The following is a 72,089-nucleotide window of genomic DNA, read 5'->3' as shown; positions in this document are numbered from 1 at the left end:
ACATAATTGCCATTAGATGACTCTTTAGTGGAGGCCATCTTGGAAAGGTCTTACCACCACTGATGTGGCAGTGTCTAGTCCCTTACAAAGATAAATCTTTTTCTTGACCAACAGTTACAAATGTCTCAATCATTCAAGACAATCAAAGTCAAGAGAGTCAAACCAATACTTTCCAAAGTCAAATAGCATGCTGAGAACAAGAGCCCTCAAGAAATTTCTCAGTTTGACTTGGTCAACTCTGTCAAGCTCAGTCAAACATGCCAAAAATGGTGAAGCTTCATACAGTGATCTTAGAGGCCAAAATTTATCACTTTAGGAGTAGCATTCATGGGGGTTTTCACATAGAATGAAGGCCTCAATACTAGAGAAGAATCATCAGAGAAGAACCGTGCAATCATGCATCACGTCACCCAGCATTACATACTGAATTTTGACTATCAAATTGATGAATGTGGCCCGAATGCTTCACCAATAGAGATGAAATTCCATCAGGAGGTAGCCCTTGGGGTCGCCTAGCATCCTGTCAGAGGAATTTGAAAATGGTTTAGGTATATAGCCAGCATTGCAGAAATCCCGCCATGAAGAAGAGGAAGCGGCACATGAAATCGATGGCGATTTGGGGAGATCCCTCCAGTCGGAAAGGTCACCCAGTCATGAGCAATCTCCACTTGAAGGCTTCCTCAATCCATCAATCGACGGATGCGAGTATTTGCTCTTGCAAAATCGTGGGCAAAGGAGAAGACACCATGGAAGCAAAAGAATGGAGATTGGTAGGTATGACCATGTGGCACCAAAGTCAAGCCTTAGTCAACTAGGCTCTCATACCACATGTGAATACATGGAGGAAGCAAGAAGGCAAGACGAAGTGAGCACATGAGCAAGTGAGAGCAATAGCAAGTATGATTTCATTCATGACTAGAGTTACATATAGTGGAATGCCTCTAAGTAAGTGGCTCTAGATCCATGATTGTCTCCATGAGTAACACCCCCAAGTCCTCCATCAAACTGAGCACCAAGTCCCTAACTTATCTCAATCATACCAACATAGGTGACACCTAATTGATGAGTCACCTAACACACCTACCATGGTGCTCACTAGCACTCACACCAAGTCCTACACAAGCACTAGCTCACTGGCACACACACCACATGACCATGTCCATAAGTGTGTTCCCTAAACATCAATTTATCCAACAGAAGGGGCATCTAGTTACTATAAACCCAAAGCTTGAAAAATGCTTATAAGAAACTATTGTAAACCTATGGATGGCACTATGGAATGAAACCATGGCATGTGTCATGCATGGTTTCTCTATTTTGTCTCCATCGGATATCACTACCACATGCCAGCTTAGCTGCAACATTCTTTCTCATATTGTTCACCTGAAATCGCTTGCCTCTGATAGGAGATCACCACACATCAACTTACATGCAACGGCCTTTCTCACTGTTGCTGATTTATGAGGCATTTAACAACTGCTAGGCTTTCTCAACTATTGTCACTGGACCACCTGTGCATTTTTTTCCTCAGGTCCTACCTCTTGCTTCCTCGCCATTGAGTCGTCTCTCGCTTCTTGGGCTCCCGCTTCCTTGCTTCCAAGTCATCTCTTGCTTGACCAAGTTGGATCCTTCTTCAGGCAGATGGTCATTGTAGTAGCCATGTTTGGGAGATGCAATCATGTAGCTAAAGATGGCTACTACAAAGATTGTCCTTTTGTAAGAGGATTCAAATTAGTTAACTCTCTTTCTAGAGCTATGTGACATAATTCGAGATGAATTGCTTAAGATGGACTCATTGCATTGCCAATGCTTTGCTCTCGTACATGCAACATCAGTTCTTGTACATGCAACTTTAGTTCTCATACATGCTCTTTCATTTGTAGATTTGTTCTGTCCCTGGTTTATGGGGCATTTGAGCCTCTTCCCTTGCTTTTCCAAAGGATGTTTACAAGAACATCACTACAACATACACTAGGATTTTTCTACTCTTTTCTTGCACCTCTATCTTGCTTACTTAGCTCTAGCCTCCCACTTCCGAGCCGTCTCTTGCTATCTCGCTTCCTCGGCTCTGGCCTCCTGCTTCTTAGCTTCCTAGTTTTCTCTTGCTCCTCTTGAGCTCTTGCTCCCTCACTTTTGAGCCATCTCTCACTTTCTCCTGGGCTCTTGCTTTCTTGCTTCCTGGGCTTGGGGGTTGAGTAGTAGCTACAATAAGATCTATTCCATCAATTTGGCTTGTTGTATTAGTCATTCTTTCTAATTCATTCATCGTGTCTTCTAGATTATCCATGCAATCTTCTTCATTTCCTGTGTCATCTTGGTCTCTCTGTAAATTGTGCAATCTTGCTTGCCCTCTACTTCATATCACTTTCAAGGGCTATCCACACCATGTTGCAATGACTTGGCTTGAGAACTTGTATTTATTTCTTTAAAGTTGTTCTATTTGTCATTTGTAAAATCATAAATGGACATCTCCATCACTCTTCCTTTGTAATAAATCTTCAATGGACATCTCCAACATTTGCATTCTTCTCAAAGAGGCTATCCACATCGATGATTTGCTCTTCAAAAGTGCAATTACTATTTTTGTATCTACTTCATTCACCGGTGTCCTCTTGGTTTCTCATCAAATTGTAGCATATGTGTGCAAATCACTGCAATGCAATATGGCTCTTGTGACCTCACGTGACCACCCACATTGCATTATGATGATTTGCTCTTCAAACGTCTGATTTCTATCACTATATCTACTTCTATCACTGTGTCATCTTGGTTTCTCATCAAATTGTAGCTTATACGTGCAATCTTTTGCATAGCATTTTCAAATCACTACAACACAATATGGCAACTTGTGACCTCATGTGGCTACCCACATCATATTGTGATGATTTTCTCTTCAAAAGTCCAATTTTGGTCGTTGTATCTATTTTATTCACTGTATCCTCTTGGTTTTGCATAAAATTTTAGCTTATGCATGCAATTTGTGTCATAGGCGTTTTAGATCACTAGAATGAGGTAAAGCACTTGTGACCTCACTTGGACATTGCATTGTAATTATTTTCTATTCAAAAGTCCAAATTATGTCACTATATCGATGTCATTCACTGTATCCTCTTGAATGCTCATCAAACTTTTAATTAGATGGCACGTACTCGAAAGACTGACCTAGTTAAGGGTGATCAAAAAGTAAGCTCCAAGGCATCCTCTCAAAAGAGAGGAAGAAAGACCCCAAAGAGCAAGTGAAAAGTTCCTAGCAGAGGAGGTACTCTCAGCATGCATCTGTTCTCTGAGAACTTAGGAAAGTTGAGAAGCACATGCAACTGGCTACTCCAAATCTCCCATTCTAGAGGCTGGTGAGATCAATTTACAAAAGATACCAACTCGAGTATAAATGGTAGGCTTGAGCCCTTAGGGCTTTGCACCAAAGCGCAGAAGACTAGATGGTCTATTTCTTCTCTAATAGCTTCATCCTTGTGGCAAATGCACACAAAGTCATAGTCATGGATAGAGACATGGACTCGCTCTAAGTACTTAGATACAAATTTAACAAAACTTGTGACCATGTTGCTTTACTAGATCCAAAGATGCAAGGTATATGCATGTTGCCTCCTTTGAGGCATGGCCAAGTTATAATCACTGAACTACCTCCAGAGATTGTGCATTCTCACAAACATAGTTTAAGGCACCAAGGATGGCAGTTCAGGTGTTAGCCACCACAGTGGTTGAAAGGTCACCTGGAGGAGCCACAGTATAGATGGAAGCTGCAACTAACATGCCGCAGCTGAGCAAGCCACAATTGAACAAGCCACAACTGATCTCTAAGCAAGAAGATATTGGAGAAAACCCCATTAACACATATGTGTTGACATTAGACTAATGCACAGAGAATGCATAGAATAGTGTAACATCTAATTTGAGAACTGTAACCTCAAAATGAGAACTCTAAGAGAATCTTTCAAAGATTCCCTTCTATTCATGTGAATTTTACATATTTTTTAAAACGATGGCCATTTTGCACAATGTCTTTTGACAAAAGACATAAAAACCATCTTTTTTTGAAAAACTTTCGACAACGATATTTCAAAAAATAGGCATGAAAATCTTTACTTAGAATACAAAATCCACATAAAATACAATAATGTCTCAAAACCATTACAATATGGACCTATGCATCCAATGCAAAAAAAAGAGCCATGGCATGACATATTTCAAAAGTCTAACATGCTACAAATTACATTGCTTCACAAATGTACATGCCATTGATTCTACAAAGAATAGTACTCATCCTCGGATCCTATACCTTCAAATGCACTATAGCTAAAGCTTTGTGTGGTAAAAGTTGTAAGAGCCTTCCTCTTCCAAACTATCCACTAGAACATTCTTTGAGTCAACCTAGCCAAGTTGAGATGTCACCCTCTTTCTTGCATGGCGTGTCCTGGATTTAACTTGTGTACTACATCCAATCAATGTCTTTGGAATCTTTCGGGATAATGGTATGTATTGTGTCACCTTTGGCAATTGCCCTGCTTGTCTCAATTGAAATGCATATACCAAAATATCTAACCCGATTGCCCAATCAATGATATCATCTACCAAGCTCTACCTTGCTTGCTTTATGCAACCAAGCTATATGCTTGGTCAATGATATCATTGACCGAGTGAGTCAAAACATTTAAAAGCTCTAAATTATTTGGAAAAAAATTTAAAATTTTTGTAAATATATTTTTTGGTACTTTTGACATCGGAAATGAGCTTGGAAGCCCCCAAAACCCTAAACAAGATTGCAAACATGGGTAACTTCTGATGATTTTTTGAAAAAGCCCAAAGGAAAAAGTATGCACCCATTGCTAGGTCGATGATATCATCAACCTGGCATGCATTTGGTCGATGATATCATCGACCAAGAACTTTCTTGGTCGATGATATAAGTTCTTGGTCGATGATATCAACGACCAAATGCATGCCAGGTTGATGATATGATCGATCGAGAGCTGGGTGCATGCTTTCCCATTTGAGATTTTCAAAAATCATCAGAAGGTATCCATGTTTGCAATTGTTTTCACGGTTTTGGGACCTTTCCAGACCATTTATAATGTTAAAAAGACCAAAATATGAATCTACAAAAATTTTACTTTTTTCTCAAATAATTTAAAGGTTTTGGCTCACTCGAATAAAAGTTTTCCACTCTTTCTTTATGTGATTTAAAAAGTGGGTGAAAAGTCTCGTTTGGACAATAATGAGTAGAACATGCTATTAGGTGCAGTAAGTTAAGATAATAAAAGATATTTTTTGATAAAAATACAAAGGGCATGGGAAGGAAAAATCTTTAAGACTTTGAGAATATAGAAAATCAAAAGATATTTTGCGATATAGTGGAGGCTCTTTTTAATTTATAGGCATGATGTTTGAAAAATGTATGAATTCTGTAAGTTTTGTCTTTGACTATGCAAAATATAGCTTTTTTAAAAAAAATTATAATTTTAATGAATTTTTGAGGGAATCTTAAAACGGGTACCAATGTTACATACCTAAAATAGATGTTACACTGTTATAGAAGCACACTAACTGTAACATTGATCTAGTGCACATATTGCTAGAGAAACCCTTGTACCTTAACAATATCGACTCTAATCATGATACTAAACTCTTTTAAATACTATTTGCAAGTCACAAGGTTGGCTTTAGTGATTATGTATACTAGATTGTCAATATGGTATTAGACAAACCATTGAAGCAAACCAATGCAGCTACCATGCAAACATTGGAGAAAACTATTAACACATACATGCTTTCATCAAACTAATGCACACACAATGCATAGAAGCACACACACACACAAAATTTAACTTTCAAAACATCATTTCTCGAACTTAGTTTTTCAAATTTTGATGGAAAACTTGTATCAATGGAATCCAAGCTAGCCATCCTAAAAAGTGGTCATTTGGCCCCCTAAAAAGTGGTCATTTGTCCAATTTGACTCAATCTTTTAAAATTCTTAGTGAAAGTGGCCAAATGATCACTTTTTAGGGGCTCCTGGCCCTAGCAGGTAGTAGTTGCAGTAGACATGCATATGTATTCTTATTTGTCCAAGATTTGTCTATTGGGTCCAAAATTTGAGGGAAATTTTGAAGCATTAGTGCCCAAGCCTTAAACCCCCAAAAGTGGTCAATTGACTACTTTCACTGTTTTAAAATGATTAATGAAAGTGGCCAAATGACTAGTTCTTAGGAGCTCTAACCCTACTAGTAGACATGCATACGTATTCCTATTTTGTCTATCTGATTTTAGAATTGAGGGAAAATTTGAAGCATTGGATCCTAGGTTTGACCCCCCCAAAAGTGGTCAATTGGCCACTTTCACTTAGCATTTTAAAACACTTAGTGAAAGTGGATAGATCACCACTTTCTAGGGAGTCTTGCCCTGGCAGTAGACAAGCATATTTATTTTTATTTGTCCAAAATTTGTCTGTTTGATTCCAAAATTAGAGATCAAAGCACTCTAACCCAAGCTAGACCCCCCAAAAGTGGTCATTTGGCCAATCATTTCAATGTTTTGTTGAATTCAATCAATACCATATGTCCTATCTTGTAATTTGTTTTGAGTACCTCTTGTATACTAACATTCAACTTATAGTACAATGTCTAGAGACAAATTTCTAAGATTCCATGTGACTTTTTATCTAATATGCATTGAGCCACAATCCTTGTCATTGTGGGACTCACATGGGGATCCATGCCCGTGATTTCTAAAATCATATATTTTGTGGGAACTACACATGAATTCATATACGTTGGTGTTTAGAGTTTCATATAACAATCTAGTTGAAATTGTACTTTTACAAATATAGGTACTCATCGTCTACCCATAGTTGTCTATTGAACCAAACTGTAATTATTGTGTTAAAAATACACAAAAAGAACAATCCCACAACCTATAAAATGCAATGTTGTAGGCAATAAAACACAAATGAGAAGCCTAAATTTGGATGGCAAGTCAACAACTGTACAAATAAGGATATTAAATACATTGACAAAAAGTAGAACCTATAAACAAAAGGAAGACCAACATTTTAGAATGACTGACATACCATATTGACTTGCACATCAAATGACCACACAAACATGAAATGCAACACAACAACACAAAACATAGACATAATGCATGCAATAGACTCAACACACCAAAGAAGCATGCACAAACACAATATAAACACAGGCACAAACATTTACTTCTAATATGTTTACATTTGGAATGGCAACATAACATAGTTGATGTTTTGTGTTTTTAAAAGCTTCCCTTGAAAATTCTAAGAATTTGTATCAATTTTATAGAAACCCTAATGTTGCAATATTCACAATCAAAGGCCACTAAAATTTGATGTTTTGGAGTTGTCATATCACCAAAACATAGAGGCCTATTATAATATAGAAACGTTTACCTTTAGGTGCTTCCACATAGTATAAGATCTATACACTGCAAACCATATACTTAAAACAAAGCCTCATAAGAGTAATTGGCACACTTATTCAATAAAGTTGTTTGTCATTTCTTCCAATGAAAAAGGTTAGGATAATACTCTCTGAATATTGACTATACAAGATTTTCATCCATTATTCCTTGCAGGCTCCTCCTTCGCTAAAGATATCACATGCACAACCTCTTTGCTCTTTGATCTAGAAAGATAAGGTTCAATGTGACACTACTTTAATTTTCCCCTTCAACTCAGTATCTTCCCATTTTGTGGAAACCTCATATATTACATTCCAAATCTCACTTTTTCATTATGTAGACTGAAATAAATTGTCATACCCTTTAAAAAGCTCAAGGACACGACATGCTTTTTTCAATGGCAAGGATATGCTAGCCTCTGCCCCAGTAAGCCTACAATTAGTTGCATACTAATTTTCATTGCAAGTATTTACAAATTCATTACGATAGAACCATACTCGCTCATAGTCATAGCTTTCCTATAGTCAAGCTCTTTTATGGTGGTCAAGTGTTGGTGGCTTGGCCTCCTCATCTATCAAACCTCCAAATCCTTTAAAAATGCAAACTTTGAGATAGCATAGAGTGCAATTGCCTCTTTTCTTTGGCTACGGAGCCATAAGTACATAGTAGTTGAAGAGGCGATTGCACTTGGAGAGGATCAAATGAGCGTTTAAAATATTGAAGAGGATCAACTAAACCCATTCCATTACTATTTCATAGGGATTATTTTTCATCCTTCCACATGATTAGAATAGTGTTTACATGGTTCTAAAGGACATAATCATGTTGGTGGATCAACAAGCTGATGAAGAACGTGAGCATTCAAGAATAAGATTAGGCCATCAGCCTAATTTTCTTTTTGTATCTTTGCACACATTTAATTTTTCTTGGTATCCATGGTACTATCAACTATCTTTACACTAATGCTCATAAATTTCTAGCTTCTTCTTCCCCTTCAAAAATTATACATGCAATACATCTCTCTCTCTCTCTCCATGTCTTTGAAATAGAACTTTTTTTTGTCTGTCTCTATCACTCTTAGAGGATACACGTTTAACTTCCATTACAACTAGAAGGGTAAAATACCACTCAAAAGTAATGATGTTTGATGAGAGATGATATCTCCTTGCCTCATTGTGCACTTGGGGAATCATAGATGTGTGTGTGCTATTCAACCTTCTTAAAAAATCTAGAACAAAACTTGTATTTGCCAACTATTGTTTTTCATTGCTTTGTTTTTTATGCTCCCCTCACTTTATAATGATTGTCAAAAATTCCCCATTTGGGTGTAATAAATGAAATGATATCCCATTCAAGAAAAAAAATACAATGAATATCACACAATAAAAATAAGTCCAAATATATTAATGTTTTAAAAACCCATTAATTACCTCATGGGCCATCTAAAAGTTGATTGGTGAAACAACTTTATACTTAATTTTCCTCTAAAATATAGAAGATATTAGATTCTATTTCAAGATAGAAAGCATAAATAATATTTAATATAAACTTTCTTTTCCATAGTTACAACTTTTTTGAAAGCATATTCATTTCCAGTTGGTGGTGTTATCCAAATCCGCACATCATCCCACATCAATCTTCGTCATTGAAGTGTGAGGATGGTACATCCAACCCATCACCAAGTAGAGGAATAGCAGTTGGAGGGTCTCTAATCCCATGTGTAGACATTGGTCTAGAAGTACCATCGGTTCTATGATGAACTTGCCTTCCAAAGTAGGGTTGCACTGGCTCTTAAATCTAAGGCAAGATTCATAGTGTGAATATGCTTGGTAGCTAGCTTAAGTCTAATTCCTCTTTGCCCAAAGTTGGAAACCTTTTCCAAGTGCAAATTTTAGAGGTGCCATAGCCTATAACAAGGCCTTGTTATATGTTTGGTAGCTAGCTTAAGTCTAATTCCTCTTTGCCCAAAGTTGGAAACCTTTTCCAAGTGCAAATTTTAGAGGTGCCATAGCCTATAACAAGGCCTTGTTTAAATTTTAAATAATAAAGTGTAACCTTAACAAGCTAGAATATTGCAAATGTAATAAAAATTACAAGCATTACAAATTTGATATGTTTGAAGCATCAAATATTAATAAAGAATATTTTATTAAGACATATTTTATATAACATAGTAATGAGCATGATGCTTGTTTATACATATTTCAGTTGAATTGTAGCACAGATGGAGGAAAATTGAGCACATGCATAGCTCAAACCTTCATGATGCTTGCCACATTGGTATTTGCAATGCACCCAACTTTAAGGTTCCCACAAAGGACTTGGGTAGAGCCCCAAGAAAGCAAGGGGAAGAGGAAATAAGCATAATCAAGAATTCCCTCAATGAGATTAACCTCAGAGACACCAGATCCATTGCGATAGAGAGAGCCCCAATTCCTCTTCCTTGTTTGCTCTATTTTTTGTCTTTTATTGAAGAGAGAAGAAAAATGTAGGGATGAACTTTCTTAGACATGGTGAGGCATTTTGATATAGGCTTTGCAAGAATCTTTCTCACCTATGTACAATTGTAGAGAGTAGTGTTGTGTATGTTGGCACCCGCTTTACCTACATCCTAGTGCCTTGGCCATCTTGTCTTACTCAAAGTGATCTACATGCACTCATAGCCAAGATTCCACATAGCTGCAGCAACCACCACCTCAACAAGGCATTGAGAATATTGTTGTAGTCAACCTACAAGCCTTGTCACTATCAAATGATGAAAAAATCCAACAAGGTCTTTTGCTCATCATCATCCAATTTAAGAAAGGGTAGGCATCAACAAATAACAGCGAGTCTCATCCAAGTACCTTAACATTGTCCTCACCACCAACTCTCTCACACTATCTCAAAACATGGTGTTTAATGTAGAAACACCATATGGGTCAAATAGGCCATTTTAGTGGAGGACATGTAGACTGCTTCTACAAAGAGAGTTTATGCAATTGTATCATATCACTTCTATTATTGATAGTGTAATGGCTACTACTGCCGGTATATTTATCTAGTTCATTGGTGAACTTTATAGGTTACCAATGTGATAATGTTATTTTCACACTATTTTGGATAAAAAACTACGATCATGAATGATGTATTAGTGCAAACATGAAAATGTCAACAAAATCCCTGCCTTAAAGGTGTCTCATTCATTAGTTGTCCTCCTTATGAATTGGTTCCAAAGTCATCATTCCAATTGTATAACTTTTCACTACTTAATAAGGAAGACAAACTTATTTTCTCATCTTGCTATTCATCATTGTGGGTTGGACAGCCACTAAGGACTTCCTCATCGTCTTCATTGCCGCTAGTATCACCTTATACCTCTTGCTCCTCCTCATTTGTTTGGACTTCAATGGTTGTTTCAATGGTCGAAGGAACCTCTTTGCAAGAGGTGTAATCAGGAACAACCTCATATATTTGTTTGGGATCTTGCTACTATGATTGCAATAAATATGTACAATCTGCTTAGCCTAATCTTCTAGGATTTTGTTTCTCAAAGTACTGTGCATGTAGCGGCTCCTTTTGGTAGCTAAGTTGGAGCATGGTTGTGCTAAAATCTTCATGAAAAGTGGACATAGGAGTTCACACTAAGGGATTCACACTCGTTAAAAGAAGGGGAACTTTTAATTTGGAAGACTCCATATCATTTATGAACAAAAAGACATTCAAAAAATACATACCTGATATAATTATGATATATACATGTAGGGGGGGGGGATGGGGGGCTTTTAGATTCCAAGGTACAACATGTATATGTACAGAAGAGGGGTAAACAATTATATTTAAAAATGTTCTTTTTAAAATTTAGGGGTTTTTAAAGGATTTGCTTGCTAGCACGTGTTTTTAGGGCTTGAAGAGAGTGATTGCCCCGATGAGCTCACAACTAGCACCAGTCATCATCTACCATTTCCATGCAAGCGTATTTTCAGCTAGTGCTTGCATATTGGTAGATGAAAATAAAACTTCCTTACATTGGTATGTATAGCTAGGTCATTACAACAGCCAATGACTATATCATCCTATGGATAATATGCTTGAAACGCTTTGTGGAAATGATTAATTCCTCTAGGAACCTCTTTGGGTTTCATGTTCCACCCCTCTAGATCAAGGAGCTACCCACCACTATGTAGTGGGCTATGAGATTTTTCCCATTTCTTTCTAAAGAAACTCCACGACTCGCTCCATTTTGGCTGCATTGAAGGATCTTCTGACATGTTGCTCATTTGGATGCATTGGTGGCTTCATAGCAATGAATGCTTGCACTATGCTCCAAAAGTGTAGCCAAAAATTTCCAACAATTGGGGCCTTTCATTGCAGATCTCTTAGCGCAACCATGAAGGCAACATCATCCTCAAAATCCTTCCTTAATCTTGATGATGTTATCTTTTCTTTCATATCATTGTAGTCATCTCTAACTACTCTACTCCCCACCACAGACACCCATCTTTGGAAAATGTCACAATGGAAGGTCTCAATCAAAAAAATATATTTGTAATCAATGTGTAAAGATGTGAAAAATCATGTTCCTATAGGAAATAAAACTTTGTGGATCTAACCAGTGAACTATATAATATATGGTCTTGAGCCATTGAGGTGATTGAATAAATTTCACAATTTCACGAGCATCTTGTATACTCTCCTTGAATCATGATACATGTCTGTACCAATCTTTCAATACCAAGTTCAAGGTGTGAGTGCACCACACACCAATAGCTATGATATCAGTGAGCCATTGAATAATATGTACTTATCGAATTTATTTTGATTAGGTTTTCAGCCCATGCTTCCTTATAAAGTCTACAAGAGTTGCGAGCGCTCTTTATTTGGCAAGATTATAGTCCATATCTCCTACATATAGCGTGGTGGGGTAAGGTGGACCACAATTGATTCATGAGAGGAAGAGGGTGAGGGATTATGGTTGCAAAATTGGTTGACTGCTATAATATCTAGGTATTAGGGTAAAGTCGACCACAACTACAAGCCAATGAATGCAAGGGAGATTATGTGTGAGATGATGATATTGCTAAGAGTTTATTTCGCCAAATTTTTTTGATTAGTGCAACTTGCTTTCATATTCATGTGGGGTGTCAATTGTATTTGAGAGATTGTATTGATATGTGTATATGCTTCAATGGGATTTCATTTGAAAAGCTATACATATGGAGATGAGAAATAGACATATAGGTATTGGAAGCGTAACAACATAATGAGATTCAAGTAGGAGGAAAGCTATTAGAAATGTATTTGATAACATAGAGGCCTCACTTGTTCATGCTGTGCACAATGTGATTGATGAGTGTATGACGAGTGCCAATGCTAATGCAAGCCAAAATGAATCTCCACAACTACAAGTGCCTTTGTTGATTCTTCTCGAGTAGCACAAAGGATTTAAAAAATAGTGGGGTAAAAAACATAAGTCTGTTAGCCTAGAATGGGAGTTGCAATCAATTGATGTGACTATGTTGAATAGAAATATACTTTTGTCATGAGGAGAGATCTAGAGGTGCCCCTCATCTAAGAGGAAACCTATTTCGGATTGCAAATAAATCTATTGCACTTTGCCATGCTCTAGTGGCAAATGCAACTCCTCCGCAAATTTAAAAAATACTACAAGTAGGAAAAGGTAAAAAGGAACAATTTGGCAAGTTATAAGCGATAGTTTCAACATTACATTTGCCATCGTTCCAACACAAGAATAGACTCCAACCATTAAAGTCACACAACCAGTGAGGCTACTCAGGCCCCTTAAAACTTTCAATAGTATTGGTGCAAGTGCATCTCAAGCAAGGAGTCAAGAAACACCGATACCTACATCACATAAAACCAAGGATGTTACAAGTGGGAGTGGAAATCAAAGCCTTGGTGCAAGTTCAGCTCAATCAAGGAATCAAGAAAAACCAATATCAACACTGTGTAAAACTAAGGATGTTACAAGTTGGAGTCAAAATCAAAGCATGATTCAACCATCAAGTTAATAGGTTATTTGGATCTAGGACTTGGAGATGTATCAATACATCCTTGATTGATTGATTTTGCATTTTGGTGTCCGTTGAGTATAGTTGATAACGTTGAGATGCAAGATTCATGGAATTGTATCACATGGTATGGTGCAAGTTTCAAACCTCTTGCTTATAATGCCTTGTAGACAACTATACTAGAAAAAAGTATATGCTGAGCAAAGAGATCACATCAACTGTTGTATTTTAAAGCTCTTGCATAACACATGATCCACAATTTTTTTGGATGGATGAACAAATTAAAAATATGCCCATTGTTGAATGTGATGATTGTATGACTGAGAGGAGAGGTATTTCATAGTCCATTCATTCAAAAAATGAAAGGAACTCTAGCATTTGTATAGCAAGTATTAAGGAGATAGGCCCATACAAAGTTGTGTGTGAATCGTCATGGACAATGGAACATCATGGGATACAGCCAACAATCCACTGCCATTCAACTCACATGTACTTGTGTTCACTTAGCTCACTCACTCTATTATGCACGTGCATTATTCAAGGATGCTCATGATCAATACTAGTTTGGCCTTTTATTTATCTTGGTTTATGATCTTTTGGCCTAGAGAGGACCTAGCTTGCCTTTTTTTTTGCCGAAAAAACAGTGCTAATTATATTACTTCGAGAACAAGATACAAAAGGTCAGCTTGTAGCTGACGGGCTGCGTTCACAACTGCGTTCACAAATCGGACACAGCCCTAAAAGGTAACAGAATAAATCATACTCTCACGGAGGGATAAGACGAGTGTGAATGAACAGCCATCGGGGTGGTGAGTAGTGCCACCGAAGGCCCTGCGAAGTCTGCTCGAAGAAGAGGCCCTGTGTGTCCCAAGCCCAGAGGAAGCGTCTCCGCTTCTCCTGACCGGCCCGTGAATCTCCCTGAATCTAGTCCCACTGGCCTTTGAGGGTATGAATAATCTCGCTCCAAATCTCCGTCATGATCTGGGCAGTCGATAAGGAGGTGCCACCGAGGATCTGCGCGCAGCGCGAGGTCCAGATGTGCCACCCTGCAATGCTGCTAATAATCTCCCAGACTAGCTGTCTCTCCCGAACTCCTGTATCAGCCTCTGCTAGGTGCTGCGGGATACCCTCGAGCGGCCCCCACGTCCCCTGTGTGATAAGGAAAGTGGGGTCCTGCTGGCATGCCTCGAATAAGTGATGAAGACCAGGTGCGGTGCTGCACCAACAGAACGCGCCCCAAGTGATCAATCCTAGCTCTGGTGCTGCGTGAGTAAGAATCCCGAAAGTCCACCTCCACACTTCCTGGGCGCGAGTGCAGCTCCACAGGCAGTGTTTTGGTGACTCCTCATCCTCATGGCAAATCTGGCAGCATCCGTCCTGGCCTATCTGCCGCAACCAGCTCCCCACTGGAAGACCTTTGTGGGCAAGAAGCCACAGGAAGTATGAGATCTTCCGCGGCCGCCAGCTCTCCCATAAGGCCTTCCAGAATGCCTGCAAAAAGAACCTGGAAATACCCTGTGCATACCAGTTGGGCCGCTGGGTGGGGGGGCGGCTCTGCATCCTCCTAAGAACTTGCCTGCCCAGAGTCGTGCTGTAGGCGAAGAAGGAAGTCGGCCCCTGTCCTGTCACCATCTCTAGCCACTACCACTCTCCTGGGTCCCAATCAAGCGCTGACAAGGCCTGCCCCTCCCAGAGCCAGAGACACCAAAGCTACATCTGGTCGTGCTCGATGCTAGGATCGGTACGCCAGACCTTCCCCAAAAGGCCTATGACCCGAACCCTCTGCCATGGGAGTAGGGGGTCGATGAGCGCATCCTCTCTCCTGAGTCGTCCATCCCCAAAAACCGCGAAGAAGGAGATAGAGGAGATATCCATACGTCCTGCGATCACCAGTGGGATGCCACGGGGGGTGAACTATCCCAGCCAGCGGGCGTCACCAGGCATGAGGGCCTGAGGCTCAGGTGGAACCAACCAATCAGCTGGGATCACGTCGTCGATCTCCGTGCGTCTCGCCTGGGCTCCACGTGCACCTCCAGCTGCGTCTGCAAGATCAGCCGTCTCCAGATGTCTGTACATATCCCTCCAAACTCGAAGGGACCGGGCTGGCCCCCTCATCCAGCCATCCCACCTGATATGTGATCTCTCCCCCAACTGAAGGCCCTCGGCATCTCTGACCTGACCGTTCCAGATAAGCGGCTGGTGATCGATCTCCTCCTGACAGCTAGGAGGGGACTGAATGAGACTGAGGCGGAGCTGCCTCCAAACCATGAGGAGGCTACGAACGAGTGGGGAACGGGGCTGAGTGAGCGGGGCGGAAGTGAAGATCCATCTGAGGGACGGTAGCCACTCTCCACCTCGACGCGGGACACAAGAACCGGCTCCCTGCTGAAATAACATCTTCCACGTCTGCCCCCCCGGGGTCAAACCGCGGATGACAAGCTTGCCTAACAAGGCCTGACTCTGAAGCTCTGGATCGATGACCCCCAGGCCACCCTCAGCCTGCGGAAGAATGACTGTCTGCCAAGCAACCCTGGCTCTGGTATCTCTGAGACCATCCTCCCCGGACCAAAGGAAGTTCCGAACCAGCCTCCTGAGCTGTGCCACGCTGGATCTCGAGAAACACCAGTAGGAAGCCACATACCAAGCCGTGGCTAGGAGGATCTGGTTAACTACTAGGGCACGACCTGCAAGGGAAAGCTTAGCAGTGCTCCAGAAAGCCAGCTTCCGTCGGATGGAGTCTAGCACCGGGAGAAACTGCTGAGCTGGCGTGATGTCTAGGCCAACCTGAAAACCAAGGTATCTAGCTGTCTGTCCCCGTGGAATCCATCTGAAACCCAAAAACCTCCCCCACTGAGAACATGCCCCGGGGTCTGTGAGAAAACCAACTGATTTGTTCCAATTGATTTTCGCACCAGCGGCCGAGCAGAAGACCTCCAGGGCCATCCGCACCCTCTCTTGCATCCTCTCATCGTCCTGGACATACAGGGCTGTATCATCTGCGTACTCCGAGCACAAAAGCTCCGTGTCCTCCCGGAGTGGAAGGCGAACACCCTTGATCCCTGTAGACCTCGCCCGAAGGTAGTAAGTCATAGCCTTAGCGAAGAAGAGAAACAGGTAAGGAGCAAGGGGGCAGCCCTGACGCACTGATCTCTCCAAGCTAAAGCGCTCACCCATCCTGCCTCCAATGATGACCCTGCTAGAAGCTGTCCTGTACAAAGCTGAGATACCCTGAATCCAACATGCTGGGAAACCTAGCCGCTCCAGAGTCCCCTCCAAAAAGGACCATTCCACTCGATCGTAGGCCTTCTCAAAGTCGAGAAGTAGAATGGCAAGGTGTGATCCGCTGTGCTGAGCCCACTCCGCCGCCTCTGAGAAGGTGAAGACATTATCCAGGATACTGCGATCCTGGACAAAGCCTGTCTGAGTGTCATGGATGAGGTATGGGAGTAGAGGCCGAACTCTGGCGCTGATCATCTTGGCGAGGATTTTGTAGGTAGTGGTAAGGAGAGTGATCGGGCGCCACTGACGGATTTCCTATCTATCTCCTCCCTTCAGGATGAGGCAAATCAGTCTCGAGGAAAGGCTCTCTGGCATGTGACCGCTACTGAAAATCCTCTCCAAAGCTGCAAGGAGGGGCTGATGGATCTGGTCCCAGAAGGAGGTGAAGAATGCCCGGGATAGCCCATCCTCACCTGGGCATTTCTGTCCGTCGATGGCCATCAAGGCCTCCAACATCTCGTCCATGGTGAACGGTGCCAACAACGTCGCCTGCATGATGCTAGGTTGGACCAGGGATGGAATGTGCCTCCACACCTCCTCACGGTCACATCGAGTACGAGGGGCAAGTGGCTCCTGCTGGAAGAGGGTCCTGTAGAAGTCAGTGGCCAACCCCAAGACCTCCCTCGGATCCGTAACAATGTGACCATCCGCTGTCCTGAGACTCCGAAGCTGATCACCTGCAGCTCTCTGGCCATGCGTCCTGAAGAACTCCCTGCACATCCGGTCACCCTTCCGGGCCCAGAAGGAGAGAGAGGCGTGATAGGAAAACTCTGAGCGACGCTGGAGTGTCTCCTCCAGAAGGGCTCTGGCTCGAAGGGCCTGGATCCGAAGCTCCTCCGAGCCCGGGGAAGCCTGCTGGAGTCGCTGAATGGAGGCGAGGTCCCTCCGAAGAGCTCTCTCTCTGCCCCACCAATCCTGTCGAACCTGTAGGGCTACGAGCTGGCAGATCTGGCTGGACTCCTGCAAAGCCTGCGCCACCGAGCCAACCAGATCCACGCACTCGCCCCAGTCTCTGTCCCAAAGACTGCAAATACTACTGCGCACATCCTCCCTCGAGAAAATGGAGTCAGGAATCCGGCATGAGCAGGGGGGAAGGGACTGAGCTGCCGAATCTAATGATAAGAACACAGGCGCATGGTCGGACAGTGTCATCCCTGGAACTATACCCGCCTGACCGTCTGCCGATGGCCCAATCACTAACATAAAATCTATCCAGCCTCTCCAGGAGTCTGCCTCCTTCCCTGCGGAAGCCCCACGAAAAGTCCAAGCTCCCATGCCAGCGTCGGAAGGACGGGTCTCGCCAACTGTCCCTTCCTCCTGTCGCAAAGATAAAAGAGTCCCAAGCTGACTGCTCTGCCTGAGACATACCTGTAAACTCCGGTCCTCTGCCCTGCTGGTCCTCCAAGGTCTCCAGATTGTTGAAGTCACCTCCAACAATCCAGGAATCCATGTCTGGGAGAATCCATGTAAGTGTCCTCCAGAAGGTGGCTCTACAACGGAGATTTGTGGGAGCATAAATGTTGAGGACTCCAACTCTGGATCCCTCCAGTTCCAGGCCTACCCAAAGGGCAACGGCCTGGAATCAGCGTGCCATGACCGAAAACTCCCTGGGCTAGCTGCTCGCCCACGAAGGTACAAACACCAACACTCCGCCCCAGTGCGCCGATCGAGGGCTCCCAATAAGTGTGAGAACGTCCAGGGAGAATCTTCCCGCATCTGCGGGAGTGAGCCGCAGAAAGCTTGTGCTCCTGGAGCAGAAGTACATCCAAACGACCTATCACTGCTGGCTGAAGTTCCTGTCTCAAAATGAGCTTCCTAGGACCACGGGTTCTAGAAGAGTGAAACCCGTTCACATTCCAGGAAACAAGGTGTAGGCTCATGGTGAAGGCTGGGAGGCTGCGAACAGCTGTCTGCTCGCGGTCAAAGTCGAAGAAGAAGCTGACATCTCGGAGTGGAGACGCTGACGCTTATGGGAAGGTTTGGAGGGGGAGGCAGGGTCATCCTGCCCGTCCTTCAACACCTTCAGCAAAGGCGAGAGGCCTTTGGTACCATGAACGAAAGCTTTCTCGAGCCAGCTCGAGATCTCTGAGGTGGTCATACCATAGAAAGCGCAGAGTTTCTGAGGGGTCCAGGCTCTGACATCTTGGGGGAGGGGCCAAGACAGGGGGGGCCTGAGAATCACAATCAGTCTGAAGCGTTTGGCGGTGCAACGCCACCGCAGGCGCACGTCACCCTCGGACCACTGAGTCTTGAGAAGCTGCCCACCGGACGGGCCTATCCAGGAGCAAACTTGAGCATGTGTCTGCTCCCTGAGAGCCTCCCATACCGAGTCATCTGTCCAGGTCTCGGTGCCGTCGCTAAGGAACGTGAAAGCAAAGCTAGGGCCATCCCTGGGGGCCAAGGCGGCTATCTTCCCATTCGCCCCTTTGCAGAGCAGGAAGATACTGATGTCGAGGCAAGCATGTCGAGGCAAGCAGGGAAAGTCCCGAGGTCGGCCACATCCAAGTAGTCCCAGGGGCCAGATCTGTAAAAGTCGCGGGGGAGCTCTCTCTCCTGAAGCTGAGGCCCGTCGGAGTCTGCTACTGAGGGGCTAGCGGACAGAGAAGCCTGCTCCGGTGAAGGTGTAGACTCAAGGTGTCCTGCCAGCGGAGGGGGAGGGGGAGGAGGCTGGGGAATAGGCAACACAGACTCCTCAGGGGCGACTAGTGGAGGAGGAGGAGGAGGGGGAACGGGGGCTGCCCTCGGCTGAGGAATCGTCGGTGCAACTAGATCTGCGGGAGAGCTGAAAGAGGCGGGGGGGGGGGAGGGATGGGGATGCATCTCGAACTGGGGCTGAGAAGGAGGGGGAGAAGACTGAGGAGGACGAGGGGGGGGCTGAAGCTGCGGGTTGGGAGAAGTGGGGTGCAGATGGGGGATGGCCTGGGGCTGAATAGGAAGAGGCTGGGGAGAGGAGGAGAGGGGGACCTGAGTCTGTGGAGGGCGGGCTACCGTCGAAGAAGATGCTCTCCCAGGTCCCTGGGGCGGCTACCTGTCAGGTCTCTGAGGTGCAACTGCAGGGGTGCAACTGCAGGTTGGGTAACCTCAGCCTCTTTGCCTTTATCAGAAATCTTCTTGTTCTTTCCCCTTTTCCTTCTAACCTCAGTCCAGCCGCCAGACGAGCTCCGACTGCCTCTGCTCCTCCTGGCGTGGCTGCCCGGAGGGGGGGGAGGGGGCGGGGGGGGTCGAGAAGAGCTGGCGAAGCGTGGACAAACAGTCGCCAGGTGCCCGAAGCCGTGACACCTCAAACACTGCCCTGGCTGTCCGGTGACTGCCATGCTCTGGGTGATGCTGCCGGCATCTGTCACGATCTCGATCACTGTCGGGAGAGTCGCAGGATCCGCCACAGCCACACGGACTCGGGGGGCTCTTGCCGTAGTCACCGCATCGGCGAAAGTATCGTGCATAACCCAGCCAAAGTGGGAGCCCAGGTCCCTGACAATCGGCCATAGCTCAGCAGCAAGACCTGGAAAAACTAGCGTCACTGGATGATGAGGTATACGGAACCGAGCATCAAAATCTGCCGCGCTAAATCCGCGGTACCACGGGACTATCATGACAATCTTTCCATCCACAGTCGTGGGGGAGCCAGCAATCAGGTTGCTCGCCGTTTTCACATTGGAGAGTTTGAGCCAGAAGATGCCCCTTCCCATAAGGGCCACCTCCTCAATATGGCCGTCCTCTAGCATGAGGGTGGACTGGAGCCAGTCCCTGATGGCTAATCTGGAGGGGGAATGTCCAATGACTCTGCCATAAATAGAGGTAAGGGCAAAGTCATTGGCAACCTCCTGAACCCGAGATGATTGTTGCTCTGTCAGGATGACGCAGTAGGCATCTGGAGAGGGAGGGTCCATCTGGGCCTCCGGTTCCGGGCAAGGGGCCGCCATACCGCCAAGACAAACTGCGAGGCTTCCGATGAGGAAAGGCTGCCACCCAAAAAAGGGAGGGGGGTAGATGCGGGAGGGTGGAGCCTGGGTGTGGCGGGAAGGATGGAGGGCGGGGGGGCGAAGGAAGCGGGATGGGGGGGCAGGAAGCGGAGATGGCGCGGGGTGGAGGAGTGGGGGCGGGCATCGGGGGCGGTGGAGAGGAGGCGGGGACGGAAGCGGGGGCGGGGGAGAGGCGGAGTGGGGCGAGAGGCAGACGAGGGGCGGGTGAAAAAAAAAAAAAGGGAGCGAAGGGACGGGGGAGGCAAAAAAAAAAAAAAAAAAAGCGAGCGAAGGGACGGGCGGAGAGCGGGAAGGGGGACGGGAGTAAATGGAGGGGGGGGCGGTGAGGCGAAAGGGGGCGAGGGCAGGGGGCGAGGGGTGTGTGGGCGGAGCGGGAGGTGGGGGGGGTGTGAGTGCAGTGGAAGCGGGGAGGGATGGAGCGGAGTGGCAAGGGGGAGAGACGGAGCGGGGGGGGGGTGTGCGTGGCGAGGGGGGGCGGAGCGAGGCGGGGAGGGTGAGGCGGGGTGAGGGGGTGTGAGTGGAGCGGAAGCGGGGAGGGGTGGAGCAGAGGGGCAAGGGGGAGAGACGGAGCGGGGGGGGGGTGAGCGTGGCGAGGGTGAGCGGAGGTGCGAGGGGGGGTGAGACGGAGGTGAGCGGGGATGGCGAGGGAGGGGGAGGTAGAGGTACAGAGGGGGAGGGGAAGCTCACAGGAGCTTACGGGTTCACGATCGACCGTGCATTTCAAGGATCATTATGGACCTAGCTTGCCTAAATGAGCTCATTGTTATGATGATGAAATTTATGGTGTTGCCACTCAAGAGACATACATGAGCCTAGGCCCTACATGTAACTTTAATGAGGATTGGCTTGAGGAACTAAATCGGAGGGTTTTGATTAGGGAATTAAAAACCATTAAAACATTTTTTTAAATAAAATTCCCTGTAAAACTTGGGAATTAGAATTACATGACTGGGTAACTGGCTAATGCCTTAACATAGGTATTTTGGATGGTATGTTGGGGTACATTGAGTTCTACAAGGTACTTCAAAAGGTATGATAGTGTAATTTGAGTTCAACAAGGTGCTTTGGATGGAATCTTTGGGAGATTTGAATTCTACAAGATACTTTGAATAGTAGATTGGGGTACTTTGATTCTATAATGTACTTCAAAAGGTACAATAAGGAAGCTTGAAGATGTACTAAGAGAGGTTATACAAGGGACTTTTTGGGGTACCAGGCATGATTGAAGGCAAGTGTAGAGGGAGATGAGGGAGGGAGAGCAAAGGGCTGAGAAAAGGGAGAAGGGGAGGCGTACGAGAGGGAGGTGGGGAAGCGTGAAGGGAGAGAGTGACCATGAGGAGGAGGGAGGGACAAACAGAGATGGCAAGGCAAAGGTGATGGCAAGGCAAGGGCTTCTCTATAAGGGAGATCAATTTTTCAACTTAGCTTACTTTTTCATTTTTCAGGGGGTCCCGCCCTTGTAACTTAGATTAATTGATTAATTTTTTAATAACGGGGGGGGGGGGAGAGTAATTAATTCGAATTTGAATTTTCTATCGAAAGGGGGACATAGTTGATGAAGATAGAAAAATCAAGGGAAAATTACTAGGCATTTCTATGCATGACCTCCAACAAGGTTATATGGATAACATAATGAAATGTTAGTGTGTAGTATTTTCCTAAGAGTAAAACAATAATCATCATATCAAGTTTGATGTAATTATGCTTTTGATTCCAAGTGTTATGCCATGCCATGTAACGGCCTATACTTATTTTCAAAGGTTATGCCAAAGACGAGCACAATGTAGGGTTTCTTGATTTTGCATCAAACTCTCGTCATTGAAACAATTATCTTGAAATGCAAACATTTTCAGCTTTGTTCATTTCAAGATCAAATCGTTCAAGCAACGTTTTCAAAGTGCTTTGACATGCTTTGCTTCTCTGATAAAAAACAAAGGACCTGCTTTGAAGAGCAAATATATATTTGGACCATTAGCACCCGACGAGTGCAGGTCACAAATGGAAACAAAGAATATTGGGAATTCAGGTTAGTATAAAAGATTAAACTATTGACATTATGCTACTTTGTGAGACAACCTGATAAATGCAAGCACCAAGAGCGAATCCGATGAAATACAGGTCCTCGTATCCCATTCAGTCACAATGCATCTTTACCATGTCCTAACATCAATAGCACTCATAAATAGCTTAATCCTCCACATCTATGTGTTGGAAAGGTCACCTCCCCATCTGTAAGCCCCCATATGAGGAGAGCATGGGGGGGGTCAACCTAGGGTTTAAGTGTCTGTCACATGGGCATCTGATTGGATGCCATGTGGGCAAGAATCAAAGAGATGGAAGGTACCTGGAGCTAGGATGGATCTGCAGCAGCAAAAGGCGAAGCAGTAGCCAGCACAAGGAACCCAGAAAAAAAAGCAATCACATGGTGCTGACATCTACAGGGTGTACGGCTCTGTACGGAATTGGGAGAGGGCCTGGCAGAGGCATAGGCAGGATGTGCAGGCGCAGATGTGGAGTAGCAAATATGGCTATCATTGGGCAGAAGGCATGCCTTATATAGGCTGGACCCCTTCCTTGAATGGAGGGCCAAAGTCCGTGGAAGTTTGGGCCATAAAAGCCCCGGGTTGTGAGCCCTTATAGGGCTGGACCAGCCACAGACTGGTCGGACAGTCTGGTCGGCCAGTCTGCTACAGGCTAGTCGATATTTTTACCAACCCTTGGGGCCCTATAAAAGGAGGTCCTTGAGGCCTCACTTCACATCACTTGCAGCAGCAGGAACCAGCAGATTGGAGCAGCCAAGGAACCCTCTCTTGGGCCTATATATCAAGAGGTGAAGAAGGTGACAAGGAGCTGCAGACTGAGAGCTGGAAGAGCTGCCCACCTAGGCTGGTGCAAAGACAGCAAGGTGGAAGGGATCTGGACAGAAAGTCTATCGAGGTGGAGCAGGCGGACTCGAGTCTAGAGATAGCCAGCAGATAGGAGAAGGACCTTGTGGTAAGATCAGAGGACCACATCATTGGTGGGACTCTGGATCTATCTCTTTTGTATTGTGTCCATAGTTGTGGATGGAAATATATATTTTGGTGGTTTCTCTATTTGGTTGGTTCATTGTCTATTGATGAGTCTGCACACCTATTGTATGCACATAAGTAAAGAAGTTTGTGATTCCACACCCACACCACACTGTGTGAGTTCCTGGGCATTACTATAAGTCTTCTGCTGCGTGTACCCTCTGTTGGGTATTTTCTAACATGGTATCAGAGCCCAAGTAGGAGGCTCACAAGTGTGGGAGCCTGAAGGCAGGGACCTTGCTGAAGGACGACCCTGATTCAGAAGCTCTAGGGAACCGACTTCCACGACTGGAGGATTGTGCCCTTGCGAGAAGGAGGGTGACTCACGTTCAGTCAGGTGCGTTTAGAGTTCTGGTTTACTGAAATTGAGTTTGGTTGACTTTGCTGTGTGGTATAAACAGCAGAGATGTCGACCTCTACAGCCTCTTCAGCCCCTGCTTTCCCTAGACAGACTCATGCCATTTGGCCTTGATGGCACTGAGACTGCCTTGGAGTTTCAAGAGCTTTGTTACGGCTGTGACAGTAGGACAGAGGACCAAACCTTTGACGTTTGAGGAGTTGGGTCCGTTACTGCTACAGGAGGAAGCTCGGGAGAAGCTCTACAACGAGGGCAAAGACGACAAGGCGATGTTGGCAAAGGATTTCGCTAGCAAAGGAAAGGGCAAGCCTAACGGTGGCAAGTCCAAGAAAGATGACTCTGACGACGAGGGGACTTCGAAGAGGAAGCATAAGAAGAAGTGTTTCTATTGTGATACGCCAGGACATTTTGCAAAGGACTGCAGAAAGAAAAAGGCGGATCTGAAAAACAAAAAGGAGTCTGACTCAGATTCAGAGGGAGAGGCCAAAGCAAATGTGGTGATCAAGGAGTTGTTCCTGGTGACATCACCGAGTGTTACCGAGGTTAGATATGTTGATCCAGAAATCACAGTGACGATGTCTGACATAGAGATGTGGGTCGACGAGGAGTCAGATGCCTTTGTGAAGGTGAAGGACAGCATGGGACACTTGGTACCTTCCAGGTGTGTGGCTGTTAACACTGACACGAGGGTGGATTCCATGGAAGGCCCTAGGGTCTCATAATCAGATGGATGCTGGAGTTCAGAAGGGGACAGTACAGGATTACACAAGTGCTTGGTGGGTGCCTCAATGAGAGTTTGCTTTTAGAGCGAACATTCAGGCAGTACAACACTCTGGTATGTATTTGATATTCTGCATTTGAGCCTTTATAGCATGCTGTGGAGAGACTCTGCTCTTCATTTGTCTCAGGTGATAAGAGATTGGAAGGAATTGGCTTTCTTCGAAGGCAGAAGGGGAAGTATTGGTGCTTCTTCAAACCTCGAACACAGATTGCTAGAAGGTGATGGACAAAGAGTACTGAAGCCAGAAGAGTACCTGCTTGAGAACTCAACAAGAGTTCATGGTCCAGGTTATCTGAATATATTCATTGGTTGCAGACCTTGCCACAGGAAGGACGGGTTGAAACAGACCCTCAGAGCATGGTGCCTGGAAGACTCCAGGTTGTTCACTCATTATGAGGGGGACGACTGGAAGACCGTGACGGCTGGATTGCTAGAGTTCGAAGGCGGGAACGTGACTGAAGGAGGTGGTACCAGGAGGTGCTACCAAAGATGGACCTGTGTACCAGGATGGTGTGCGGAAGCAAAACCGGACCTGGTGGAGCAAGAGCCACTGGATGAAAAGCCAGAAAAAAATTTCGACGCCGAAAGGTTCCAGAGGACTACAACCAGGGAGTTACTGGAGCATCGTCATCTACGTGTAGGTATTGGGCCGAGATGTGTCGGTGAGAGGGGGTGTTGGAAAGGTGACCTCCCCATCTGTAAGCCCCCATATGAGGAGAGCATGGGGGGGGTGAACCTAGGGTTTGAGTGTCTGTCACATGGGCATCTGATTGGATGCCATGTGGGCAAGAATAAAAAAGATGGAGGATACCTGGAGCTAGGATGGATCTGCAACAGCAAAAGGCGAAGCAGTAGCCAGCACAAGGAACCGGAATAAAAAGCAATCACATGGCGCTGACATCTACAGGGTGTACGGCTCTGTACGGAACTGGGGGAAAGCCTGGCAGAGGCGCAGTTATGGCAGGATGTGCAGGCGCAAATGTGGAGCAACAAATATGGTTGTCAATGGGCAGAAGGCATGCCTTATATAGGCTGGACCCCTGCCTTGAATGGAGGGCCAAAGGCCCTGGAAGTTTGGGCCATAAAAGCCCCGAGTTGTGAGCCCTTATAGGGCTGGACCAGCCACAGACTGGTCGAACAGTCTGGTCGGCCAGTCTGCTGCAGGCTGGTCGGTATTTTTACCAGCCCTTGGGGCCCTATAAAAGGAGGTCCTTGAGGCCTCACTTCACATCACTTGCAGCAGCAAGAACCAGCAGATTGGAGCAGCCAAGGAATCCTCTCTTGGGCCTATATATCAGGAGGTGAAGAAGGTGACAAGGAGCTGCAGACTGAGAGCTGGAAGAGCTGCCCACCTAGGCTGGTGCAAAGACAGCAAGGTAGCTGACATGGCAAGGTTGAGTTATCTAGACACATGGTAGGATAAGGTGGATGACACGGTCGATGATGTGGCACTGGTCAACAACAAGTGACGATGTGTACATATGTATAAGGTGCCAATGTTAGAATTCTATCCAACCCTTGAGAGATAGGGTTATCCACTCTATGTGGACGAGGTTTTAGGTGACCAACCATGGAGATGAGATTGGATGGAATCTTTGCAAATTTCGTCGAAATCTGAGAAGATTCTATCAATGCACCTTCTTCCTTGCCGAGTAGTGTGTTTTGTGCTATTGCACTATTGTTTCATGTTTTCCTGACTTAGGAGAGTTGGCGCTACAGGTTGAGGCATTGTGTCTCTTGGCAAGTTTCATGTTGCATGATTGTAGTGGTGGTCTATGTGCAAGGAGAAGCTGAGAATTGGGCATCATTTGTGTCCTATAATTTGATGGGCCGTGTGTCGTTGAAGCCACTTATGTTACTTTGCAAGCTACTAGTTGCCTTTGTTGAGTCATAGCATAGGAATTTGTTTGCCCATGTCATGTGTGCGTGGAGTTGCTACACTTATATTGATGTAGGTTGGTTGAGTTAGGGTTATGTTTGTTGTTACTGTTGTGTGGTCAGATTGCCTTGATTGTGTGAGTCGGTTGGAGTCGTTGATGGAGGCTTTGTTGGAGTCGCATGTTGCTTTTGCTAGAGTTTGCATTGATGGAGAAGCTGAGTTGTTGCTTGGTCGCCATATGTGTGGCTTCGTGACAATTGCTGGCTGCGTTGGCTTTGCAATTCATTGTGGGCTACCTTTCATTGGAGTATTGTGAGGGTCGTTGAGGAGGTTGTCATTGCTAGTTATTAGTTTCCATTGTAGATGGTCTTGTGTTGTCCTTGTAGTAGAGTCACCTAAGAGCTTGAAGCTCTTTGCTGAGCTTTTGACCGCTGCCAGTCAAACCACCGTCACTCAGTCAAAGCCTCTGTGTCAAAGTACTGAGTTAATGTGGGAAGCCTTTGTTGTAGTACAATGTGTCTCCAATGAAATGACAGACTCAAAAGTCTTTCACATACTAAGGTCTCTCATAGATAATACAAAGTGACCTTTTCTCACACAAAAGAACTAATCTCTCACTCACTCTGCATAGAAAGTAGATCTCATACAAAAGAAAAAGCATGGAAAAAACAATTCTCAATCTCTCTCATGAAAAGAATAAACCAATGATTTATAGAAATATTCAAAGGAATGAATGGAAATCTTTCATCAATAGAATGAAAGATGAAAACACTCAAAGAATCTCAATCCCTCACACTCTCAATCTCTCACAAGAAATCATGATGCCTCAGCAGTAGGCAAGGGAGCTCTGATACCATGCACAAATATGGAGAGGGAGAGGAGAAGAGTGCAGAAGAGGAGAGAGGACACAGCTAGAGAGCACACCACAAATGACTAACTATACACTAGTATTAGTTGAAAAGAATGAATATGTACAAACCCCTTTAGGGTTAGAGTCTGGGTTCCCTTGTGCCTTTTAGCACTCTCTTATGTTAGGGCTATGCACAGATGATCACATGATGTTGAGATCAATCCTCAACACTCATGGTATCTTTTTACCTAATAAGCTTCCTTATGGTTGCCTTCATCAAGATGGGGTTGATGTCATGGTACATTGCACTAATGATAGAGATTGAGCCAAATCCCTCCATACATTATTTTTTGGAAGTGAATGCATGATCTAAATATGTGTGGGTTGTTCTTGTAGATGCGATCATCTATACTTATGCTTTGCAGCAGACATGTAGGCCATAGGCCATCGTTCTTCTATGCAATGAGCAAACCTCTATTTCAAAGGTTGAAAATTCAACCTACAATAGACCATTGGAATCACTACATGCTTGCGGTGAAGAGTATAGTAGGATGATCATCCACACGAACTCTTCGAGGGGGCAGTGGATCAATTGGCTTATTTCATTGAAGCTATTTTGAGTCTTCTTTGTCCTTTGTGTGGGTTGGTTGTAGAGATGTACCGTGGCATTGCACCCTTGATGAGAGCATGTTTTGTTAGAGGTTGTGCATGCTTCTCTTTGGATAGTGATACATCAAGACTGTTGTGAAGCCTCTTGTGCAAACTTCTACTACTGCAAAGATAGATCAAGTAGATAACTAGGAGGATAACATGCACGAGTTTGATGAGTATGTGGTTGCATGAGTCACGAACCCATATGACTCATAGTGAGACATCAACTGGATTTATATTTTGAAGCTTTTATATACTTTAGAGTACAATATGTTATGGATCTCTTGGCTTGTGGTTTTTGGTGATTTATGTTTTGTTGAAATAGTTTTTAGTATTATCAATTTTCTTAAATGGGACGCGCATGAATATTTTCCTTCCTCATGCAAAAAATGTTAAGGAAAACGATAAGTTTATGGTGATGGTGATATATCTTTTATGCTAGGATAAGCATGCTGGATCATGTTTTCTCTTAAATGCTGATATATGTTATGCATCATGGTGTATATTATGTTTATAGTGAACTATTGTGCTACACTGAAGCCATGATGAGGGAAATGTTGGAGGGAGAGAAATTTGAAAGAGTGCCATAGGAAAAGAAGTCCATGTGGATGATGAATGCTCATCGACTTGATGAAGAGCTTTACTTATAGTTCAATATTGTGATTGAAGTTTGACCTTGTCTTTCATCATATTTTTCTAAAAGATTCATGTTTATTATACTAGTTATCAAACAACAAAAATCTCTATGCTGAGTTAAACTTGAGCTATTGTGACTTCAACCTTCTTATTGGTTGATACATTGTCCATGTATTTTTATCGAACATTGGTTGTCACAGTAACTTATAATGTACCATTCCATGCTCTAGATTTAGAGAAACTATACTACAAGAAAGCATTTTCAAGTAGTGCTGCTAAAATGTTTGCTAGTGATATGTTAGTACCTATGTTAGCTTGTAACTCACAAGTTACACATGAGCAAACTTCCTTTAAGTGTAGGAGCACGACTAAAGGTTCTAGGTATTCTAGCTTTAGGAAAGCTCTCAAGCTTCCTTCCATCAGCAAGAAAGGGGTTGAAACATAGAGAAAATTGGAGATTAATTCTATTACATAGCTTTCATTTTTATGTTTATATCTAAATGCATCAATATTTTAATCAAACATCTCAAGCCTATTTATACCTTTGCAATATTTAAAAGAGATGTAGCTAAGCCTACAATAGTCCCTCATAAGTTTGAAATAGTTGAAGCCTACATTAACACGTCAAGTGTGCCATCCAAGGAGTTAGCAGAGCAAATTGATGTATTGTTGATGCTAGAAATCAAGAATCTCTTAGAAAACTGTGGTAGATTTCATTTGAGAAAAAAGTTTGTGATATATGGGATGTATAGTGTGATGAGAGGGCCCTATCTGAAGATAATGAAAGTTGATCTTGCAAATTATTGTAGCAATCAAACTATCACATTGGTTTTTAGAAATGTTTATAAGGATATTCGTCGATGTTGTGGAAGTGAACAGGTACATATGGTTACATGGGGCCGTTGTTGAGCCAAATAATTACAATGATGGTGCAACTTGTGATTTCTCATTGCAAATTGACGTGACTACTTAACACCCTACTTTTCAAAGAAAAGTTAACTAGAAGTAGATGAATCCACCACTGCCACTTAAATTCATTTAGACCCTTTGCATGCTTACCTCCCATCCTAAGCACTCCCTATATGAACATTGGTATCTACACATGATAATTTTAAGATCAAACATCTTTAGCTTGAATCTCCAGGAGAGCTCTCCCTCCCGCAACCGTCATATTTTCCAAAGCACGAATCAATCTTGAACCTATTCCGGTTCCTATCAAGGATTTGGAATCGGTAGAATTGAAGATCTTCCTCCCATCATATTTTCCCAAAGCATAATGCCTTTCAATTAAACTTAGAATTTTGGTATGTGAAAAAACATGCATTTATAGGGCTGATATTTGCCCCCAATTCGACCAAATCATAGCTCTTCACCAATATCATTGGGAGTGTGATACATTAATAACATTACTTACTGCATTGATACATCGACATCTACGCATATTATAGGCTTTTCCAAAGATTGAGCAGTTGTTGGAATCTTTTTCCACTGCCTTAGCAAAAATTGAAGACATTTCTTCAAAAGAGAGCAGCATTATTGCAAGATTAGTTGAGAGTCCTCTAACTAATTTCACGAGTGCTAGAATAGCTAAGGAAAATTATCAATTTTTTGGTAATATCTGATAGGCATATAGAAATCATCATTTGACAATTGAAATCAAAAGAACTAACTTTCAAAGATGGAATAACTAATGTTTTCTTACCCCAAAAGCGTAACAAATGAATTGTATGTTTAAAAAATCATATTGCTACAAACCTCTTCTATTGGAAATGAAAAAATCCTCTCCTAGCACTATTTTTTGTTTTCAATTACTACAAATCCTAACAAATGAAGCTCCTATTCGAAGGGCATTTACTTGGAAGAAACGCTCCATTTTGTCTCTTAGAACTACACCTTGCTTTGACATGGATTGGGCTGCCTTCTGCATCGTCTCGTGCTCCAACTTTGTTCCCAAACCATTCCTAGACCTTGTGCATGAGCTCAAAACATGGTGTCCCCTTCTTGCGAAGCAGCCTTTTGAAGAATGACCTCTTGCTCTACAATGCACTGACATGCTCATCTTGGAGCCTGCATGGCATCCTCGACACTAGTTTTCTCTTGCATTCCTTCGCCATTCAGCCGAGCAATAGAGCTAGACCAGGCTATTTCTTCAAACTGGGATTCACAAACAAGGGAGGCAGATCGAAGAAGAGAGCAAGAAACCCCGCTCTTTCAACATTATCTTCGTCAAGACCCTACCATTGACTGAGGGTGAACTTGAAATGGGAGCCTTATTTTGAAGCCCAAATTTTTTTTAAGGCCTTTTATAAAAGATTTGGAGAGCAACTGAAGGGTAGCACTGCCCCAGAGCATGGCATCTAAACAAGAGTGCATAGGTGCACGTAAGCACTGCCTACTAGTATAGTGGTAAAGTAAGCGCTTTTGGATGTAAAAGAGAAAGCAAACGATTTTCAAAGGACATTGGACTATTAAAAGGCAAATTTTTAAAGGATGATCTCCATTTGAAAACACACAACCTATTTATTTAAAAAACTACATGGGAAAATTCACAAAGGAAATAAAAGAAAGAACCACACCCACCCCCAACTTGAGGCTACCTAGGGGCACCCGCCCTACCCAAGTAGGCAAGTAGCCCTGTCACTGGGCTGTCGCGGCTTCGTCTAGAGTTTCAATCCTTCACTGTAGCACTCCCTCCAACAATACTTAATGAATGTAAAAGCAAGCCTTCTATAACCACCCAAACTTTTTGAATAAGCCTTCAACCTATGCCAACATGGGTAAGGGTTCCTTCTTCATAAGCCTCTATCACTTTACCATTTGTTAACAAGGTGAATGATATCTATCATTCAAGAGGCTTTCCCTGCAACTAGGAAAGCACAAAAGGGACGTCAATAAGGTCCAAGTGGCTTATAGGCACGCCATTCAAGTCTCCTCCATTCACCACAAACGTAAGTGACAACATAACATCGAATAGAGCACCATTAAACTCGTAAAAACATCAAAAAGAATAGCGTTCCATGCGATGTCCAACTCTTCTTCAATTGCTGATGTCTTTCCATTCCATCCACAATCGAAAGTAGGGCCTAACAAGCCTCCATTGTTGACAGAGAGCATGGAAGAACTCGACTTGTTGTACAACATACAAGACGGAGATGATCTTAGCACTAATCACCCCCCTTGACGCCAAACGTAGAGGAAAACAATGTAAAGTAGACAACGAGCGCCATAAAGAAACGCCACCTCTGAAATCTTCTCTATGAAGACCTTAATCCTTCAATAAAACCTCTATTACCTGATGCATGTAAAACCCAATCAAATATTTCCACGCGGGCAAGCATAAAAAATTCAAAAATAAAATATTTTATCTTTGAACGGATCCTATCAAAAAGAACTCATCATTTGGGTGAACTCATGATGACACGATTGCGATTAGAGCTGTCCGCAACTTCAATCTAAGATGGTGGAGAGACACAATGGAGTAATTATTTGATAGCAGCAGCTTCAGAAAGCTCAGGTTCCTTCAGTCCATCGGTAGTTTTTTGGCCTCTCAGCTGATCGAAAAGTCGCACAGGAACCGAGAGAAGAAACTAAGAAACCATATAAACCAAACAACACAACTACGACATGCAAGGAAAGAAGGAAAAGACTACCCCAAAGGTCCAGAGCTTCACACCAAAGACCAAGAACTCCAGACTTCGAGCCTCAATCTTTGCCACTACTAAGGCACGGAGCAGATCCAGCGCAGTGCGTTTTTCATGTGTGCTGGTTGCATCGTTTCTTCTTCTTCTTCACATATGTTGTGCCTTCCGTTCCAAGTGTCCAAGTTTGCTCTTTCTTCTCTTGATGCTTTACCGTGGATCTTGAAATGATGTTCAAGTTTTGTGTGTGTTTTGGGTTGTAGTTCTCAGAATTTTTGTGATAGGTTTGTCGGAGGTTTTTTGTGATCGGTCATTTCTCCATGGAGATTCTTTTCAATAGTGCTTCTAGTTTTTGGGTTTTCGTTACCGATCTTGGCCTCTTAGACTGACTTGTAGGTTCATCCATCCATCCATATGAGAGCGTCTATTTCATCCATCCATATGAGATGGTCCTCCCAACCAACTAGTATGGATGTTGTTAAATCTATCCTGATGTGGTTAGTAGCAACACAACTAATCAAAGGAGGCACACGTGTTAAAGCTTAGGTACTGTTAATTGGAAATTCAGGATGCATGGACTTGTCAAATAGAGGATCATGGATAATTGGATTATAGTGCTATTTTAGATGGAGAGGGGACTATAAGTAGTAATGCTAGTGGGTTATCTGTTCTTTTGTATTCTAGGTGGCGAGCATGGTCGTGTGAAGAGCTGAGAAAAAATCAAAGTAACATTGGTTATTACAAGGTATTTATAAATCTATAACTTTTGTGCTTTGTATCTTGATAGGATTATTATTAGTTTTAATTTTAGATGCTAAAGTATTTCAAAATGTGCTTTTTAAGTGAATACACTATTCTCACTAGTTTTTTTTTTTTGAGCAGAAAATTGTGTAATTATATTATAATATCAGATTTGTACAATATCATTTCAGAGTAGCCAAAAATTTTCTCATATGAGAATTTTTAAACATAATCTAACTGTGGAGTATTTAACAAAATCCCAGAAGGAAAAATTATCCATGCTTGAAGCTCCAAAAATAGGATGAGTTGAGTTGTGATCAAAGCACTTTTTCTTTGACAAGGAAAGATCTGGGAATGACTTGATGTCTTCGCACGTGGTAAACATGCTGTTACCATCATCCACTTCCATCCGTAGCTGAGCAAGTGCATCATTAAAGGTGAAAATATTCTGATGTAGGTGCCACTTGGCCTGAGAAAGCATCGAAGCAGAAAATTAGTAGAAGATAGGAACTATCTGCACTTTGTCGATGAAGCCAATTGTCTCCTTGCACCCAAGTGCAGGGTGCATGTGACATAAACATACATTCATGGACCTTCTTGAGGGCTTCTAATCTAATCTACACACAACACACACAATGTGTGCATAATAGACATACTTTATATTATACTAGCATTATCTTTTAAATCAAAATAATGTGCATATATCATTACTACCAATAGCTAGTATTTTTTTCTGTAATGCATGTACTCTATGACACCAAGGCATACCCAACAAAACGTCACAGCCCTCAAGAGCCATAATATAAAATTCCTTGCTGTCCACAAAGCTCTCTATTTTCAAGCGGAGTTTCCCAATGACAGGAGTGACCGGAGTGCTAAACCAAGACAAGCCAAGCCTGCCTCGCTCATAGATCTCCTCTGCACGGATTCCAAGTTTGCCTACCAACTCCAAAGAAATAAAGTTTGCACAAGCCCCTGGGTCAAAGAAGATTAATGCCATCTGATCTCTCACTTTGCCCCATGCCTTGCAAAGCTTCGTAGCATCACCATTGGGCTGCTCTCGCTAATAACTTCAGGCATTAACCTTGCAGATGGTTTAGGCTTCTTGCCTTTTTGCTCATCCCTATCATCCATTTTCCTTTAAGCTTGCGTTTTGGGCAATCCCATGCCACATGCCCCTCTTCCTTGCAATGAAAGCATTTATTGGCCTCCATCATGTGACAACCAATTGGAGCCTGGCCTATCACGCTTCTTCCCTTTGTTAAGTGGAGCCTTGGAAGCATTCCTTAGCTTTTGAAGCTCTTAGACTTACTGCGTTTATACCCATTGGTTTTTCCAAGCAGCAATACATCAGCTGTGATAGCATTCTCAATCAACTAAGACATGTTGGTTACCGTGCAATAGTCTCTAATTTGCTTGGGCAGCCCACAACAATATTTTTCAATCTGCTCAAGGTTATGATCTTCAATACCAAGGTCAACTTGGGTAAAACCAAGGTTATGATCTTCAATACATCTCGAGCCGTCATGCGTGATGAGCATTTTGCATTTGATGGGTCCCTTGTTGAGGTAGTTTCATCATACACATATCTGGGTCGTCTTTTTTGGACCCATCTTCACCATGAGACCCGCGATGCAGGTGTGCCTAAGCAGAGGATATGCTTCATTGGTTAGACTAGAGAGACAGTGCTTTCGCTCACTTTCAGGATCCATGGACCAAAGGGTTGCTTTTTGACTCCTTAGTCCGCCCAACAAGGATGTATGGCAGTCCATGCTGGGGGCTAGACTTGTCAGATACAGAGTGGGGTCGTTGAGGATCTCCCTTGGGCAGTTCCGGATCTCTTCACACAAACTTTGTATTGAGAGCGGCAGAGCAGAGCGGTTACCCAGGGAGAGGTGCATATGCACACTGTGTGACATGCAGGAGGTTGAGACAGAGGAGCATTTCATCTTCAGGTGTCCTATTTACTATGAGATCCGAGGGCGTTTCTACTGCCTCTTCAGAGATAGTTATGGGGTTTTGGCCCGTTTCCTCTCTTTCCCAGACGAGCGATGCTTGGCTGGTTTCATTCATGAGATGCTCAAACACCGCGATAGGATACTCTGAGCACGGAGACAGGAGCATACTTCTTCCTTGACTAATACCTCTCAAAGCTCTATCACGGAGTTCTTTTAGCCAGATCACATAGGCCCCCACGAGGCGAGACCTCAACATGACCGTGACTCGGAGCCTGTGACCCAACAGCTCAGACTCACATATCATACTTGGGGACATCCCCTCCTTGTTTAGGGTCGGAGCCCGACCGACGGGGGTCACAGTGGCCCTGGTTAGATGCAAAGCTACGACCAGGAGACGTACTAGGACTGCACCCTTGAGGGGGCGACAACTCTATTGCTGACTTCATGCCTCCACTTCCATAGCCTCATCCATCCTGATGTCCTGTTGCTGTTGCTGATGATGATGATGATGGTTATGATGATGTTGACGATGATGTTGAGATTGATATTTATAGTCGAGATATGATTATGATTTTGCATTTTTTTGCATTCTGCATTGGTGTGGATGCTCGTTTAGTAGCTCCACTACCACAACTCATAGATCAAGTTTTTCACAGTCTCATAGACCCATCGGTCTTCCGAAGACTTTAATAAACTTTCTTTCTTTCTTTCTTTCTTTTCTGACAAAGACACATGTCGATAATAACTAACCACCAAGAGGGCTTCCCAAAACTTTTTATTGTACTCTTCCAAGTTATGACAGTTGGCTGCATCCAATTTGTGCCATGCTGTCATAACATTCACCTCGAAGGTAGTGTGTCAACCAAGTAGCTGAAAACACTTGTTTGAACTGAACCCAACTAGTGGGTGCTCTATTTTGAAGCAGCAAGTTTGCCCTGCATTCCCTTTCAGGAAGGTGGTTGCCTTATGCATTTTTGAGGACTCAATGAAGTTTCCCCCTGAAAAGGCTGCATCAAACTAGTGCACAAAAGTTAAAGCCTTCAACTTGTCTTGAGCTCCATTAAAGGTCTTAAACTTGACTGCTGCCCCACCCCCCTTGTAATCTTTTACCTTTGCTTTGGGTGTCATACACAGGTGGCTGCAAAAATGGAGGTTACATTGCCTTTCCTCTCGCCTGTCGTGCATTGCCACTCCTTAAAGGGTTTGCCAAACCAGCCCCCGGCATACCAAACATACCCGTAGGAGCTCTAAAGGTCCCTAACCTTACACTTTGCATTCCCGGCTGCATGCCAATATTGCCATACATTATGTTAGGCATTGTGGGCTGCATATCCCCACATACATAGCCTTGCATCCCTTGCATCCCAAGCTGAAAACCAACAGGGTAATTTCCAAGCATTCCTCGACTATCATTAGCTTGACCAGCCATTGCTTGAAATATTGAACCCCCACCAAAATAACCTGGGTGCAAAAAGGGTTGGGTAAAAGCTTGCTGCCCTTGATTTAAATTCTGAAAATCAGTCCCTTGGCCATGCATATCCATACCCATTGGACTACCCTATACATTTGGCATTACTGGAGGCTGTCCATCCAATGGCATCACTCCAAGTGATTGCTTTTGGATCCCACTAGGCTCTCTTGCAAGAATGCTTCTTTCTCTCCTTAGACCTCAAGGGAGCCTGCATAAACTTAAAGAATTGTGGGTCATGCGTGAGTCTCCGCACAACGCTCATTAACCGTGCCTTAAAAATAGCATTAGCATCCTCAGCATCCTCAGCCTCTTTGGGCCCTTTTGACTGAGAGGCAATCACATCAAAAGAGTTTACAGCTTGCTGTGCCTCAACATTTTGGTCATCCTGGGAGGCTCCCTCATGCATAGATTCCTCTTCTTGCTCATCTTGGGAGGACTTCCCCTCCATATCCCAATCATTATCTGCCAGAGACATTTGCTGGGTTTTGTCCTTGCTGTAATCCAATTACAGTAGGCAATACTTCACCAGAGACCATCACAAGCTCACCTCCTCAAGAAAGATGGTGATGTCTTGGCAACGGAGCCATGAAACGGGCCTCAAGGCCAACAAGAGGGCGGTAAAGACAACTAACCAGCCAAAGCCTTCACACTAGAATATTCAACAAGTAACTCGAACACAGATTGGGGGAGCTAGAGTGCTCCTGTTCAATAACAAGGACATAGATTGGCCCCAAACCCTTGGCGCCCCTTTCAGTATTTCTTTAATTAATTGGAGAGCCCAGCAAATGGATTACACAATGAATTTAGTCTCACTTGCATTCAGTGCTCTTTCCACTCCCAGTAGGCATCAGTATCTTAAACATTAGCCCTGCTGGGCTCTCACATCCCAATGACAATAGACTTCCTTCAGTGCAAACATCTGCATAGAACTTGGGAGCTGTTGCTAGCAGCCCATATGGGGTCACACAACTCCCTAGTCTGCCACAATTGTCTACTGATTCATTGAAGTACCCAAGCAATGGGTGAGAGCATTGTTAGTCTGCCCACAATCCTTAGAAGCATGAACTTGAACCGCAAGCATACACAGTGAACCACCTGCCAACTAGGCATCTCCAAAGCAGCTCACAGCCCAATGCAACCTTGGCTCACCTCTCTGTCGAGCTTATCCTCCTTACCCATACAGGGGGGTCCCATGGAACTATTCCAGACTCTATACACCTCTACTGAAGATGTAAAAGAAAACCTTGAGAGCGGAGAAGGAGAAGGTGAGATGGATGAGTGTAAAATTGCCTTGCTGACGTCTCCAACACGAACCTCCTTCACTGTCCATGACTCCAACAGGCTTCTGCAAACAGCCACCTCTTTTGTCTGCCTGCGGACTAGTAGCCGACCTGTGTGTTGTCCACTCCATGGGCTAGTGTAGTCACGTCAGATCGCCTTGAGGGTGTTCCAACCTGCTGCCTCAAGTCGGCTTGGGCAGCTGCTCCGGATCTCTTTGGATCTCAGCCTCAAGTTGCCGTGGGCAGTCAGCCCTGAACTGCTGCCTCAAGATGCGGTGGGCAGATTGCTCAGAACCTCCTAGGACATCTGCCTTGAACCAGCCCTGCTCAACACGTCGAATTGCCCTCAAAATGCCTTGGGGAGGCTGCTAGGAAGTGCCGCCTCAATTCGCCTTTGGCAGGCTGCTCCTGCTGCCTGAAATCGCCTTGAATCTTTGTAGCAATGTCTTAGATCTGCATCATCTCAATGTGCTCCCTCAGGTCCCTCATCAATGATGGTGAATGATACCATGTGAGAGTTGTGCACATACATTATATGAGCATATATCCCACCATACGTATATGGATGATGACTAGCCCAATGGCTACACAAATGATGAGGATGAGAGAAGACACCAACCTTTGGCTATACAAAATGTACACTCTCCATATAAAAAAGATGAACATGATACAATATGTATTGAACGGTAATGTGGGTTAAGCTAAGTCCAAAAGGACTATATCCCTTCTAGAGTCCTCTATACTCCTATCGATCTACCCATGTATACAATATATGAACATATATCCTACCATACGTATATGGATGATGACTAGCCCAATGACCCATACTTCAACATGCCCTCGTCATTGGATGGTCTCTATGTCACAAAGAGATAGACTGGATTTGAAGCTTTCAAACTTCTCACAAGGCAAGGCTTTTGTGAACAAATCTATGACTTTGTCCTCAGAGAAATAGTGAACAAGCTAAATAGCTCCTTTCTTCACTTGATGTCATCTAAAATGGTTGAGAATTCCAATGTTCTTTGATCTCTTATGACCTTTTGGATTTTAGCAAAGAATGGCGCTCTCTGATCACAAGGATCATGGTATCACCATCTTGGACTGCATCAAGATCCTCTAAGAGCCTCCGAAGCCATATTGCTTCCCATGCACACTGTGCAAGAGATATGTGCTCATCCTTTCTTGTAAACAATGCTAGACCAAGGCACACAATGACCATTCAACATGAATGTGGATCATAAAATAGACTTGCATTTGAGGCCTTCTCCCCAATTTGCATTAAAGAACCCCTAAACTTGTGGTTCTACATATGGGCTCTCTTTCACATGTGCCGCGTATGACTGGTTATCCCACTAAAGTATGTAGAAATCCGCTTTGCTCCATTCCAATGGTGGACATATGGCTTTGCCATGATCTGGCTCCAAAGCCCTATTGCATAGCAAATATTAGCCATGTTGATGTCATCAAGTAGATGAGCAACGAGCTTACCAACCGCTTGTGGATATAGTATAGGACTTGAAAATTCTACAATATGCAAGTTTTGCCTGATCTGACTAGGTTTACTTAGAAGTATGGCACCCAACATTCCAAAATTATCCAACATGGAGTCAATGTACTTTTTTTGGCTTTGAAATATGCCTTCCTCTGTTTGTTCTATCTCCACACCCAAAATGGAATGCAGAATCCCAAATCATTCATTTTAAACTATTTGTGAAGATTGACCTTGACCTCATTCATTAGCTTGTTGTTGTTGCTTGCTATGATGAGGTCATCCACATAGAGTGCAATGATTTAGGAGCATTTGCATTTCTCTTTACATACACACCATGATCAAGTTCACTTCTCTTGAAGCCTTGTTGCTTGAATTAGGTGCCAATCTTATTGTACTAAGCCCATGGGGCTTGCTTGAGACCGTAAAGTGCCTTCTTTAACTTCCACTCTAAGTGCTCAAGTCATCTTTTGCACAAATCCTTATGGCTGAGCATATACGCTACTTCTTGTAGTTCTTCACTAAGGAATGCAGATTTGACATCCATCTGATGCAAGTGTAACCCCATCCTCAAACAAGAGAAAGAATAAGGTGGATCTCATAATGAAATCCCTCTTGTTGAGTATATCCTTTTGCAATCAATCTTAGCTTATACTTGTCTGCAGGCTTGTTAGCTTTATGCTTGACCTTGTAGACCTATTTGCAACCAATGACCCTTGGGTGGTTCCACCAATGCCCAAACTTCATTTTTCAAAATGCCATTGTACTCTTCTTCCATGGCATCGATCTATTCCTTGGAATCTATTGCCTCTTGGAAGTTGACAAGTTTTTTGGCCTGAGCCATACAATATCCACAAGCTATTTGCAATCTACTAGGTCTCATATCCTTGATAATTCTTGTTTGCTTCATCCACTAGCTTCTTTGCACACTTGGCATTTGCTTGGATGATGTGGCTTCTTGGTCATGCTGACCTTGAGATGCATTCTCTAGCTGAGAATTTTCAAAATGCCTAGGAGTTACTTCCCCATTCCATTGGCTGCTCTTGCTCATGCCATGTAGCGTGACATTAAATATTCCACATTCTATGGATGTCTGTAAAGTTGCATCTCTAGCATTGTCAACCACTTGTTTGTCTAATATTCCATTTGATTCTGCATAACCATGATGGCAAATAGCTTGCTTTACCTTCTCATCACGCACCACATCATGGGAAGTGATAAGTGATGATATATCCATATAAGTATTTTGTCTAGATCTAGATATAAGTAGATATTAGCATACTTTAGTTACTTCTAGATACAAGCAGTTACCACCTGTCGGGTGCTTCTCCCAAACTTTCGAAACCATATTGAGTTATGGGGGGATCTTACGGTTGAGAGAAAGAGAGACGTAATCGGATGATGTTTTGAGGAGAGGGATCTCTGCAATGTACTCTCTTGTATCTGAAGTTTTTGATATACATTATTCTTATCTTGGATCTGTTGTTTCATCGCGTACATTACAATGATGTTGAAGTGTAGTTTCCTTTCTAGTGTTACAATGATGTTGAAGTGTAGTTTCCTTTCTAGTGTTCCTGTATGTTGACGCTTCGGTTCCCTCACCCAAGACTAACTCAGAAGAGGTGCTCGGTGTTGACCCAACCTAGTGCTGTGTTTGATGAAGATGCCTTCTCGATGAAGATACGCTCCAGGGTTAGCTATCGTAGGAGAACCGCGTGATGACGGGAGAATACCGAGTCGTGCATAACTTAGAAACACTCAAAAGAATGCGCAGTGCAATACAACAATAGAGTTGCATATAAAGACAATCAACATTAACTTGTATTGAATCAAACTGTCTTGAATACAACCAAGCCGCCTCGGCTTGCAATGAACACTCGCTAATCTAGCAAACTCAGGCTAGATGAAGAGAGCTTGGCACACTACTCTGTTCTTCTCCTCTCTGCTTGTCATAACCATATCAAGCTACCTAACAAAACCACCTTGTAAATAGACATGCACTCGGTACGCCAACTTGCATCTACTGATTGATGGTGACTGCTACAAAACTAGTGCTCGATTGAGACTCCATCACTTCCATCCGAGATCGGCACTCGATAACCACACTTAGTCATGGCTCCATGTTAGCCTAGCCTGAGGGCTAACATTTCGCCTTGGCTACCCTTTCTCGTCCCCTCATGGACTAGCATGGACCAGCCCCATTGCTTGCATGCGGAGGCTCTAGTGTTAAAGCCGTGTGGTCATTGATGTTGATGCCTTTGACGAAGTGGAGTTTGGGGATGAACCAGTTGTTGAGAAGGACTAGCATCATCTGTGGTAGAAGCTCAGGGAGAAAAGCGTGGTAGTTTGGCCTCAAAATGGTGCCCCTTGGGTGGTCATAGATATATCTTGCTGATGTCCACAGGAGGCATAGTAAGCCACTCCATTGTCCAGGCTTCGGCAACTGGATCTTCAAATCGTTTGTTGATGTCCAATACCGTTGCAAAATTGGTCATGTAGCGCTAGACCTGGCGGACCCGCTCGTGCCACTTAGTACCGGGGTCTTTACATAGATCGTGTATGTTATCCTGCATGGACTTAGCCTCTGTCACATGACTACTTATGACCTTTTCGAGCTCTCACAAAAGGTTACCATAGTACATAGGAAGCTTGGGCATAGATGGCTTTGGCAGTTGGCATATTCGGGCGACAATCAACTTGTGATCGGTCTTGAAAATGTTGTGTTGATGTTGAGCACACTCCTCGACAAAATGGTTGAATGCCTTCATTGCTTTGTCATACACTGAGACCATTGGTTGTATGGTCGAGAACACCTTGGTGCATTGAATGTGGGGGAGCAAACAATTCCATCTCCTCTGTTTGTCGACATCTCCTCCCAACCCGAAACTCAACACAAAACTTCCGTAGTTGGGACTGCAACAGGGAGACCCTGATTAGGAAAAATGGGCTCGGCATCCATCATTTACTCGGTTTGCACACCCACCTCAATTGTGTCTGCCGAAATTTGCACTGGTACTGCAGCATCATCCCCTAAATTGCAGCACGTTTGTGTAGCCATCTCTTTATACTCCGCTCGGCCTGCTGAATGGAGCATGAGTAGGGCCTGAGTCGAGATACCCTCTGCTGCCTTAGTTTGTGAAGAACCTCCACCTTCCCTAGATTTCTACCTTGAGTTGTCCACCTACCTGCTCAGTTGTGACAACTCCCATACATCAGCCTGGCCATCCGAGCTGTTTTGGTCTTGTTGATGTTGGCGAGGCAGGTTTTTGGGGTGTTTGTCAGGAACCTGGAGGAGGCGGACTAACTGCTAGAGTTGGCTATACTTGTCCTGCTGGGCTTGCAACCATGCATTCTCCTCGTTTAGGTCTTGGTTCTCTGTAGCGGCCTGCCTTAGGCACGTGTTTTCTTTTTCCAGGACCTCAATTTGGGTCTAAGTTCCTTGTTGCTTCCGAGCTTCAAAAGTCTTCGGTTGCAAGCATTGTAGGGCATGATGCAGCTGCATGTTCTTCCCTACGAGGCTCATCACCTCACCCTTGGTCTTGGTCGAGAGTGCCTTGAGCCTATCCACCGCGCAATACAGGTTGCAATAATCCATTTTTAACTAGGTGTGGGCCTGCTGCAGTTGCGAATAGTTCTAGAGCATCTCTTTGTAGACCACGTTTCTTCCATCTAGCTGCTCCTGGAGTGGCTTGCATTATTTGGCCCGGTGCAAACTTGCTGTTTGTTCTTCAAAGAACCTGGACATCTCCTCCTGGTACCGCATTTGTAGGAATAAGTTATGCTCGAGTACCTAGAGAGGGATCCAGTGGTTGGCCAAAAAGTCCATGCCTGTGCCGCGTGCACCATGCTCTCCCTTTGCACTTGCCACTGGCTCTTGGTGGCAGCCCGGTCCTAATGATTATACTATGTTAATAGGAGGTCTAAGGAGAATGGCTCTGCATGGGGCAGGTTCTGAAGAGGCGAGAGGGGTTGGAGGCAGAGTGACAGTGGCCAATGTGCTACCACCCTACTGTTGCTCGGTCTTTTGTGAGGGCTCAGCATCGCTCTGATCTCTCTGGCTTCCCTCTACTCCTTGGGCGTAACCTCCTCTTCCCGTTGCTCAGGTGTTCCACTGTCGTCTGTTCCCTTGGTAGTTTCCTTCTCCACATCCCCAGAGGTGCCCTTCTGGCTGTTCCCCTCCGGACTTCCCTCTTTTTCCCTTGATGCTATCCCCCCCAAATTGTTCTGTTGTTGTTGCTCGAAGGTGCTTTCATTGATGTTCCCCTCCGGCACTTTATCTTGGGTCCCTTCACCCTTATTCTGCTCGGCTTCCTTGTCTTGTGCTTTATGCTCCTTGGGCTCCTCTGCCTTCCACTTGGCACTCTAGTCAGCCTTTTGCTCTTGGGCCTTCTCCCGACGCTCGTGTCGTGTTTCTCATCTCGGTTGCTTGGCCCTTGCCCATCCTGATCTTGACCCTGTCCACCTTGTTTGCTGCATGGCTCATCCTCCTTTGGGTGTCCTTTGGTAGGGGTAATGAATTTGGCCAAGGCACCTGTCGTGACACCAAACGGTGTTGCAACATGCAAAGATGTGGGCCGAGCTTGCACTGTGATGGCCTCGGCTCACTGCCCATAGCTGGGTCTCAAATGCCTTCTCAAAAATGCTAAACCAGTCTACGGCAACCGATCCTCCATTGCCAAGACCACTCGAGTCACATATTGCCTTGGGACATAGCCGACGCTCTTTGTCAATCCAATAAACTCACACAGAAATTGGCAAGTTGTCCTTAGGCTTTCATTGCTTGCCTTGCTGATCAAATAACCCTACGAGGTGTCCTCAAAGTAGGCATTGTATCTCTTGGCATGCATGAACTTTGCAGGGTTAGAATGCTGCTTCAACCTAAAGGATTTCTTTAGCAGCTCTAAACTAATCATGACGTGCGTGTCGTTGATGATGAGGATGTGGTCTTCCTCACCATAGGAGTACAGGATCTCCTTCACCAGCTCTTCATCCCATACTTCCTTCCACGGTAGGCTGGCAAACTTCATCAACTGATTCGCTTGTAGATTCCTGTGAAAACATCGTTGGAGAAGTTCTCAATCAAGTGTGGAGGCAATATGCGAGAGCTTCTCTTTCTCTTCTAGCGATGGGTGCACTCAACTCTCTCCATGACTACAAAGACAACGCAGGCGCTGAGCGAAGGAGACGACTGACAGAAAGGCTGTGTAGCAAAGGAAGTGAGCTGGCGCAATAGAAATAGATGGAGTAGGATGGACGATGGAAAGCTTGAGGCTGTTGTAAGCAAGAACAAAGAGGTACTTGCTGTAGACGATGACGAAGAGGTAAGGGCAATAGTATACTAAGAGTGTAATTGACGATAACAACTGTAGTCCCTAAGTAGGTGTAGTTGAGCAAAATGTGCAATTAGATGTCCCGGCAGATCAATGGTTATATGAGCCTCCCCTTCTTTAGCAGCATGATGATTTTGCATTAATGTGCCTTCAATGTTAACACTACCATGTGGCGGCATATGATGCATTTCCTCTATTGTGACCAAATAGCTAATTGGCATTCTGTCTTCTGTGAAACTCACTAAGGCGTTATTGACCGAGTGGTCCATGTGCGAGTTCTATCTGTCCGAAGAACTCGCTACTCGGTATGGCTCTACTTTGCTTCCATTGTACAACTTGGAGAATACATTGCCATGTAAATCCTCAAGTTGCATGGTCCCATTGTCAAAGACTGCAACTAGTCGGTAGGGTCCATTCCAACCCAACTTGACATTTGTTTTGATAGGCCCGAACTCCACTGTATCACCAACTGTGACCAGGTTGCTCGGAGGCATAACTCATCCAGATGGATTAGCTGGTGCAACCACCCTTAGATTTCTTCAGACTCATCTAAGTGATGCTCGGTGGCAGTATGGAGAGTCGGAACAATAAATTCTAACAGAACAACTGCTTCCAAGCTGAAGGCCATACAAAAGGGTATACGATTGGTAGTCACCTTATAAGCAGTCCTATATGCCCACAAAGAAAAATGCAGTTTTGTATCCCATTCACCCTTAGTCGACTGTACTGTCTTAGTGAGGATGAACTTAAGTGTCATGTTTGTGGACTCGGCATGCATGATTTTAAATTCTTTCTTAAGAGAATCAATCACATCATTAAGGAAATGTGTACCTTAGTCTCTGACAAGCTGGAAAGGGTATCCATACCTACATATGATATTCTAAAAAATAAACTTAGCAGTTCTCCAAGCCAAGTCTTTCCTTACCATTCTTACCTTTGTCCTTCTGCTCAAGATGTAGTGGTTTGTCGCTCGGTGGTCGAGCATTAGTCGCCACTTGGTTTACTGATACTTGATGATTTTTACCATTGAACCAACAATCTGAGTCATCATGCCCAAACTTGGTGCAGATGTTACAATACTTAGTCTTGCATTTCTCTTTCACATGTCCACCTCTAGATCACTTGTTACACCATTTCTCATTGTTACTGGCTTACCTCGAATGCCCAATTCTTTTAAGGCTTCTTCAGCTTGGTTTTGAGTTTGTCTTTCTTGGCTGGCATCTCCTTGGTATCGTTGTCAACGTCTTTCTTCTTTGCCTTGTTTTTCAAGCTTTCAATCTTCTCCAAAGCAACAACTCAGTCTAGCAGTTCCTCATAGGTTCTAGTCGGATTGACTATCTCTGGCTTGCACAAATCTACCTAGGTACAACTTGTGATCAACTAGTCTTGCATAGACTTGTCGTTCGGAACCGTGCTCAATTGGTTGATGAGGGCTCGCATCATAAGCACAAATTCTTGGATGGAATCTCCCTTGTTCTATTTCAGCTCACTAAACTTTGTCCAAACATCTTTTTCATTGATGTCCTGCTGGAACCTTTGCAGGAATGCTTCGGACATTGCATACCAATCAAGAAAGTACCCAATTTGGAACTGACTGAACCAACCGGGGAAGTACCCAATTGTGAACTAATTGAACCAGTACCCAATTGTGAACTAATTGAACCATCTTTGAGCATTTTTTATTAAGGTACATGGAAAATAATCCATATACTCTTTGTCTATTGTTGCACCATTGATGTGACAGTCATGCAAGAAGCTTTGCAAGTGACTGTAGGGGTCTTCATCATCTGTGTCTTTGAAATTTTGAAACTTTACCTTGATGTTGGAGCTGGACTTAGACTTATCTACTCCAAAACCTGAGTAGGCAGGTCTTCCACTTAGAAGGACTGAGTCACTAGCCTTCCACCTGTCATAACAGCCTCATGGATGCGAGGTCACTATATACTCTCCCTCAACCGGTTGGTGCTATCTTCAGGCCTCAACGGTGCAGTTTGACATACGCCTCTTGGCTGAGTAGAATTTCTATCTGTTTTGTGAGAGGAACTTGAGCAAACTTCCTTAGTTGTTTCACATTCACCTGGAGTCTTTGGTGGCATCTCTCTCCATCAAAAGGATGTCGCTCTTCCCGTCGGTTGGTTCTTTGTCCATCAGGTGGGTCGGCCAGAAGGGCTGGTCATAGGACTGACCAGCAGGTCGGCTGACCCAACCCTGGTTGGGTCGGGTTATGTCAGGTTTGAGCTGACCAATCAGATCAGGTAATCCGCCCTGGTTGGCCCAGTTTGGGCACCCAACTTAGCCCTACCAGCCAGCATAGCCAGCCTAACCAGGTGTCTACCTCACCTCTCCTCTCCGGGCGGGCACACTGACAATACAGCCCTGAGGTGCCAAACTCTGATATTTTCCCCTTTCCAACCAATTGTAATGTCACTCTTTAAGACTCACCCATGCATTGCCTCTTTTCAATTAATTTGGAAATTGAAGTAATTGGAGCTTTTACTGAAATTCCTGTTAGCATTAAACTGTTGACTGTTAACAGTAAACAGTAACCACGTTACTCTTAACAAAGCAAACAATTTAAAGTTTTCTGTGAACAGTGAATTGTTTAAACCTTACTGTTTAGTGAGAACAACTTAGGCTCTATATTGGCTTACCTAAGGCTTGGACTCATGTGAGTTTGTATGGCACTTCTGAAGTGAAGAGAATGAGATGCAATTATTGCAACATGGAGTTTGGTGGCAGTGCTTTATGTATCAAAGCACCTTTGTGTTCTCATGGAGGCTGTGTGCACGAATGCATCTCCTCATGTTGTGCAGAAGTATGCTGTCCTAGGTGAGATTTGGTACAGATGTCACTCTTTTCTCCCAAGTGATGTCGAAAGTACACCTCCGTCTTTGTGCATGAGGTGGAGGTGGATGGAACTCAAGGTCACATGGTGCATGCAAGTGGAGGTGGACCTCCTGGCCTTAAGAGAGCATGGCAACCAGCCTTTAAAGAAGGTAGCCTGTAGGTAGATTTTCCCAACATTTGTTAGATGAATTTATCTTCTCATATTGCAAAAGCTCTCAACAGTGACGTATGATTGGGGCTGTCTCACGCATTGGGGCTGAATGGGAAGGTCCTTCATGCAAGGCCTTGCATATCTAGAGAATCGTGTGAGGAGGTGGATATCGTAAACAGTGAGTTGCTGCCCATAAAAGGTGCTTGGGAGAAGTATGGTTGTGTAATGAAGGTGGGAAAAAGAAGGATTTTAAGGGGGAAATAGATGGGAGAATAGTAGGGGAAATGTGGGAACTGTGGGGGACTATATAAGTCAACCCAAAAGGATTGTAAGGGACTTTTTGATGTGACATCTAATCCTATCTACTTCTCCCTCCTGCTACCTGCTGCCTACGCTCACACTCTCTCTCTCTCCCTCTCTCTATTCCCTCAGCCTTCTCTCTCTTCCTTTCTCCTTCCCCTTCTCCTCTCTTCTCCTCCCTTCCTTTTGCTATTCTCTCCCCATCTCCAAATCTGCCCCTTCCCCCTTCTCTACATTGGTATCAGAGCTCCGATCTCTGGCACCTTCGCTTCCCCTTCAACCCCTTATCTACATTGTTGGACGCCAGCATCACCAAGGGCTTCAGAATCATCAAGCTGTGGCAGGAGATAGCATTTGCCAAGCCACTCTACAACTGGGTCTCCCGAAAACAACATCAAAATACACGTTTTTCGTGAGCTAAAAAAAAAGGGCTTCTTGTTCCCAAGACAGTACATGACTGCCAGACAAATCGATTGTGAGCAGCCCGTCTGTTCAAGAGCTGCGCTATAAGGGTGTACCCAACGGTCTCGATCTGCAGCCCATCCGTCGCTCAAGCCCTTAGCCCGTCAGCCGCCATAGCCTGCATCTCTGGCGTTGTTGCCCATCCGTCGCTCAGGCCCTCAGCCCGTCAGCCGCCAAAGCCCGTCACCATCCTGGCGTTGTGCCTGCAACCCGTCACCATCTTGGCGCCCACGTCGTGCTCGTGCCTTCTCCGCCCGTGCCATTGACGTCGCCTTTCGTCGGCGCTGCGTTGCTAGAGACTTTAGCAGTTGCTAAGGTTCAGCTAGTTGGGGTTTAGGTTGGGTTGGTTAGCTACTTGGGTTTGGTTGGTTAGGTTAGTTTAGGTTTGGTTAGGTCTAGTTAGGTTAGTGATTGGATAAGGTTGGGTTTAGTCAGTTTGGTTTAGTTGAGACTACCCTAGGTGTCTTAGTTGTCCTAAGCTCTCCAAAAAAAAAAAAAAAAAGCCCTCTTTTAGGGTACTCCTATAGCCCTATTCTGGGCCTTTCTAAGCCACCTTCGTGGCTCATTTTGAGCCCCGTTTCCAGCCTCTTCGCCGAGCTTTCTTCAAACCTCTTCAACGACTGCATTTGAGCCTCTTTACTGACACCTCTCGAGCCTCTACATCGAGCCTTCGACACTTGGCACATTTTCCTCGTGTCACTCATGGCACCCAAATGTGCACCCCGGTCGGATGAGTCATCTCAGCACGGTGACGATGTTGCTCAACAGGAGCAGATGCCGGTCCCAGAGGGTGCATCTCCTTCACAGCCAGTTTCTGCTATGCCTACCGACACACAGTTTCTAGATGCATTGACCTCGATGCTTCAGGGGGCTTTTCAGCAGATGGGTGAGCAGTTGGGGCAGCAGCTCACCACTGCTATGGCTATGCACGATACAGCTATCACCCAGATGGGTAAGAACCTTGGGCAACATATCACTACCGCCATCAGTATGCACGATAAGGGTAAGCAGCCCGCACCCCAGCACGGGGATCAGTCGGATAGCCAGGGTGATTTTCCTGACCCACACAGAGGATTTATGGCTGATGGCCGTCGCACTTATGATGTTGGTTCTATGCATGCACCCCAGCATGGGGATTATGTTGATTTTGGTGATGCCTTGCCCGTGCCGCCGAGCACTTCTCTTATTGATTCCAGGCCTCCATTTGGCTCGCATATTTCATTGGCTGAGCCGTCCATTTTGGGCCGGCCCATTGGCACATTTTTGCCAACGGCGAGCATGCCTGGATTGGGTGTTGGGTTTCAGGGTAGTTGGGAGAGGGGCCAGTCCTCTTCTCAACCTTTTTCTATGCCACCCACCCACCGAGATGTTTATGGCAGGCAGACTCAGCAGGGATTGCATGCTTCGATGACACCTCCTGTTAATACATTCAGTCAGACTCAGCCTGCGTATCAGGGAGGTAATGCTTTCAGTCAGATGCACTTTATGCATCAGGGGAGTGGTTCTCCTAACCAGCATGATGCTGGAAGTGGGCAGCATGCAAACATGGATAATATGCTTTCAGATGCCTTACGTTCATATAGGGCTTTGCCTGAGGATGTTCGTAATGAGATGCCCTTTTCACAGTATGTGAGCTTCAAGCGTGAGTATGCTGGTAGTCACTATAGGAATAACACAGCCAAAGATGTGAAAGATAAAATCTCTGTGGATAAGTTTAAGGGTGACACTCGCACTCCCAATGAGTTGGAGGAGTGGCTCACGAAGCTTGAAGATTATTTCCGCTTCTACCCTAAGAATGATGAGGAGAGGATCATTTTTGCTGGCATGCATTTACAGGATTATGCACATACATGGTGGCATTACATGCGAGAGTCACCCCAGAAGCCTACCACCTGGAAACAGTTCAAGGAGCTTATGGTCACGACCTTCGTCTCGGCCCTGATCCTTGAACAGTACCTTGCTGAATTCTATGCACTCTCACAAACAGGTACGGTCCAGGAGTACTTGCAGCGTTTTTGGAGACTTTCTTTGTTTGTACAGGATATTTCTGAGAAAGGGAAGTTGCTGCGTTTTATACAAGGCTTAGATCCCTCTCTAGCTGTTGATGTGAGAGCTCACAATCCTCTAACCATTGAGCGAGCAGCCCAGCTTGCTGAGGTGTTTGAGCCAAAATATGCTGGCAAGTACAAGCATGTGTCACATAGCTTCTATGGTACTGCTTATGATGCTGACAGGAAGACAAATTCTGCTGATTGGATTGATAAGAAACCAGCAGCTGCTTCCTTCCCACGATATCCAACGGTTTCTGGAAGTAAGATGCCATATGCAAAGCCATACAGGCCCATGGATGCAAAGACAGGTGTCAAACCCAGCGCTGGTTTTGGCAAATCAGAAGTTAAACAACATTCCAGAGCCATAATGGACAGTAGGAAGAAGGCAAATTTATGCTTTAGGTGTGGAGAGAAATGGACACCTGAGCACCGAGATGTGTGCAAAATGAAGAATGTCAGCTCAGCCAAACTCAGCATGATAATTGAATTATCTGATGATGATGAAGTGGCTGATGTAGCAGACCCCCATGATGTCTCTCATGAGGAATTGACAGGAGTTCATGATGTAGATGAGTCTCCTGACACAGATGCCACAAAGGGGACTGTTTTTCCTTTTGATCCGGGTGGGGCTATTGAGCAAACCACTCATGTGATGCATGAGATTGATATTCAGCCTACATGTAGCAGGAAAGGCCGTAAGCCAACACTCTCTGTGTTGGAGCATCAACCTACAATGCCTTTTCCTGTCAGAGGTGATGCTAATGGTAATGTTCCTGTGGATGATGAATAGATTTATTGGGATGCCCAGTCTACACTGTATACCATCTCACTACATGCCTTGATGGGTGCCAAAAGTGCTGACACAATCAGGTTGAAGGGAATGATTAATGGCAGATCTGTCCATGTATTGGTAGACAGTGGTACCACTCACAGTTTCATTAATTGTAGAACATTGCAAAGATTGGGATTAGTTGCTACAGAGATAGACCATGGTCTGAAAGTGGAGATAGCGAATGGACAGCACATGATCAGCAGACATTGTTGCCAGGATGCCAGGATCAAGTTTTCTGATCATTATGAGTTTGCAGGTGATCTTTTGGCATTGGATATGGGACCCATAGATGCTGTCCTGGGTTGTGATTGGCTGAAATCCCTGGGGAAAATCAGTATAGATTTGAATGCTTTATCTCTTGAGTTTTGCCACAAAGGTAGAACTGTTACATTGCAGGGCATTGTGAATCAGAAATTGCAGGTCATTTCAGCAAGGCAGCTAGCTAGGGAGCTCAAGAACGAAAGTGCCATTTATGCATTGAATGTCTTTGTACCTCAGGAGGGTGGTATTCCCCATGTGGATAATTGTGAAATGCAGAAATTGCTCTTAGAATTTGGGGATGTGTTTGCTGATATGCCATCTCAGTTGCCCCCAAAAAGAGATGTTGATCATGCCATAGTCCTGGAACATGGTAGTAAACCAATAAACAAGGCCCCGTACCGACTCTCTAAGGTTGAACGGGAAGAAGTGGCAACACAAGTGCAAGATTTGCTTCAAAAAAACTTCATTGCTCATAGCACCTCGCCATTTGCATCTCCAGTACTCCTGGTGAAAAAGAAGGATGGCTCTTTTCGTATGTGCATTGATTACAGAGAATTGAATAAGACCACCATTAAGAACAGGTTTCCTATTCCCAGGATTGATGACCTGCTGGATGAACTCAAGGGTGCTCAGTATTTCACGAAGATTGATTTGAGGCCAGGTTACCATCAGATCAGGATGAAAGAGGATGATGAGCATAAGATTGCCTTTCGTACAGAAAGAGGATTATATGAGTTCAAGGTGATGCCTTTTGGTTTGACTAATGCACCAGCCACCTTCCAGGCACTCATGAACAAGATCTTACACCACCTTCTTTTCAAATGTGTGCTGGTATTTTTCGATGACATTCTCATTTATAGTAAGGATGCACAGAAACACATTGACCATGTCCGACAAGTGCTAGAAATCTTGAGAATGCATCAGCTTTATGCCAAGGCCAGCAAGTGCACATTTATGGCAGAGGAGGTTGAATATCTTGGTCATGTTGTAAGCAGTCACGGAATCAGGGTAGACCCAGCTAAGGTGAAATGCATTAAGGAGTGGCCGCAGCCACAAAATACCACGCAGCTCAGAGGTTTCTTGGGTCTTGCTTCTTTTTATAGGAGATTCATTAGGCACTTCGCCAAAAGAGCTGCCCCTCTCACTAATTTGCTGAAAAAGGATGCCTTCCAATGGTCAGAAGCAGCACAACTCAGCTTTGATAACCTCAAGGATGCCCTTAGCAATGCACCTGTATTGGTGTGCCCTGATTTCTCACGGTCTTTCATTATTGAGACGGATGCCAGTGGCAAAGGTTTAGGGGCTGTCCTAAAACAAGAGCATGGTGTGATTGCTTTTGAGAGCAGGAAGTTTAATGCCAGAGAAATGAATTATCATGTTTATGATCAAGAGATGCTGGCAATCTTGCATGCTTTTGCAAAATGGCACCACTACCTGTACGGTAGCAAGATTAAGGTCAAAACGGATCACAGGACACTCAAGTACTTCTTAACGCAACCTAATTTATCCATGAAGCAGAAGAGATGGCTGGCTGCAGTTCAGTCCTATGATTTTGACATTGAATATAGAAAGGGGAAAGAGAATGTGGTTGCTGATGCCTTGTCCAAGATGTGGTCATGCAAACTGTCTGCCATTTCCACGCTTCATCAGGAGTGGATACTTGGGATTCAGGAGGAATACATGCAAAATTCTGATGCAGCTCCTATTTTTGTGGAGTTACAGAGTCCGTTCAGCCAAGGACATGTTCGATTTCAGCTCCGCAACGGACTGTTATGGTGCAGGGACAGAATTTATCTTGTGCCAGACTCCAAGTACAGGTTGATGGTACTACAGGAAATGCACTCATCCCCTATGTCAGGGCATACGGGTACACAAAAACATATGAAAAAGTCAAGGAGAGCTTTATTTGGGATGGTTTGTGGCGAGATGTGGTTAAGTTTGTCAGTGAATGTTTGCCCTGCCAACAAAATAAAGTGGACAGCCAGTTACCCGCAGGCCTTCTGCAACCGCTACCCATTCCTGAAGGCAAATGGACTCACATTGCCATGGACTTCATTACAGGCTTGCCTTCTACAGATAAGGGTTGGGATAGCATATTTGTGGTGGTTGACAGGATGACATGGTTTTCCTCAGGAGATTGTCAGTGACAGGGATGCTAAATTTATGGGTCACTTTTGGCAGGAGTTATTCACTGCAGTTGGTACTTCCCTTGCGCCTAGTACTGCTCATCATCCACAGACGGATGGACAATCAGAGAGGGTGAACAAGTGGTTGGAGGAGTATCTAAGGCATTACTGTCATGACACGCAGAAGTCTTGGGACAAATGGTTAGCATTGGCTGAATTTTGCTACAACAGCACCAAACACCTCTCTATTGGCATAAGTCCATTCGAGGCTATGTATGGATGCAAAGTGGGAATGCCTTCCAAGGTTGCAGACTTGGCTGTGAAAAATCAGCAAGCAAGGAATGATTTGGAGAGTATGAATGCCCTTCTGCAGTTGGCTAAGAGGAATATGCAGGATGCCCAAGCCAAGCAGAAGAAGTATGCGGATGAACAAAGGAGGTACTTATCTTTTGAAGAAGGGGATTATGTGCATTTACGTCTCCATAAGAATCGATATTCCTCGCTGAAAGGTAATACCAACACAAAGCTTGCCCACAGGTATTATGGCCCCTACAAAATCATCCGCAAAGTTGGGCAGGTAGCATATCAGTTGGAACTACCGAGTACCTCCAAGATCCATAATGTTTTCCATGTATCCTTGCTGAAACCACATGTCGGACAGCATGTCCAGGTTCTTCCTGAGCTGCCTCCTATGGATGAAGAGGGCCACATAATCTATGTGCCGGAGCAAATCAAGGGCTTCAAAGATCATGTACTCATGAACAAAGTCTACACAGAATACCTCATCAAATGGAAAGGTTTAACGGAAGATGAGAATTCTTGGCAACCTGAGAGCATTGTGCAGGACTACCCCTATCTCCTACAGAGCTGATCAGTTTCTGTTGTATCCTTCTCATCCAGGGCAACCTCTTGGAAATTTTGAGGGCAAAATTCTTTGGGAAGGGATGGCTGTAATGAAGGTGGGAAAAAGAAGGATTTTAAGGGGGAAATAGATGGGAGAATAGTAGGGGAAATGTGGGAACTGTGGGGACTATATAAGTCAACCCAAAAGGATTGTAAGGGACTTTTTGATGTGACATCTAATCCTATCTACTCTCCCTCCTGCTACCTGCTGCCTACGCTCACACTCTCTCTCTCTCCCTCTCTCTATTCCCTCAGCCTTCTCTCTCTTCCTTTCTCCTTCTCCTTCTCCTCTCTTCTCCTCCCTTCCTTTTGCTATTCTCTCCCCATCTCCAAATTTGCCCCTTCCCCCTTCTCTACAGGTTGTAGTATTCTCTCTGATGGTTGGGGTGACATCAAGACGGGGCATGTCATCAATAAGAGGGGACATGTCATCAAGAGGGACCATGTCTTTGTGGCCCAGTTTCAATGTATTGTGGCTCACAGATACTCTTGGTCTGCTATATGAGTTCATGGAGTCAAACACCACACTGCAAGCAGATAGGTATGTCATTATGGGATGCTGTAATTTCAGCATCCTTTTTTTTTAGTCATTAGAATCCAATATACAAGGGCAGCCACCTGATACTATTTGGGGTGCCTTGTGCGCTTTATTGTAATGCACAGGTTTGTCTAGATTAAGGATATCTGACAAACACGATGGGATTGGTTTCATAAGCCAATCCATGCCGTAGCCAATGTGTTACATCTTTTGTGGAGATGATTTGTGGATGAGGAGTTGCGTACTCAATGGAATTCGTATCTAGATCTAGTGGAAGGTGACAATGTGCGAGAGCTCGAGGATTAGCTACTAGTAGTTAGGATGGGCACATTTAGTGAGAGAGTATCCCATGAACCTTGTCTGTTAAAATCAAGAATTTGTGGTGGGGTGGATATGTATGTGGAGAGAGTGTGCGAACACAAGTTTGGTAACTCAACAAGACATAAAAGTGTCCTTTTTAGGGTTCCGAAATGGTTTGAACCTCTATCCAATGTAAATACCCTTCAATACATACATTGTTGACTTGTTCAAGAACATGGAAAGATACCTCTATAGATAAAAAGCTATGACAAGGCCTCCATTTTCTTTGCAATAATTGTATCGTTGTTGTTTGGACTCGTTAGAATTGTTGGCTAAACAAAATTTAAGCATATGGCTCTATAAAAAAATCTACTTGTAGTGGTATCAATTTTTTTGAACATAGTTTTAGTATAGAAAATAAAATTAGGTGCTACTTTCAATACTCAAAAATATCTAATGGTCTTTAAAATTGAATAAATATGTATATGTCATCATTGGCTATAGCCTACTTAAAAGTTATATACCTATAAAACCTACGTTTTATACTCATAACGAAAGTTCAGACCTTGAACTTTTGTTTTTCAAGATATTATATAACATTAATTCATGAGTACTAATTTTTTGGCCATTAAATTAGGGTTAAAAAGCTTGCAATCCGATACAATGGAGCTTATGTGCCATGAAACTCCTATATCTATTCCAATGCTCTTATCTTACTATGAAAGTGTGGGAATATATCTCTTCCAATGCTCTTACTACTATGAAAGTGTGGGAATATATCTTATATAATCCATATCATCATGTATAACTTTGTATGACCTAAAACTTTTCTTGAGGAGTATATCACATTTACCTTTACACTACATGACTCTCTAGGCACACTTACGATAATACATCATTTGGATAGACTCCCCAAAAAAAGATTAAAAAACCCTCACATTCAACCAATTTAAGGACTTGAAAAAACTAAACATTATCTTTGATATAAAAAGAACTTTTCATCCATATATAGAAACCTCAAATAAAAATACCTATATTGAGAATAAAATCATTGATTACAAGTCATTCTTAAGCCAGTTTGACAACACAAATACGAGAAAATAGCAGTTAAAGCCTATTTGTTAAATTTTGGACTATGTTATTAAAATAAGATATACCATTGATTATAATTTTATAGATCCAAAAAACTATGCATTTTGACCTTGTAAGACCCACTTTTCACAAAACCCGAACCTGTTGTTTCTGTGTGCTGTTTTGACCACCTAGAATTTAGGGTGGAGAAAATTTTACAAATTTTAATCCTAGGACACATAATTATACCATAGAATATTTTTTGGTAAAATTTGGTTATGAAAATTCAGTACATGTAGGTCGTGAAAATTCCTCAAACATGGCCACTTAGCAGGACATTTTTATGTCTTAGGACACCTTTATATCATGTTACCAATCTAGCGCTAATACTAGGGTCTACAACTATCGTTGGGCCTCGATGACGTTGGTGGGATGTCATAGTAGCTAGTCTCTGCTATGCATGAGTTTATGGGTTTGAATATCTTGTCTGCAAATATCTGAATCCCCATGAAATTCCATGCTAATACAATTTTAAAGAAAGGTATTTTGGGGCAATATAAAAAATAGAAGTTTATGGCATATTAATTGTTGGTATGTGCCTATGTTATGGAAAATTTTGAGGTTTTGTTTGTCATTCAATTTAGTTGTCGATTAGGAGTAAGCAATATAAGTGACGACAGACAGGGAAGTATCCCTGTTTACTTTACAGAGAAGTCTCCATTCGTGTATGCTGTTTCAGTAATAATGTTTATTACATGGAGCAGACTGCAGGTGGTTTGATCAACAAATGGAGCAAACTGTACATTCTCTACAAAATGCATACACTGTGCTTTTGGGCTCCGCTGCATCTGCTTTGGAGGAAAAGGAGGCTGCAGATGGGCAGCGTACCCTACGCCTCGATGCCGCCCTTGAGAAATTTCTGCAGAACTGGCAGCTATTCCATGTGGCCTGTGATCAGGCTCAAGAGTTTGTCGAATCTGTTCGACAGAGAATTGGCTCTGAATGTTTAATTGATGAAGCAACTGGCTCTCTTGCTGCACGAACTGGCCAAGATGGCAGGCCAGGACTTCCTCCCTTGAGTGCTGTGCGCCTTGAACAAATGAGCAAAGCTGTGCGATGGCTTGTGATTGAGCTTCAACATGGTTCTTCATCTGGAATAAGTTCAAGCCTGATATCTACAGGGACTCCAACTGCTGCAACTGCTGAAGGACGGCCTCTAGAGGATGCAGCACAATAGGCTTTTTCCTTAAAGAGCAAATAGGCATTTGTCTTAAAAACTGTAGAGAGAAAAGGTAAATAGATTTTCTGTAGGGAAAAGAGTTAGCTTCTCTTTTACATGCTGTGAGGTATGCTGATGATGCAAACTTTCTCTGCTGAGAGCATGTAAAATGTGAAAAATTATATGCAGAGCTTCTTTATGGAAGGCTATATGGAATTGCTATGTCCTATGATCTCTATTTGTTCACTGGCAATTTTCTACTTTGATTTCAAAATGCTTTTATAAACCCATCCTCTTCCCTCTGAGAGGAATCTGCCACAAAGGCCATGCTTTCTGCCTAATATCAAATGCAGTTAGTGTTTGAGAAGACGCCTTTCCAGGACAAAAATTGCATACAGTCTGTCTGGTTTAATAGAAGGTAATTTGTTTACAATGTTCTGATATTGTATACTAATGCTGTGAAGTCTTAGATAGCCTACTTAATTCTTCCAACATGCTACATTTAATGGCCAAACATTATGTGGTCCATTAATAAGAAACATATTGTATAAATGGATACTCAAGTGTGTGGGGGTGTGTGGATTTGTATGTGTGAGCATATTTTTATACTATGAGCTACCCCCACTGTTGGGCGCTGATGACGTCAGTGGGGATGTCATAGTAGCTAGTCCCTGCTATGTGTGATGGAGTTTATGGTTTTCAACCTTGTGAGTGACTATCATGAGATTGAAACTGCACTATGTTGTGTTTTTAAAATGAGTTTGGGAATGTTCCTGGATTCATCTAGGTATATGCTTCTGCCGTATAAGCAGACATGCAAATTTCACCGTGTGAAGTTTTCGTCCATGCTGCGGCCTGTTGGTATTGCGATAATTCTTTCTATCTTAAATGGTGTGTTGCCCTATCAGCTAGATTTAGATGCTCGTTTGGGAGAGACTAAAATGAAATCGTTTAGACTTCACAAGCAGTTGTAGCTTGAATGAAGAGATTTTGGACTACTTTTTGATTAGCTTTCTCCTTCAGTGCTAGCCTTCATCATGGCTCAGTGTGCCCTTCACATCCGGAGTGCCGACAGAAACTCAGTACAAAGACTTTGTATAAATGGATGCTCAAGTATGTGTGGGTGTGTGGATTTGTATGTGTGAGAGCATATTTTTATACTATGGACTACCCCCATTGTTGGGCGCTGATGACGTCAGTGGGGATGTCAGAGTAGCTAGTCCCTGCTATGTGTGATGGAGTTTATGGTTTTCAACCTTGTGAGTGACTATCATGAGATTGAAACTGCGCTATGTTGTGTTTTTAAAGGATGAGTTTGGGAATGTTCTTGGATTCATCTTAGTAGATTGCCAAACATTGCAGCATATCTGTCATAGATAGAAATAAATATTCTGTAATGCAAGCATGTATTGTGGTTGCTATCGATATAATTGATGGAATAACAATCAGTTGACTTTGCTTGAATATGTCTAATGAACAGGTCCTCATAGTGTTAGAAAATACCCAACAGAGGGTACACGCAGCGGAAGACTTACAGTAATGCCCAGGAGCTCAACAGTGTGGTGTGGGTGTGGAATCACAAACTTCTTTACTTATGTGCATACAATAAATAGACAACCAAAATATATATTTTCGTCCACGACTATGGACACAATACAAAAGAGACAGATCCAAAGTCCCACCAATGATGTGGTCCTCTGATCTTACCACAAGGTCCTTCTCCTATCTGCTGGCTATCTCTAGACTCGAGTCCGTGTGCTCCACCTCGAGCTTCTGTAGACTTTCCGTCCAGATCCCGGGTTGCATATCTTTTTTGCAGATACATCACTTTGGCAGTGGCAGTGACACATGCTTTGACAGTGGTACATGCCTGGTTAAGATGCATTGACAGTTTGTTGGATGCATGGTTATTTGCCTATGTTGGATACATACAGTGGTACGGTGATGTATTGAGATCCTGTCAGATTAGCATCATTTGGAGCACATTTCGGGGCTGTTTTGCCAGTGCTTTTGGGCTATTTAATTGCTGATCTATGAGCATTCTTGGGGCTGATTTGGTTGGGCATTGTACTTGCCATTTTGCTGGTGTTGCAGTTGACATACTGGGTGATGTGCTGGATGTATTTTGACCATTTTTGGGGCTGTTTTTTGCAGGAGCAGATGAGTGCTGTAAAGGGCAGCAAACATTCAAGGAAGCTGCTGTTGCTGTTTTTATGACAAAATAGTCATTTTCAGGACTGAATATCTCTTTCCTGTGCGGAATTGCACGTTGTGCCAAACTGGAAAGTTATAGTTCATAGAATATACTACAACTTTGCTTTTGGAAGCAAGTTGATCCGATATAAGCTGCAGGAGTTACAGCCTCTGCAAAATCACAAAAAGTTGCAGTCTACTGTCTATTTGTAACCAATGTGCAAGAAGCTGTTTTTCAGGTGAGAATATCTGAGAATCCAGAAGGATTTGGCTCTTGAGGTCAACTGACAAGTTGTAGATCTTTCTACCAGCTACAACTTTGCTGTTTACAGCTTTGGCATCCGGTCTTTCAGTGAAAAGATATCGCTGTTCAAAAACAGGGACAGCGTGTTATTTTGCCCAAAGTGGCTGTGAGGTATTGTTGTAGGGATTTCTCTTGCACAACAGTGAATTGGGAACTCATAGTAAATTACAGAAAGTGATTGGGATCTCACTTCAGTCCAAGGGCATTATTGGCATTTTGGCAAGTCACTTTGGCACATTTGGCAAGTGGTGAATGCTTGATTTTGTTGCCAAAGGATTGCACACTTGAGGTGATGCATTGGTGATGCAGTAAATGCCATTTCGATGCATTATGGATTTGCATTGGTGGATGACGCACTAATGTTTATGGATAGTTGAGCTGGGCTCCTATTGCCATTGGTTGAGCAGGCATTGCTCATTTGGTTCAGTGCATTTCTGACTTCAATTACCAAGCATTGGTAGGTTACTGGGCTGCATATATTCTTGTTTATGCCTCTTTATGGCTGAGTGCTTTTGAGCATTGGATCAGCCAATTTATTTGGAGACCTGATTGGTCTGGACAACACTATATTTTTTGGTCATTTGGGTTGCCTATTGCACTATACTGCTCTTTGGTTGTGACCTATTGTGCCACAGATATGGCATCTACAGCTGGTAGTGCCCTCTTTGATATTGAGAGGTTGGATGGATCAAACTTTCAGTATTGGAAAGAGCAGATTTATGATGTGTTAGTGCAAAAGAGGCAGCATAAGCCCATTCAATGCAAAGGTGTCAAGCCTAATAGCATTAAACAGAGTGATTGGGATGACATGGATGAGCAAGCATGCTCTATCATTCAGTCATCACTCTCGAAGTCAGTCTACTTGCAGGTACAGGATGGTGTACAGGGTGTAGACTACCATGCATATGAGTTTTATACTCGTATATGCCAGATGTATGACCATGATAGTGTTATGTTACAGCATGATGGGCTGAAATGTCCTGATGGGCTGAAATACAGCCTTGATATGCACTCCAAAAGTCGATCAATTGGTAGAAATAGGTCATGTTCAAGGGGGAATTCTAGGAGCAAGTCTAGCTCTCGGACTTGTGTTAGATGTTTCTATTGTGGAAAGTATGGCCACATGAAAAAGTATTGCTGGAAATGGCTGAGAAAATACAAGAAGAAGAGCAAGGTTAAGAATGACATGAAGAAGGAGAAGAAGCATGTTGAGCTTCAAGGCATGGATGCCAGGGTTTCCACTGATAGTAGCAGTGATGAAGGCATTCTTTTGTCTATGTCTGACACCTCCTTCTTGGCCACTGATGTACCCATTCTTGGTGATTGGATGTTAGATCCATGTGCTTCATGTCATATGACCCCTCATAGGTCATGGTTCAGTGCATTGTGGAGAGTGGTTTGATGGGCATTGATCATTCTATGGATGTCTATGGTTATGGGGATATCCACCTTGTTATGCCTAGTGGCTCTATTCTTGTTCTACAGAGGGTTAGACATATACCAGGACTTGCTACAAGCAAGATCAGTACTGGGTTGAGGCAGGTTATCATGTCTCTTTGGGTGATCGTGTATGGAAGATTGCTAGAGGCAATCTGGTTATGGCTAGGGGATCACGGGTTGGATTCTCTAATGCATTGCATGTATCAGGTGTCCATGATAAGAGGCTTATGATTAGTAAGCAGCCATTAGCTAGTTTATGGTATGCCAGACTTGGACATATGTCTACTACTGCAGGTATGGAAGCCCTTATAACATTGAGATACATTCCTGTTATGGATGTCTCTCAAATTTTATGTCATGATTGTGATGATGGTCAGCAGTCAGGATCCTCCTTTGTGAGGAAGACAGTCAGTGAGAGGTATCTTGAGCCATTGCAGTTGGTTCATAGTGCAGTTTGTGGGCCTATGCCTACCGTTTCACTGGGTGGCGCCTCTTACTTTGTGACATTTATTGATGCTGCTACAAAGTACATATGGGTCTATCCGATTCGGCAGAAGCATGATGTATATGATACATTTCAGCGCTTCTTGGGTAATGCTGAAAATCAGTCAGGAAAGAAGCTATTGAGCTTGATGACTGATGGTGATGCAGAGTTTACCTCTTCTAGATTTCAGCATCTATGTGATACACTTGGTATCAGGAGGGTGTTGACCACTCCTCATCTTTCTACTCACGATGCCTTGGCAGAAGGCATAAATCAAATTCTATTGGACAAGATTGGTAGCATGCTACGGTATGCAAGTCTTAATGAATGCTATTGGGCTGAGGCATGTAAGACAGCTGCATACTTGCTTAACAGGTCACCCAGGAGATCTCTGAATGGTAGAGTGCCATTTGACTTCTTGACAGGCAGGGCACCATGTTATGAGCATTTACGTGTGTTTGGCTGCGAGGCTTATGCTCATGGTTCCCGATTGAGGAGGTGCATCTTTCTTGGATACAGTGAGTCCAGTAGGGACTACAGGTTATGGGATTCTTCAACTAGAGAGTTGATACGCAGCCATAATGTCTATTTTAGAGAGGATGCTATGTTTGGACAACCCAGGACTATGGATAGTAGGAGAGTGGTGTTCCAGGAGGGTGTAAGTGCACTGATACCTCCGAATTCTATTCAAGGACAGCCCATATCCCTTGGAGTGGGAGGTTTTTCCCATGGTGAGCAGGTTATAAAGTTGGGACAACCACGATTACTTCCTGATTTTGGTCAGAGACGATCAGATGTCTCAAGTATTCCACAGGTTTATACTCCTATGGAGATTGTTGATGCATCTTCTATGGACAGTTACAGTTTACTCCCAGGATGCGGAGTGCCTCTTGCAGATGAGGATGAGGCTATGCATGGTGAGGAGGATACCTTAGCTAATGATGCCCGGTATGATCCATTGGCTGGTTATGCCAGGACAGATGTGGTTTCTGCAGTTATTGACTCGGGTCATATTGCGCATGGGCAGGAATCATTGATATGTTTACTTCGTAAGTGCCTCCATGGCCAGAAGCAATCCCCTCGAGCTTGGCTTCATAGGTTTGATACCGTTATGAGAGCTCAGGATGTGATGCGCAGTGAGACGGGTTATGGTCTCAGTATTCAGGAGGTCGCTATCCTTCTGAGGTTACTTGCCATATGGTTCCTTATGGACAGGGATGCTTTGCAGTGGGAGCTGCATGGTCTTGATGATGTTTCTCAGATACTTGGTTGTTTCAGTATGGAGAGGGGGAAGTTACTGAGTACTCCATTGCTTGTATTGGCTCCATACTTGAAACACAGTAGGTTTGACGATCACAGATCAGTTGAGTAGCAAGTTATGGTTGATATGGCAGCCATAGTACTTCATGCATCCATGACTGTGTTGAGACTTGGTTCTCACATGTTTGCCATTGGGGCTACACTTCCGATTCTTGCTTCTGCTGCAATGGGAGTTGGTAGCATGATTATGGTAGATTTTGGCAGTAAGGAAGCAGTTGTGGACATCAGGTCCTTATGCTTCCAGGAGCAGCATGCAGGTGATGCAGGTTGGGTAGACCAGCAGAGGTCTATTGTAGGGCATGTGCTTATGGTCACAGGTGGTACAGAGACATTTTCTTTACACAGTGATAGTTCAGGTGCTATGGACTTAGCACAGGAGCACGTGGTGGTGAGAGTTCACTCTCCCAGTGAGATCTGGCATGAGATCTTGGTTGACAGGCATCTACAGCTTGTCATTTTCTATCCTGCAAACCTAATGTCTGCTAGCAGCTTATCCTCTATGCACTTTGCACATTGTAAAGTGCCGATGGGCATAGGATGACGGTCTGGTCATCTTGTTTTTTCAGCCTATGGCTGATTGTATTATATGTGTACTATACTCCCTTAAAGGCACACTGCCTTTAAGTGGGAGGTTGTTGGGGTAAAGGGCAGCGTGCCCACCCACTTGTACAGTGCCCATGTATACTCATATATATATGATAGAGGAATAAGCTGGAGTAGCTTTTGCTCCACCACATTTTGGTGTCTCCTTACCCCTTTTGTGTGTGCTCTCCTCTCCCACAGGTGAAATACATGCCATCAACATTTATGAACTTTTGCAAAAGTAATGGCATTCAAAGACAACTTGCATGTGCAAAGACTCCTCAATAGAATGCAATAATTGAAGAATGGGACTGTAGTAGAAAGCGCTAGAGCAATACTCAGTGAGAAACATCTTCCAAATTAGTATTGGACAAAGGAAATTCACACTGCAAATGACTTACGAGGGACTTACTTAATTGGCTTCCAACCCAATCGATTCAGGGTATGACACCTTATGAGGCATTCACTGGATACAAGCCACGCATTGGGCATCTCTGCATATTTGGTTGCACAGCATGTGCCCACATACATGATGATTATCATAGAAAGTTGGATGCCAAGTCACGTAAATGCATCATGGTTGGCTCCAATCAAGACAACAAAGCATACAAGTTGTATGATTCCATCAACCAAAAGGTCATAAACTCCAAAGATGTAATCTTTGATGAAGAATCAGAATGGAAAACATTAAATCATAGGAGATGGTCATACCAATTACCCAATCAGATATATAAAGCAATTTACGACTCTGGGTTTATGACGATCTACTTGCCCATCTATTAGAATTCTTTAGAAGGAGAGCACCTATGTAGCTCAATCTGTACATTTCACAATGCTTCATTTGTCAAGAGATGGCGAGATGGTAGCAGGACCTTAGCTCAAACATACCTTTATTGTGGGTTTGATCTAGGATACAATGAAGTTCTCCTAGATACAATATAGTTCTTGGACTTGCATAACTTTTTGGTAGGCATGACTGAACAACTTTGGATAGTCGGATCCTTCTCTCGATTTAGCCATCTTAATCCCTCTAGAGGTTTGGTGCAATGGTCCTCGATATGTCCAAGAGATATGCCTGCTTATTTACATATATTTACATACTAACACTGAGATGAAGGATAAGACTTATCTTGTGCTAGCCCATGCAACTCCTATATAGCTCACAAACTATTGGGTCGCTCATCTGGTAGGAGGTAGGTGACCTCGCTCTCAAACTCCGACAGATCTCCTGGTCATTAGAGATTTATTACGTTGTTCATTTTGGCCTGACTAAGAGGCTATGGAGCATATAAAGGGAGAACTCATGACATGCATATGATACATAATTAGAGTGCTTTAATGAATTCTATCTTTTGTCTTTAATTGACTAGAGATAGCTGGCTCGAGGCTTTCCACTAATCAAGCTTAATACTTGCCCTAACATCTTAATACATGATCTTGTGTTTTTTATAAATCCATGTATTTTCTTCATGATTGGAAAATATTCATTACAATTATATAAAAAAAAGGGGATTACAGTGCTAGAATCCTTGGAATTCCTTTTTACAACCCCCTTTAATTTCTTGCATGACTTTGGGAAATTATTTATGACTAATTAGACAGCCCTTATATCCCTTTTTGCAATGGTATCAACATGGAATGCCAAACTATTGTATGGCATTGATATAATTTCATTTGAATGGATATTATGGAAATTCCGAGTTAGCAGGTATGTCCATCTTTAAATCTTAAAGGAAAAGGAAAAATGGAGTTGTTTTCTTACACTCTAAAGCTTTCTTAGATTACCGATGACATGATAGCATAAAGCTAACACTCATTCTGGTTTTTCTTTGCCCTAGCTTGCCCAAGCTTAATAGTATATCACACTTGGGATTTTCCCACATAATCCTTTGCATGTAAGTTCACTGCCCAAGTTGGCAGGTAAGGTCATTAACCATGTTTTCACTCTATGTTTACATGATGGATCGGGCCCGGTTTTTTTCATTCACCTCATGTGGAGATTTATGGAGGTTAATTTAATTAATGATGGAAAAAAACGGTTTCCGTTGGAATTTCCTATGCTTCCATAGGAGATTTCTTTTCCTATAGTCACACTAAGGAATTTTTTGATTTTACTTCATTGATTTTTTAAGACCATGCATTTCACAAGCAGCTCTCTAAATTTGAGGGAAAGGCAATTGCCTTTGGCACCTAAAATATATTTTTTAGGTGATAGGGAGAGAAGGTCCTTAGGGTTGGGACAGGAATCTAAGCCTTACCTCCTTGATTTTTGTAGATATTGCTTGACATTGATTGATTCACTCCCTTGGGATTTCTCTAGTATTTTATAAGCATTTCATTAAACTTAAAAGCCTTACTTCTCGAGTATTACAATGCCAAGATTTGTTCATTGCTTATCTAGATAGAGTGACATTGATAACAACTATGTGCCGGCATTGAAGCTTGGCTTCCACAACAAGAATGCATTGTTCTAACTTCCATTTTTGTTGTGATGGTGCTAGGTGAGTTGGCACACCTCTCCATTAGATTTGCAAGTAGAGTCTTGGGCATGCTATTGTGGAAAAGGATGTTGGCAACCTTGAAGGATACACTTGGGAGACTTAGGATGAGAGATGTAGTACTCTCGACCCTATCATGCACACTTACAGAAATATATATGTTGGCAATGAGAACTGAAAATTGAACTACCTTGTAACTTGTTGAATTTAGAAACTAGGTTATGGTTTTTTATCATTGGGGAAATTGATAAGGAGTTATTCTCTTGGATCTCGATTAGAGATGCAACTAGAATTTATTATCTTGGATTCTCGATTAGAAATGCAGCTAGAGTAATTAGATGGAATTCTTCTTGCTCGGTGATCCTCTTTGCTGCACCCTTAAGATTTAACATAAATGTAAATATAGTTATGATGAAACAATGGCTGCTAGGGGCCTTTCGAAGCTTTGACTAAGAATGTTGAGTAGTGGAGATTTAGAGTCATTGAAATAGTAGGTAACACACACACACACACACACACACACACACACACAATTCTTGACCTTCTTTTGGAAAGTTTTTGACTCAAACCTAGACTTTGAATTTCAATCAAACAAACAAAAAGGTGAAACTCCTTCCCTCAATGAGGAGAGAACCCTTAGAGATCATTGAGACACATAGTCTCATGCATCCCCTAACCTCGGAACTTTTCATTATGTATCCTAGCATTTGAGGATTACCTAAAAGCGAGCCATGGGAAGTGCCCCAAGTAATAAAAGCGAGCCACAAAAAACCCGAGCCGTGGTCAATTACAATTTGAAATAGAGAACACAAAGTATTAAAGTAGTCTTAAGGAATTTAATTACTATAAGCCAATGAACTGGCCAAATTGTCAACCCACGTAAAAGTTTTCATGAAACATGCTACTTATTCATATAGAAAATTAGATGACAGTAGCCTATAGCCCTAACCATTTGAGCAGTCAAATACCGAAATCAATATTTAGTGCTTGCACATAAAAACTCTCACTTATACTATTTGGACAATAAAATCTCTCAAGCTCTATCCAAAATCACTTGTCTTTTAGCCATGTTTTTAGACTGTACATCAAAACTCCACCTTTGTGAGAGTAGCCTGATGTATAATTTGATGCACTATAGCACTCATTCCTAGCATGACAATGAAGACATAGTATATATGTTTGCATGGAATATAAGTTGTTCTATTTACATCATGTTTAGTAAAGTCAGGGCATGTGCAGTGTGGGAACTCTACAATTGTGTTTGAATAACTTAAGCCCCTTGAAATTGACCTAGGAGTCCGTATTTAATGGAAACATGAACCTCATGTGGGGTAAATGATATCCTCTTTCACAATCTCTACATTTGATTCCCTCACTTTCTCAATCCTATCTTTGAACTCCTTACTCAATTTCGATCACCACCTCACCACCTTTCTACAATCACAAATCCTAGCATCTAATTGAAGATGACAAATAGCACTCATTTTTGTGCCATTGGCCCATCACACATTTGATGGTGTGAGTCAATAACTCCTCCACTCTCTCTATCAGTCACTAAATCCATGATTAATGATGAACACCTCCACTCAACCAATCTCCCCTCCAGCATGGGATATGGGATGTGTACCTTTTTCCTTCATGAAACCCAAGGGGAGATATTTGAACATGATAAGATACTTCAAGCCATGTATATATATGAATATACATTAGACCATATCTATTCATGTATAGATGAATATAGACTATACCATATATACATTATTTTTTTGATTCGAGGCCATTTCGGTGCCCATTTTGGTGGCGGAAGTTTTCCACAAGCACTCAGAAAGGTGCCATGTTTTTGGAGTGTTTTTGCTGTGTGTGACCAGTATTTCGTAGGTCAGTGAAAAGTTACCACAGAAATTGCATCGTATGCATATGCACAGAGATATTGGGAGTGACAGAATCATTCTTATCGCCTGTTAATGCATAATCGTCACTAGGAAGTGACTGTGTGGTCAAATACCACTTTCGTCAGCTTTGCAGAATTGCCCTTGTGAGGCAGAAGAAGGATTTTTTGTAGTGACAGAATATTTTTGCAATGGTTTGTAATGGTGTCTGATGGTCTTTCACAGATAGTCACCGAAAAGCTTGACAAGAATAACTTCCCAGCATGGAAGTTTAGAATGACGAATTTCCTTAAGGGAAAAGGTTATTGGGAGTTCATTACTGGAGCTGAATAAGAACCAGTTATTCCTAATGTTCCCAATCAACAAGAGTTGCAGGCATTTAAAGGCTAGCATGAGAGAGCTAGGAAAGTTATGTACTAGCTGTCTATCAGTATTTCAGATTCAATGATTGTGCATATTCAAGATGCAAGCACGCCGAAGGAGGCATGGGATACTTTGACAAAAATGTATAGCACAAATATGCAAGTCAGGAAAATGCAGCTCAAGCAAGAGTTACATAATGTGCAGAGAGAAAATATGAGCACCAATGACTACCACATGAAGGTGAAGAAGATTGCAGATGCACTTGATTCCATTAGGTCACCAATGGAAGATGATGATTTAGTTTCTATGACCTTGAATGGGGTCTAGGAAAGGATTATGCACAGTTCCAGACATCCATTGCCGTCCGTGAGAAATTTCCTGATTTTGGGGAGTTGATTGCTCTTCTAATTTCTGAAGAGTAGAGAAATGGTGACCATGCATATTCTTCAGGAGGAACTTCAAAAGAAGCTATCTTCTACTCAAATGCTAAAAGAGGTAGAGGTAGAGGTAGAGCAGGCCAATCTGGAGGCTGTGGCAGAAATCAAAATATGCAACAAATTCAAGAAAACCAGTCCTATGGAGGAGGATTTGTTAAGTTTAGAGGCAGGGGGAGCCAAAGAGGTTGTGGTGGATGGTAGAGAGGCCAAAATGCAAACATCAATGTTGAATGCTACTACTATGGTAAAATGGGTCATATGGCTACAAAAAGTAGAATGACATCATGAATGGAAAAGTGCAGCAAGGCAATTATGCATCCTCTAGTAGATAGGCTGATGATAGAATTGAGCATTTGTTTATGGTGCAACACATGACCAATTCTGTGACAAGTGCAGGAGAAAGAAATGATGTGTGGTATGTTGACTCAGGTGCGTTAAACCACATGACAGGGCAGAATGGATGCAAGATGTAAGGAAAATGGAAAGACCAGGATTTGTGGAGACTGATGATGATACTGCACATCCTATTGTGCAAATTGGTAAAATTCCTTTGTCTATGCAGGATGGGAAAAAGAAATACATGTTTGATGTATTTCATGTCCCAAATATCACCAAGAACCTAGTTTCTGTTGGTCAAATGGTTGAGTAGGGCTTGCAAGTCAAATTTAATCATCATGGACACAATTCATGTCCTCCAATCATGTGTTTTCTCACCACATACCCCTCTAGCACCACTCTATTATCACTCACTATTGCCCATAAAATGTGCATCACACTATTTTAGCATCACCTTTAGGCTTCTTAATACCCCACCTTGATGCTAACCTAGCCTATTACCCAGATTATGTCAACAAGATGTAGGGAGCCCCCCCTTAATGCCTGCCTTGCCTCTAGCATACACAGTGTCATAGGGTGTATGCTATTACATGCCCTCTAGGCAACACACATACGCTTGCATCTTTCATTTGGTTGCGGCATTTTTACATAGGTCATAGAATTTTTTTCCACACATATTGGCATGCTCATTTGAATGCCTATAAACATACTACACATCAACATCTCCTCCATGTGCCACCCCTCCACCTAGGCTGCATTTAGTGAGATATGGCTCGAAGTCCATGGGAGAAGTAATATAAAATAGGTGGAGATGGATATTATATTGGGTTATTCCCTCCATATAGGATAGGCCCATGTGGGGGAGGTATAGATAATCCAAGGATGCAAGTCAAATAATGGGGAAAGTAGGATGAGGTTGCAAGATTCCTTGTGCCAACCCTCCACTTGTCCTTCTAGAGTTTGAACATATTATAAAATTGGGAGAGACCAAGGGAGTATCATAGACTTGAGATATGGGGCTTGATTTATGTGGAAAAATGAGGCAAAGGATTGTCACACACAATTGAGAGTGTGAAACTGCCTAGCCCACATGGGAGACTTTTCCACACACACCATACATGTGGGAGGATGCATTTATTAGGAGAGAGCCCCTCTCTTGGCTATAAAAGGAGGGGGCTATTCCTTGATGAGACACTCTCATTCTTGTAAAGCCACCTAGCTAGTACTTTGATTTCTCCCTTCTCTTCCTTTCAAGATAAAGCATGGTCCTCTTCCCTTGATGTCTCCATCTTTACATTCCTCCTCCCATCATGTACATGCTTCTCTTCCCCCTCTCCCTTTCCCCTTGTGTCATAGTTTCCCTCTTCATTCCCTCCCCTTCTAATTTCTTTTCCCCTCCCATGATAATGTTTGGCCCTCATGTTCTCCTTTCCTCTATGGCCCTCGAGCATCACCATGCTTAGCTCTGGTCTCGATTTCTTTTTCGGCTAACAGAAATGGTGTGGCTGCTGGGATCGAAATCTCCATGGCTAGTGGTATAAAATCTGTTACTCCTACGACTGGATGCAGCACTGTGGCCTCTTCCGTGCATAGTTCTCTTCTTTTGCACCTCTAAACTGTGTGCCTTTCCTATCTCTACGGCTACAAAACCTCCCTGCTTCTGTACTTTCAGTCTGCCTACTTTTTGCTCATGGTTCCTACGTGTATTTTGGCCGGCGAATCTTCTGCTTGTACTGGTTGCATCTGCAGAACTGTACCATCTGTGCTCCTTCTGAGTTCCCGCGCACACATTCGATTCGCGTGTCTACTGTGTTCACTCGCATGACAGTTTCTGGGCTCTTGCATCTTCTGGTCGCGGATAGCTTTCTCGCTTCGCTGTCTACTGTGTTCACCCATGCGACAGTTTTCTAGGCTGCTACGTCTTCCGGTCGTGGATAGTTTTTTTGAGTTTCTGCAAAACTGTAACAGTAAATCCTATGTCCCCCCTCTCTCTTCTTCTTCTACTCCTTCTCTTTCTCTTCTTCTTATCCTCTCCTCTCCTCTCTTTTTATTAAAGAGTAGGATTTGAACCCAAGACCTCCCCCTTCATAAAAGGGAGACTTATCATTGGGCCAACAAGTTGGAAGTGATGAAAATGTAATGATTTTTATTTATATATTGAAATCTCGGGAACTGTAACTCTCTAACTGTGGGGAGTTTACTCTTGCTGTAAAAAGCAAAAGTACTTCATTTCATGTGCTCTATTCACATTTTCTGCTAGATCACTGATTCGGAACTTTTTCAAATCCACTTCACGGATGCACGCCACACAAGGAGGGTAGATATTTATG

At 43.5% G+C, this 72,089-nt stretch overlaps 2 protein-coding genes across 2 annotated transcripts; both read left to right on the top strand.

The window, feature by feature from the left end:
• The first annotated feature begins 32,340 nt into the window (after window positions 1-32,340).
• Window positions 32,341-58,288, top strand: LOC147888797 (mediator of RNA polymerase II transcription subunit 32-like). The gene is made up of 2 exons (XM_087392867.1): window positions 32,341-32,702; window positions 57,459-58,288. The coding sequence occupies exons 1-2, from the start codon at window positions 32,570-32,572 to the stop codon at window positions 57,929-57,931; spliced, it is 606 nt and encodes a 201-aa protein (XP_087248993.1). The 5' UTR covers window positions 32,341-32,569; the 3' UTR covers window positions 57,932-58,288.
• Window positions 49,690-51,453, top strand: LOC147888798 (uncharacterized). The gene has a single exon (XM_087392124.1). The coding sequence runs from the start codon at window positions 49,690-49,692 to the stop codon at window positions 51,451-51,453; it is 1,764 nt and encodes a 587-aa protein (XP_087248250.1).
• Window positions 58,289-72,089: the final 13,801 nt, after the last annotated feature.

The sequence above is a fragment of the Dipteris shenzhenensis genome, chromosome 21, assembly GCF_047967505.1.
Source record: "Dipteris shenzhenensis isolate YYH24624 ecotype China chromosome 21, Dip_SZ_1.0, whole genome shotgun sequence".
NCBI lineage: Eukaryota > Viridiplantae > Streptophyta > Polypodiopsida > Gleicheniales > Dipteridaceae > Dipteris > Dipteris shenzhenensis.
The sequence above is the reverse complement of the archived record's forward strand: the minus strand, read 5'-3'. Positions and strand labels throughout refer to the sequence as shown.

Coding starts and splice junctions, on each gene's coding strand:
- LOC147888797 (XM_087392867.1), top strand. CDS start 32,570: ATGCAAGGAAAGAAGGAAAAGACTACCCCAAAGGTCCAGAGCTTCACA. Junction 32,703..57,458: donor CAGCGCAGTGCGTTTTTCAT/GTGTGCTGGTTG, acceptor TACATGGAGCAG/ACTGCAGGTGGTTTGATCAA.
- LOC147888798 (XM_087392124.1), top strand. CDS start 49,690: ATGGCTGATGGCCGTCGCACTTATGATGTTGGTTCTATGCATGCACCC.